The sequence below is a fragment of the Sturnira hondurensis genome, unplaced genomic scaffold, assembly GCF_014824575.4.
Source record: "Sturnira hondurensis isolate 20B ecotype Veracruz unplaced genomic scaffold, ASM1482457v3 Scaffold0011568, whole genome shotgun sequence".
Taxonomy (NCBI): domain Eukaryota; kingdom Metazoa; phylum Chordata; class Mammalia; order Chiroptera; family Phyllostomidae; genus Sturnira; species Sturnira hondurensis.
This window is the reverse complement of record NW_028084199.1, coordinates 439,242-510,407: the sequence shown is the minus strand read 5'-3', so window position 1 is coordinate 510,407 and position 71,166 is coordinate 439,242. Positions and strand designations below refer to the sequence as shown.

The window sequence follows — 71,166 nt, the reverse complement described above, 5'->3', positions numbered from 1 at the left end:
TCAAAATAATAATAATAATAATAATAATAATAATAATAATAATAATAAAAGGTTGAAAAAAAGTAAATTCAAGCCCTGGCTGGTGTGGCTCAGTGGATTGAATGCTGGCCTACCAAACAAAGGGTTGCTGATTTTGATTCCCAGTCAGAGCACATGCCTGGCCAGGGTTGCAGACCAGGTCCCCAGTAGGGAGCACATGACAGGCAACCACACATTGATGTGAGGCTACAATGAAACAATGCATGGAACATACTTGGAACACAGTAAGGGCCTAACATGAATTTCTTTCTCCAGGTCTCTTACAGCTGTGCTTGCCTGTCATTCCTAGATTGACACTGTTCTTTTCAGCATTGGGGTGGGGGGTGCACACCCCAAGGTGAGCCTCTAAGCCCCCTGTGCCTGTCCTGCAGTCTCTTCTCCCTGGTCAACGCCAAGCCCCCGACTCACAGAGCCCACATGCATTATTCCTGCCCAGATATCTTAGCAGGTCATTGAGTTCATGTCCCTGCCCGCAGCACCTGACTGATGAGAATGCTGTCCAGGCCCCCCTCCCACAAGGCTGGTCGGCTTCAACACGTAGAGCACAGCAGCCAGCACATCACTAACTTGCCCAAGGTGTTCGTGGTGGGGATAGTGGATGGATAGATGGGTGAAGTCTTCCACACCAGAGGTTTTCACAGCCTCCTTCTATTGCCAGGACAAACTGTCTGTTCCTGATGGTCTGCTCATGTTCTGCAGGGTGTGACTAAGTCTTTTGTCTTGGCTGGCCTCACGGAGCTGCTTCCCACTCTCCGCAGACATGCCCTCCACACCCCAGTGTACACCCGGGAAGCTCCAACATACACATCTGCAGCAAGACTCTTATACACACTCGTGTACACCCATATGCACACATACACCCCCACGTGTATACCCACAAGTACCACAGCCAGCTATGTCAGGCTACAGGCCAGGGGGACTGACCATCCTGATGTACTGGGGACCATCCATGTTTTAGTATCAAAAGCCTGCTAAGCCCTAAAGCCCCTCCGTCCCAGGCAAACCCAGAGAGTTGGTCACACTACCAAAGACTGAAGACTCACCAGAGACCCAAGCACTTAAAGGCCACTGGAAGATTGCAAAGACCTCCATGGCGATCTTGAGGTCCTTCTTGGACACCAAGACCATTGTGCCCAGGATCCCAGTGGCTCCAAATAAGAGCTGTTCCACTGTCCGATCCCAAATGCTCAGGGGCTGGAACTGCTTCCTCTTTTGAAGCTTTCTTCTCCTGTCTCTGCCCAGTGTCCACGCCCCCTAGCCCACATCCCCACCCCTCCACAGGATCATGAGACTGTGTGCTGCCTCTACTTGTCCAGTGCCTTTCAGTTCTCTCCCCGAGCTGCACTTTCACCCCCTTCTGCTAGACCCAGGATCAGATGATGACATTCCCCTGCACACCTGCACAGAGGAGAGTGGGTGGAGCTGTGGTGTGGGAAGTAAGGGTGCTGCTAGGGGCTCTGCAGAGCCCATGTGGATTGGGGGTGGGGCAGGGAGGAGTCCAGGACATATGAGGTCTGTCTGCATTTCTTTCTGAGGCTTGGCTATTATCGGACAAGGACCCCATGATCTGAGCAGTTCTGCATGTTATTTCTTGCTAAATGTTAAAATGTAGCAGAGTATTTGGGAGCCGAAGCTATAAACAGGATGAGCTGACAAGAATTGAACCCGTGAAAGTAGCCAACTGCAAAGAACACTAAGCCTCCCTGTTCAGGGAGGCAGATCTTTAGATAGGAATCCCATCTCCTTTGTTCTTTGCAAGTAAACAAAACTACCTTGAGTTTGGTAACACAGGTGTCCCTGGTCTCTCAGGGACAATACGATCAGAGGGGAGGAGGGGGTCACAGGCCAGGTGACTACTCACTACTAGCAAGTCCAGAACTCACTACTTTCTGTGAACAGACATCACATATAGTCTGTAAGTGTATATAGTAGGTGCTAAATAAATTTGTATTGGATGAATAAACAAAGGTGAGTACTTATCAAATTATTCTCTGTACATGCAATTCTAGAACACAAAATCAATCTACATTTTTTTAAAAAGTCAGAGCACTGGTGGCCTCTGCTAGGGGACTGACAAGGAAGGGACACAATGAGAATTTTAAGGGTGACAACAACGTTCTCTGTCCTGACACAGCTTTGAGTTACACAGGTCAAAAACTCATTTGTCGAAACTCAGCAAATGTACACTTAAGACTTGTACATTTATCAGCATATAAATTATACCTGAAAAGTAAACAAACATGGAAGTCCATGCTGGAGTGTTTGGGGGTGAAGGTGCTAATGGCTGCACATAGGATGAAATGCACGTAGGATGTACTGATAGGCAGATCAAGGGACAAAGTGCAATGAGTCCATATAAGCAAAATACCTGTACAATCAAGGTGGTGGGCATTTCGTGTGCAATTCTTTCAATTCTTCTGCAGGCTTGAAATTCTTTCCAATAAGATGTTGAAAAAAATAGATCCCTGAAGGTCACAGTAAAAATAAATTTTAAAACTGTGGTTCCTTCATGAACATACATGTGCACATGCGGCTTTTGTGTGTGCATATATACGTACAAAGATAAATATGTGTCTAGTCAATACGTGTTTACAGCCTGGCTGGTGTAGCTCAGTGGACTGAGTGCCAGCCTGTGAATCAAAGGGTCACTGGTTCCATTCAGGGTCTAGGGCACTTGCCTGGTGTTACAGGCCAGGTCCCCAGTAGAGGGCGCTCCAGAGGCAACCACGCATTGTTTCTCTTCCCGTCTCTAAAAATAAATAAATAAAATATCTTTTTTAAGAAAAAAGGGGGGTCCCTGATGTCCCCAGCACATCAGGAAAAAATAAATAAATAAAATCTCTTTTTTAAGGTATGGAAGCAGCCCAAGTGCCTATCTGTAGATAAGTGGATTAAGAAGCTGTGGTGTATATAAGACAGAGTATACAAGTTAAAAACCTACCATTTACAACAGCATGGATAGACCTACAGTGTATTATGCAAAGTAAAATAAGTCAGACAGAGTAAGGCAAATACCCTAAGTATGTGGAAACTAAGAAACAAAATAAAATGAACAGACAAAACTGAAACAGACTCATAGATGCAGAGAATCATCTAAGCTGGCACCTCAAGAACAAGAAAAAGGAAAGTGACCTGCACGCAAGCAGGCAGAAGGAAAACATACCATAAATCTATGAAATGTTGTTGAAGATTTTATTTATTTAATTTTTGAGAGAAGGGAAGAGAAGGAGAAAGAGAGAGAGAAACATCATTTGGCTGCCTCTCACACATGCCCAACCAGGGACCTGGCGCACAACCCAGGCATGTACCCTGACTGGGAATTGAACTGGCGACCTTTTGGTTTGCAGGCTGGCACTCAGTCCACTGAGCCACACCAGCCAGGGCAAAAATCAATGAAATTGAAAACAGAAATGCAGTAGGGAAAAATCAATGAAACAACAAGGTGGTTCATTGAAAAGATAAGTAAAATTGACAAATCTCTAACAAGGCTGGTAAAGAAGAAATAGCAAAAGAGAGAAAACACCACAGTGAAAGAATTAACATTGATTTTAAACAGTCTTTTCTAGAAAAGCAGAAGAGCCTCCTCTTCTTCCAAGTTCATTTGATAAAGCTAGTATTACCCTGATACCAAAATCAAACAAAAAAACTACCAAAAAAGAAAACTACAGGCTGATATCTGCCATTAATGCCAACTTTAAAAGCCTTATCAAAATATTAGCAAATAAAATTTATCAATATATTTTTTAAAGTGTAAATAGAGACCATTTTTTAAGAAAACAGGGGGTAGGTACGGAGGAGGAGACTTCTGAGGGGGTCATCACAGTAAAAAAACATGAGAGATGATGGTGGCTCAGGCCAGATTACTGGTGGTGAGGAGAGTGGCAGGTGGACAGATTCCAGAAGTCTCTGAAGCAGAAGCCTCATGAAGGGTCTTTCCTCTCTAAGGCTCAGGCGCCTGTACAGGGGAGTCCTGTGAGTGGACACCCGTTACCCAGCTCAAGGAGGTTGCAGCTTGGGATGCTCTATTCAAAACAAGACATGGTTGTCCCAAAGTAGTTTTATGTACTTGCAGTAAGTAAAACAAGGAAAGACAGGATTCACACCCAAACCTCTGCCTTCCTGAGGGGAGACTTAGCCCCTGTTCATAAACACCATTTGATCATTAACACATTGATTGCTCTTTTGCAGTTGGCTACTGTCTATCATTCAATTGAGTTCCTGCCTGCCCAACCTGTTTGCAGCTCTGTCTACAAAAACACTTTGCTACGCAGCAAGAAAGAACATTTAAAACTGCCAAGACCTTGAGATCCTTGTCTTTTCTAACACCCCACCACAGGTCTTGCCCTGGCCTGGGTACCTTCCTTGCATTCAACCTGGTCCCACCCAGCTCTGCAGCAAATGTGTGGAGAGTGTGCGGCACTGCTCACCTGCTACGACAAATGGCAGGAAGCGAAGTTCAAAATGGCCACAGAGCCAGTCTCTGAAAGAGCCTGGACACCAAGACACAGAGTGTGGGGTCCATCCAGTGGGCACCAAGGAGTGAGATCAGCTTCTGAGCAGGGATGACGACTTGTGCCAAATGTCACATGAAGATGACTTTCAGGCACAGGACGACAAGTGTCAGGGCCCAAGGGCCTAGCTGCCCCCGTGACATATACACAGGCCCACCATATTCTCTTCTCTAATATCTATTGCAAAACCAGCTCCACCTCCACACCAAGTAAGTGGATGAGCTTAGGAGACTTGTCCCAGCACAGAAAAGCCCACAGGCCCAGCTGTCTCTCCCCATTGGACGGACTTGCTAGCTGGGAAGGGTAGCCCATTCCTTATCCAGGCTTTTATTGAGGAAACTTCCTGAGACAATTCCCTGTTTAAAAACACTACTCCAGTTCTGGGCTGGTGTGGCTCAGTGGATTGAGCTCCAGCCTGTGAACCGAAAAGCTGCTGGTTTGACTCCCAGTCAGGGCACATGGTGGGTTGTGGGCCAGGTCCCTGGTTGGGCATGTGTGAGAGGCAGCCAAATGATGTTTCTCTCCCTCTTTCTCCCTCCCTTCCCCTCTCTCTGACAATAAAGAAAATAAAATCTTAAAAGAAAAAGAAGACAGTGCACCATAAACACTGGCTACAAGTACAGAGGAAATAGTCTGACCTGGCTACCTGGTGTGGAGGTTGGTGTGGAGGTGAGGGGGCAGCAGAGCCACAGCCCACATTCTGACCTGGTCCTGGCAGTGAGGATGAGGACCATGGGAGGAGGAGCACTTCTTGCAGGGTGACTGGAGCATCCTTTTTGAGAAGGGCCTGCAGGAACAGCAGCCCCTGGGGTGGCTGGGGTGGCTGGTACAGCTGGCCTCTGTTGCTGAAGTGAGTTCTGCTGATCCTGACCTTGCGGGGATGGGCTCCAGGGGCAAGTACAGTGGGGTCAGAGCAGAGGACTCTGCCCTTGCCAACTCCCCCTTCAAATAGAGCACCAGCTCTCTTCTAATCTGTTTCCAATTGGAATTCCACGACAGATTGTCTTTGAGACAGGGGCGGACAGGAGCTGCGGGGCAGGGGGGCGGTTCTGCACTTCCCCGCCAAGGACAAGCTGCTGTGGTGGGCTGTGGGCCAAGGGCATGGGGCCCAGGGACACTCTCAGGGGCCAGCGCCAAGGCAGCGATGGGGCCTGTGGCCAGGCTGAACAGAGATGGAGAGATGCTACCGAAGAGGTAGAAGAACACGGCGGTAGGAGGGAGGCAGTGAGGGAGGGAGGCGGTGCGTAGACAGGCCCTCCACGGAGCCACCTCTTCCCTGAGGGGTGCTCCTTTGTAACTGCCCCTGCCCTGAGGACTTGGGTTGTCATTCCTGCATCTTCATCAGTTCACCACCCCTTGCTTCTTACCCGACCCCCACCCTGGTCTGGGAGCTCTCAGGAGCAGAAACTGAGTGAAACTGGGTCCTACTGTCCTCCATTCCCCAGTCCCTAATACAGGTCCCACACAGTAGGTGCGGAGTGACATTTGTTCTAAAAATACCCGAGTGGATGGAGGCCCAACCTGGTGACTGTTGCCGGGCAATCTCTGGGACTTGGTTCCCTCAAATGTACATAGGACATGAGTACCAACCACCTTCTCAGACTTCGGAGGATCCAGCGAAGTGTAAGGTAGCCAATTACTTTGTGAACTGGGAACTGGTACTGGAGTCAGCAGCTGCTGGCGCTATCATTAAAAGCAAGAGTTGGGAGGGGAAAGGCAGGGCACTGAGGAAAGAAATCCTGGAGTTAACCGGCCCTGCCCTGAGATGGGCTTCCCTCCAAAGAGTGTTACTTTGGAGACAAGGGTGTCAGAAAAGAGCAGAACCAATGACAGCAGGAGCATGTGGAACATTCTATAATGGCTGACTCCCGATCTGCATAGAGAAGGCCCAGTGCCCAGCTGAGGCATGTGCATGCATTCCACCATCTTAACACCAAGCAGAGAAACAGTCAAAGCTGCTGGGGAGCTTCCCAGTCTTCAGACCCACCCCCCTCCATCATCTCCCCACTTCACCTTCTCAAAACCCCTGCAGATCCGGAGGCAAAGAGACTGATGTAAGCACAAAGGCTCTCTGAGGTTTCTAGTTCTAACCTACCCCAGGAGGGCTCCCAGTGGCCTTCCCTGAGCCTGGGCAACTTCGGTCTTTCTTCCTGCTCCCAAAGCCACACCCACTCCCCACAGGTCCTACTCCAGGTCCACCCCCCCCCCCAGAAAGGCCCCCCCCCAAAAAAGCTAGCCCTTCCCTTACCCAGCAGTTTTTACCATACCCAGGCAGGGTTACCAGATAAAACCCAGCACATCAGTTATATTTGAATTTCACATGAACAAGCAAAAGCGTTTTAGTATAAGTATGTCTCAAATATAGTTTGGGATATACTTACACTAAAACATTATTCGTTGTTCATCTGAAGGTCAAAGTTATTTATTTTTAAATAAATAAATAAATAAACTTTATATATTTATTTTTGGAGAAGGGAAAGGAGGGAGAAAGAGTAGGAGATAAGCATCTGTGTGACAGAGATGGGGAACCTGGCCCACAACCCAGGCCTGTGCCCTGACCTGGAATCGAACCAGTGACCCTTTAATTCTCAGGCTGGCACTCAATCCAGTAAGCCACGCCAGCCAGGACACTGAAGGTCAAATTTAATGTGGTCCTGAACCTTTATGTGCTCAATCTGGCAACCCTATCACCCAGGACCATGTAGTCAGCAGCTGGCAGGCCTCATTTATCACATCTGGACAGCAGAGTGCGCTCAGTGGCTCAGGAGGTATGAGGGTCACCTTCAGTTACTCAGCTGTCCCAAAGATCAGGCTAGCCCTGATGCTCTGCGTTTGATGACTGAGTCACATTCTCTAAGGACTGTCCTCACTGTGCTAGGGGTCTTCCTTGACGTCTCACACTCACTCCCACTCCATCTACCCTTCTGTCTGCTGGGTAGGGTTGTAGGCCTTCAGGCCCCAGGGCCATTTTCCCTGTCTCTCTTTGGAAAACTCACAATGACCAAGGGATGGGGGCCTGTCCAAGAAACCCAAACAGAAGGTACATCATGAGAGCAGGAAAGGCCAAGACTGGCTCTGCTGGAAGGTGCCAGGGTAGACCCCAAATGCCTCAAAAGACTGGAGATGGTTTCTCTGCTCTGCCCACTAAGCAATGAGTGACTTTACTGTATAAAGGCCCTCAGAACTTGGGGGCTTTGGATAGCCATTTTTCCAGGAAGACATCTTGCCAATGGTATGAGGCCTCAAGCTCTCCCCTGTGTACACTGCTCTAAAGCTCCTCTTGCACTTCACGGGGCATTCTGTAGTAGCTTTGGTTTTTTAAACAATCTTTTATTTATTTGTTTGTTTATTTATTTATTTGGTTGTGGAGGGAGAGAGAGAGAGAGAGAGAAACACTCACTGATGTGTTGTTCCACTTATTGATGCATTCATTGGTTGATTCTTGTATGTGCCCAGACCGGGGATTGAACCAGCAACCTTAGCATATTGGGACAATGCTGTAACAAACTGAGCTACCTGGCTAGGGCCATTACTTGTTTTTTTTTTTTGTTGCTTGTTAGTTTTTTGGTTTTTGGTCTGTCTTCCCTTGTTTGACTGTAAGCTCCTTGAGGTTAGGGGTCTTTGTTTATTTGCTTCACCGTTTATTTTATCCACAGTGCTTAGAAGACAGGCTGGCAAATAGCAGGACTGATAAATGGGGGCTGACTGATGAATGCATGAATGAGTGAATGACGAAAACTGGTAAGGGCAGGAGCAAGGTCAGAAACAAGGTTGGAGGTGGTACAGAAAGGAAGCATGAACAGAGCATGAAACTCTCGTCATCTTAGACCCTTAAGGACAGGTAGGAGGGTGAGGAGAGAGCAAACCCTCAGTGATGTACTCAAAACCCTTTCATGACACTGCCTCCCTGTTGCCCAGTCTCCCGTGCCCTTACTCCCGACCTCTCCAGCCTACGGACGCAATCCCACGTCAGTGAGCCCAGGAGCTGTGGGCCCTGCACTGGGCAAAATGATTTCTTCACACTCTCTTTTGTTACACTAAAATATTGTGTGTGCTACTGTGTGTGATAAGGTGGACTTGAACACTGGCTTGTGTCCGACAATTTCTCAACAGCCCCAGAGCTCGCTGGGAAGCACCCTCTGATGTGAGCTGGGAACCCAGTTCAGACAGACACTTAGGGGCCATGAAACCCCAAACTACTGTAGATGCTGATTACCATGGAAACTGCTGTCTCTGGTGGCCTCTCAAGGGGAGGAGGAGTGGGGGGTGGTGAAGTGGAAAGGGGAGACATGGGGGATGGATGGGAGCAGGATCTGGGAGGTAAGGCCCAGGTATGGTAGAGGAAAGCACCTGTTTGTTCATCACTGTCTTCAATGATGTCAGGTCCTGAACTTGGGGATCTGATGCACATCTCATCATCATGGCCCTCAGCACACTAGACAGTGATTCTCCTGTCACTCCTTCCTCAGTGATGACCACCGAAGCACATGCTGTTACAATCCACAAGACAGCCTCCCACCATTCCCTGTGCTTCTTATTGGGGGAAAAAAATTGAACTGCCAGCCATTGATCCGTTTGCTAAAAGCTGAGTTGAGAAACTCGGTGCTCATAGAGAACTGCCTGAGAAGCAGGCAGCCCATCCACTGCCGGGCACGTGTACAAGGGCAGAGAGTGTGACCTGGAGGGTTGATCACAATCCACACATGGGAGAGTATGTGTTGGGGAAAGGTGGAGGTAGAGAGGGTGGCAGACTTGGACACAGAGCCTGCAAAGGCGCACTGGATATTATAACAACTATGGTTCACTTAACACGAATGACCATCAGGAAAGTTCAACATTTGCCAAGCTGGTTTTTCTGCACTTCAGGCCACAAAAAAAGACCTACGAAATGGGGCTTGACATTCAAAGGGACCTGTCATTCCTTCTACGAAATCTGAAAAAACAATCTTGATTGCAGCAAACAAGCAGACTCTGTGTTACCACTACTGTCACACTATCCGTGTCCAAAAGACGTCTCGGGACCAGCATAATGTTTTTCTAAAATTATCATTGCATCGCCCTGGCTGATGTAGCTCAGTGGACTGAACGCAGGCCTGCAAACCAAACAACCACGATTTGATTCCCAGCCAGGGCACATGCCTGGGTTGCAGGCCAGGTCCACAGTGGGGCGCATGTGAGAGGCAACCAGACATTGATGTTTCTCTCCCTCCATTCCCTCTTTCTGAAGATAAATAAATAAAATATTTAAAAAATAAAATAAAATAGGTACAGGATTCCGTCTTTTGATCAAATAGCACTCAAGAACCAGGAAGATCTCAAACTGAACGAAAAAAGAAATAGAGAGATGTCCAAACCAAGATGACAGACATGTTAGAATTGTCTGACAAAGATTTTTTTAAAGGACCATCATAAAAATGCTTCACCAAGCAACAAACATGCTTGAAACAAATGAAAAAAATAGAGAATTTCAGCAAAGAATTAGAAAAAGAAAATTAGACACACAAAAAGAAAGATATAGAAATAGAAACAATAAAGAACCAAACATAAATTTAAGAACTAAAATATAACAACCAAATTTTTAAAAAAACTCAATGAATAAGCTTATCAGAATGGAAGGGACAGAGGAGAAAATTCAGTGAACTTAAAGAGAGAACAATAAATATTACTCCATCTGAACAACAAACAGAAAACAGGTGAAAAAAATAAACCCACTTTTAAAGTGGACAAAAGACTTAAACAGACACTCTGCAGACAAGTTATACAAATGGCAAGCAAGCATATGAAAAGATGCTTCATAGGTCATTAGTGAGTTGCTGATAAAACCATGAGGAAGTATATATACCTGTCAGAAAAGCCAACATCCAAAACACTGACAACCCCAGATGCCAGCAAGTATGTGGAGCACCAGGAACTCTGCTGCTGGGAAAGCAACACGATGTATAGCCACTGCAGAAGACCGTTTCTCAGCTTCTTACAAAACTAACCATACTCATACCATGCAATCCAGTGAATGTCCTCCTTGCTATTCACCCAGATGAGCTGAAAACAGGCCCATACAAAAACCCGCACACAAACAGTTATGGCAGCATTATGGATAACTTCTACAACTTGGAAAGCAGCCCAGATGTCCTCAGGAGGAGAATGGGTAAACTGGGGTATAATACATCCATACCATGCAACAGCGTTCATTGCTAAAAAGAAAGGAGCTATGATGCCATGAAAAGACAAATGGAGGAAAATGAAATGCCTATGGCTCAAAGAAGCTAATATGAAAAGACTACATGCCATATGACCCCAACTATATGACATTCCGGAAAAGGCAGCCCTGGCTGATGTAGCTCAGTGAATTGAGTGCTGGCCTGCGAACAAAAGGGTCGCAGGTTCAATTCACAGTCATGGCACATGCCTGGGCTGCAGGCCAGGCTCCCGGTGGGGGTGGGGGCTGTGAGGGGCAACCACACCTGGATGTCTCTCTCCCTTTGTTTCTCCTTCCCTTCCCCACCTCTAAAAATAAATAAATAAAATCTTTTAAGAAAGAAAAGAGAAAACTGTGGAAACAGGAAAGGTCAGTGGTTTCCAGGGGTTAGAGGAGAAGGAGGGATGAAGATGTGGCACACAAAGGATGTTTAGGGCAGTGAAACTGTTCTGTAGATACTGTAATGATGGGTACATGTCATTATACATTTGTCCAAACCTGTAGAACATACACTACCAAGAGTGCGCCCTAATGCATCCTAGGGAGTTTGGGTGACAATGATGTGTCAATGCAGGTTCAACAGTTGTGACAAAAATGTCCGTCCAGTCAGGATGTCGACAGTGGGGGAGGCTGCACCTGTGCGGGGGCAGGCATACATGGGAACACTGTGTGTGTTCCATTCAGTTTTGCTGTGAACCTAAAACTGCTCTAACAAATAAAGTCGAACATACAGGTAAAAAAAAATTACACTACACCACATTCTTACACCGTATACAGAAATAAAACTCAAAATGGATGAAAGACTTAATGTTAAAACTCAAAACCATAAAACTCATAGAAAAAAACATAAGCAGTAAAGTCTCTGACATTTCTCTAAGCAATATTTTTTCTGCCATATTCCCTCAGGCAAGGGAAACAAAAGACAAAAAAAAACAAATGGGACTACATCAAACTGAAACATTTTTGTACAGCAAAGGAAACCATCAACAAAATGAAAAAAACAACCCATTGAAGGGGAGCACAAATTTGCCAATACATCTGATAATGGCTTAATATCCAAAATTTATAAGGAACTTACAAAACTCAACTCCAAAAATCCAAACAACCCAGTTAAAAAATAGGCAAAGGACCTGAATAGACACTTCTCCAAGGAGGACAGACAGAGGGTCCAGAGACATAGGAAAAGATGCTCAGCATCACTGGCCATCAGAGAGATGTAAATTAAAACCACAATGAGCCCTGGCTGGCGTAGCTCAGTGGATTGAGCGCGGGCCTGCGAACCACACAATCGCGGTTCGATTCCCAGTCAGGGCACATGCCTGGGTTGCGGGCCAGTTCCTAGCAGGGGACTCACGAAAGGCAACCATACATCAATCCTTCTCTCCTTCTCTCCTTCCCTTCCCCTCTAAAGATAAATAAATAAAACTTAAAAAAAAAACACAATGAGATACCCGCTTCACACCAATCAGAATGGCCATCATAAACAAATCAACAATCAACAAACAACAAGTGCTGGTGAGGATGTGGACAAAGGGAAAACCCTAGTGCACTGTTGGTGGGATTGCAGATTGGTTCAGCCACTGTGGAAAACAGTATAGAATCCCAGAAAAAATTAAAAATGAAACAACCTTATGTCCCAATGATTTCACTTCTGGGAATACATCCAGAGAATCCTGAAACACTAATTCCAAACAATATATTCACCCATATGTTCACTGCAGCACTATTTACAATAGCTAAGGTATGGAAGCAGCCCAAGTGCCTATCTGTAGATAAGTGAATTAAAAAGCTGTGGTATATAAGACAGAGTATACAAGTAAAAGACCTACCATTTACAACAGCATGGATAGACCTACAGTGTATTATGCAAAGTAAAATAAGTCAGACAGAGTAAGGCAAATACCCTAAGTATGTGGAAACTAAGAAACAAAATAAAATGAACAGACAAAACTGAAACAGACTCATAGATGCAGAGAATCATCTAAGCTGGCACCTCAAGAACAAGAAAAAGGAAAGTGACCTGCACGCAAGCAGGCAGAAGGAAAACATACCATAAATCTATGAAATGTTGTTGAAGATTTTATTTATTTAATTTTTGAGAGAAGGGAAGAGAAGGAGAAAGAGAGAGAGAAACATCATTTGGCTGCCTCTCACACATGCCCAACCAGGGACCTGGCGCACAACCCAGGCATGTACCCTGACTGGGAATTGAACTGGCGACCTTTTGGTTTGCAGGCTGGCACTCAGTCCACTGAGCCACACCAGCCAGGGCAAAAATCAATGAAATTGAAAACAGAAATGCAGTAGGGAAAAATCAATGAAACAACAAGGTGGTTCATTGAAAAGATAAGTAAAATTGACAAATCTCTAACAAGGCTGGTAAAGAAGAAATAGCAAAAGAGAGAAAACACCACAGTGAAAGAATTAACATTGATTTTAAACAGTCTTTTCTAGAAAAGCAGAAGAGCCTCCTCTTCTTCCAAGTTCATTTGATAAAGCTAGTATTACCCTGATACCAAAATCAAACAAAAAAACTACCAAAAAAGAAAACTACAGGCTGATATCTGCCATTAATGCCAACTTTAAAAGCCTCATCAAAATATTAGCAAATAAAATTTATCAATATATTTTTTAAAAGTGTAAACTGTTGAGCAAATTGTAAAAAATTGAGCAAGTATAAGACTGGTTCAATACCTGGCCAGCAATCAATGTAATCCACCATATCAACAGACTGAAAAAGAAATCACACAGCCCTGGCTGGTGTGGCTCAGTGAATTGCTAGGGTCACTGGTTCAATTTTCAGTCAGGGCACATGCCTGGTTGTGGGCCGGGTCCCCAGTTGGGGGTGCATGAGAAGCAACCACACATTGATGGTTCTCTCTCTCTCTTTCTCCTTCCCTTCCCCTCTCTAAAAATAAAAATAAATAAAATCTTAAAAACAAAACTGAACTTTAACCTAAGCCTCAAACCTCACACAAAAATAAACACAGAGTAGATCATAGATTTCAATTTAAAAACTATTTCTTCAGTAAATAACAGAACAAAATCTTTGAGATGTCGGCTTAGACCAGCAATTTTCAACCGGTGCACCACAAAAAATTTTTTAAAGATTTTATTTATCTTTAGAGGGGAAGGGAAGGAGAGAGAGGGAGAGGGAGAGTTGCCTCTCATGGGTCCCCTACTAGGGACTGGCCCGCGACCCAAGCATGTGCCCTGACTGGGAATCAAACCACGAGCCTTTGGTTCACAGGCCCGCACTCAATCCACTGAGCTACACCAGCCAGGGCACAAACATTTTTTTAAACATGCAATAACTGACTATTTAATCAGGGGCACTGACCTCTTTTCCCAAATAAAAAAAAATGACAACAGCCAACACTCCAGTAGCCATCTCGTGTGATGAATCAAAATAATACCTATTTATTTTTTGTCAGAGCAACAAAAAATATACTTTTTGGTGTGCCACCAAATTTTAGTAATTAGTTTATGTGTGCCATGAGATGAACTAGGTTGAAAATCACTGGATTACATAAAGAGATTTGACACCAAAAACACAACCCATAGAAGAAAAAATGGATAAACTGGACCTCATCCAAATGTAAAACTTTCACTCTGAGAAGCACCAGGGAAAGAAATGAAAATACAAGTTACAGTGTGAGAGAAAACATTTGCAAACCATATAACCAACAAAGAACTGGTATCTAAAATCTATTTTGTAAAACCTCTGAAAACAACAATAAAAAACAGTCCAATTATAAAACAAACAATGTAAACATTCTACCCAAGAGGATATACCATGGATAGCAAATGAGCACTTTGAAAAGACAAACATGATTAGCCATTAGGGAAATATAAATTAAAACCACAGTGAGCCCTGGCTGGTGTAGCTTGGTGGATTGAGTGCCAGCTTGTGAACCAAAGGGTCGCCAGTTCGATTCCCAGTCAGGGCACATGCCTGGGTTGTGGGCCAGGTCCCCAGTGGAGGACATGCAAGAGGCAACCACACAATGATGTTTTTCTCCCCCTCTTTCTCTCTCCCTTCCCCCTCTCTAAAAATACGTAAATAAAATCTTTAAAAAATAAAAACTAAATAAAACCACAGTGAGATGTGACTATACATGTATCAGAATGGCTAAAATTAAAAAAATATATATGACCACACCAAATGCTGGTGAAGATGCAGAAAAACCACATCTCTCGTACACTGCTGGTGGGAATGTACAATAGTTCTGGCCACTCTGGAAAACAGTTTCTTTAAAAAAAAAACTACACATACATTTATAACACAACCCAGCAATTGTATTCCCGGGCATTTTTCCCTAGAGAGAGGAAGACTTATGTGGAATGTCTTATATACGGATGTGTATAGCAGGTTTATTCACAATAACCCCAAACTGGAAACAACACAGATGTTCTTCAACAGGAGAATGGTTAAATAATCTACAGTACATCAATTTCATAACAATAAAAAGGAGCGAAATTTTGACATATGCCACAACTGGGACAAATGTCCGCTTTCTTCATCTGTAACAAGGAGGAGGCTCTCTCAAGGCCTTTCTCGTTTGGGAACTCAAGATACAGATGAGCAGGGTGGGACAAGATGAGAGCATATTGGAAACAGCTTAGGGCTTTTAATTATTTATTTATTTTATTTTTTTATTTGCAGGCTCACAATAATCCTAAAGTGCTTCCCGGGCATTCCAGGGGGCCCGTTTTTGAAGCAGGGAACCCCAAAAAACGTTTAGGGAAGATGCATTAGTTTTGTTGGCACAAGCCCAGAGGTCTCTGTAGTTGCAGCAAATGACTTGAAGTGCCTTTTTGCACTGAGATGGGACAGGGTGGACTTGAGACCTAAACTTGAAAGTACTCCGTGTTCCCAGGAACACAAGGAAATGTCTTTGTTCTAATACATAAAATTGAGGGTTCGCTAGTCAAGGGACTCGCAAAACTGGAAAAAGCCACGTTGCCTCCTGAACATTAGGAGTAATGGGAAGTCCAGTGTAAGAGTATTCAGCTGGTGGTATAACATTTCTCCCGTGATTCTCAATCACCACCAGTGTCTGCATTGTGTTCAGGCTTGGAAATAAAGTAGGGAGTAAGAGACCAGGAAAAATTCTGCAAGCTCAATTTCGACACCTAACCTGAGAAAGCCAAATCACTGCATTTAAACCCACGATGGGCGCATCACTGCACAAAACCTTCAAAAGCGGAGTGACTGCACGCAACGTACACAGCCATAAATGCACGTAAGGTGCAAAGGCCAATTCTTTTTTTTTTTTAGATTTTTATTTATTTATCTTTAGAGAGGAAAGGAAGGAGAGAAGGAGAAACATCAGTGTATGGTTACCTCTCCTGAGTCCCCCCGCTGGGAACTGGCCCGCAACCCAGGCATGTGCCCTAACTGGGAATCGAACCGTGATCGTGTGGTTCACAGGCCCACGCTCAATCCACTGAGCTACACCAGCCAGGGCCAAAGGCCAACTCTTAGAGGCTGAACTTTGAACCCTGCTAAAGCCGGTGACATCCCTACCAAGGGGTGTACTAGGGGCATACTCGGGGTCCCCCAACAGCCAATCCTAGTGTCAGGTGTGCTTCAGGGCGTGGTCATGGAGACACTGGCCAATGGCAGAGAGGGCTATGAGTGGGAGGGGGGCCATTAGGGGCTTAAATTGAGAGTACAGCTGTGGCGGAGTGCTGAGACTCCGCTACCTGCTAGGCAGTTAGAGCTCTGTCCACAGTACTCAGTACTTCACCGTACTCAGTACTTCACCATCTGCAAACTTCGGTAATTCCTTGCCGTTTAACACCATGGAAGATCTGCAGCGGGAGCGGGAGCGGGTGGAAAGGCGCCACCTCCGCGAGAAAAAAGAGCTGCAGGACCGCATCCAGAGCATGAAAAATGCGGTGCCTAAAGGCGACAAGAAAAAAAGAAAGCAGTTGCTCCTAGACGTGGAGCGCCTTGAGGCTGAATTGGAGCAGAAGCATCAGCAAGAGCTGGAGAAGTTTGGGGAGATTTACCCTGATACCAGCAACCTCGATGCCGTCGCTGCAGGTCTGGCCAAGATGAATATTGAGAATCGGCCTCCCCGCCTGTCGAAGGTGCAGAAAAGGCGCGAAAGAAGGGCGGCGCAAGAGAGAGAGCGCCAGAAGATGGCGGAGGAGGCTGACAGAGATTACATGGCTACCCACCGCCGCAAGGAAGAAGAGAAGCTAGCCGCTATCCTCGCAGCCAAGAACCTGGAGATGAAATATATGCCGGTTGACAGCCACTGCATGTACCGCGCCATCCAAGACCAGCTGCCTTACTCCGAGACGCTGGAGAGCCTGCGGGGCCGCACGGCTGACTACATGCGACAGCACATCGACGACTTCCTGCCCTTCTTCAGCGACCCCGAAACCGGAGATGCCTACAGCTCCGACGACTTCTTGAGCTACTGCGACGACATCGAGCACAACGCGTCGTGGGGAACCCAGCTCGAGCTGAGGGCCCTGTCGCACGTCCTGCAGTCTCCCATCGAGGTGGTCCAGACCCAGGCGCCCACCTTCGTCGTCGGGGAGGAGTACACCGAGAAGCCGCTTGTCCTCGTCTACGTGCGTTACTGCTCCAGCTTCGGGGATCACTACAACTCGGTGAAGCCGCTCGCAGCCGGCGCCGTTGGGGGCGCCGGCGCCGTTGGGGGCGCCGCCCCGCGGTTCTTCTAGGCGGTCGCGGTCGCCACCGCCTAAGCCATCGCCGGTGCCGTTGCTGTTGCCGCTGCCCCGCCGCCATGGCCGTCGCCGCTGCCGCTGCCCCGCTGCTGTTGCTGTTGCCGCTGTCGTTGCTGGTGCCTTTGCCGTCGCCGCTGCCGGTGCCTTTGCCGTCGCCGCTGCCGCTGCCGTTGCTGTTGCCGTTGCCGTTGCTGCCGCTGCCGCCGCCGCCGCCAGAGCCGCCGCTGTCGTTGCCGGTGCCTTTGCCGTCGCTGTCGCTGTTGCCGTTGCCGCCGGAGCCAGAACCGAAGTCGTGGCCGGGTCTCTCAGTAGGCTCAGTTTTTTCCTTTGGCTTTCTCTGGTTTTTCTTCGTTTTACTCAAAATTGTTATTCTCCCGCCTCGCTTTCCTACCTCGTCATTCTTCTCTCTCTCTCCTTTGCTTTCCTTTATGGTATCTGTATTGTACCACTCTGGAAGAGTCAGTTTGAGAAGTTTCAACCCCGTCTGATTGTTCATGAATATGTTGGATAACTTACCTAAACCTGGCGTTTATGTACTTGCAACAAGAGCTCCTTTAGTATTTTTTGTTCGTTAAAAACCTGTGTGGTTTCAAACTAACTTGTTTAGGTGTTTGCTAAACTTCCAATAATAGTGTTTGTTAAATGTAGAACATAAATGTAAGTGGTAATATAAGTTTATGTATAAGTGCAAACTGATAGCCTAAGTAAGGTTTACGCTAAGGTGTGGAAGATCTCGATTTAATTTCCTTTATTAAAGATAGCACAGGGATGTGACTTATTTCAAATAGTTGATCCATTCTGTTATACCTACAATTGGCATGAGGTTAAAAAAGAAGTGAGCAATATACTTTCATTGATATTTGAGACATTGATATTTTTCAATTTGCCAACTGGATAATAAAAGTGAAATGGCTTTGAGTAAACAACTTTAAGAAATTGCAGTTTTCACATCCTGCATTTCAATGAGGCTACTTAAAATGCTTTAAAAAATTCTCTGTACACACCAAATGTTCTAAAAGTAAAGATTAATGCAATTTGTTTAAAAATAAAAAGTTTTAAAAACTTGGTTTTCTATTTGTGTGGAGCTTGACTTTGTTCATACAGAGTTAGTATCTCAGGATATCCTTTGGCAAAGAATCCTGCAGGGTTGGGGAGAGGGGGTGGGGGGACAGATGAGGCACTTGGGAGGAGGAATGGGCTTGCTGTCTTGGAGGTGGTCTGGAGTGAGTGAATGCAGTGTTTCACATAGAAGAATTTAGGGAGGGATCTTATTATCTCCGGGCTGTCCTGGGTTGCTGTTTTTCCACTCCTTGGGAAACATCGTGAAATGGTTTTACTTAAGGATGTTTCGATTGCTGTGCCCCACAAAGAACTCCCACTTGGCAAAAACTCTCCAGTCCAAGTGTACATTTCAGGAGGCAAAGAAATGCCACTGGTTTATGGGGAGGGGAGGGGTGGGGGTTCAGAAAATTAAAACTGTGGAAATCCTGCCAGATCACTGTGCAAATGTGTATATCAGGTAAGTTTCAGATAGCTGGCTTGAGAAAGGAGGTCCTGAGGAAAGCAGGTGTTTGTGAGACCAGACCCTCCCCCAGAGATGAGCACACTAGCTGCAACAGGAAGGGAGGCAGAGTCCCCAGAAGGACGCTTGGCTGGGAAGGAGCCTGAACATTGGGGACAGGGTCAGTCTAGGAAGATGGGTGGGACATGGCAGGGGGAAAGGTGCATAGGCTGGGTGGGGAGATGAGGCACAGGCTGAGGAATAAGGAACGATTTAGGAAACGGGGCACAGGTGGTAGAGAGCCTAGCTAGAGGAAGGGACCTGAATGGGATAAGGGACATAGGTGGATGGAGGGAGCCTCACTGGGTGCAGTGGGCAAAGGCTGGTGAAGAGCTCTTAGAAATGGGAAGGGTGCTTAACTTCAGTGGACTGCATTGGGTGGGGGAGGGGATCCAAGTTAAAAGAGACAGAGGACCTTTAGAAATAAGGGGATCTATCTACCTGGGAAAGAGCTGAGCTGCTGAGGATTCCTGGCAAGGGCAGAGGTCCAAGCTGGGAGCACAGAGGCATTTAGGCAGGTGAAAGGATTCCAGTGGCAGAAGGGGGTCCAGCTGGGGTGGGCTATACAGGGAGGAATAGGAAACTTGGCTTGAGAAGAGAAGCTAGCAGGGAGCTCAGCTACACCCTGGGGAATGCAGGTCCTACTGGCAGGTGTGGGAGAGGGGAGATAAACTGAGGAAGGGGCAACTTGCGATAGGAGGTCTGGCTGGAAAGGAATCCTGGATGCTGAAGAGGTCTGTGGGGTGTGTGGCTGTTCAGTGGGGAAGTGGTTCAGCCACACTTGCCCAGCCAGGGGCAAAACACTTGCCTGGGAAAGGGATCTGAAGGAAAGTGGGCATTCTCCCGGGGGAAAGAGGCTCTGACTAGGGAACAGGGTCTGATGTGTGGAGGACTGCATGGAGGAGGGGGCCCTCAGGCTTAGAAGGTTGGAGCAAGCTGAGGCAGGGGACCAGGCTAGTATATGGACACAACTTGGTAAGGGGGCCTAGCTGGGGAAAGGGACCTGTCCCAGAAGGGGGCAGAGGCAGCAGAAGGGGTCCTTGCTGAGGCATTGGGCTTAGGCAGGAAAGGGAACTTAGCCGCGTATGGGGCACAGGCTGGAGGAAGCCCATACAGTATAAGAAGGGGGGTCACAGAAAGAGAAGGGAGCCTAGCTGGGAGTAGGGAGATGGGGTTGGGTCCTGGCTGGGAATGTGGGCTTAGGTGGGCAAATGGGGTGGGCAGGAAAAGCATACTTAGGTGGAGAATCAGTCTGGCATGGCCAAGGAGGAATATACCTGGGGGAAGAGGGAATAAGCAGAGAATGGGGACATGCTGGACAAAGGGAACCGGGCTGTGGCCTCGGGCACAGGGTGGGGAAGGAGGTCTGGCTAGGAGGGGAATGCTAGGAGAAGATGGTTAGAGAAGGAGGAATTGGCTGCTCAAGGCAACTAGGCCAAGGTAAGTTTAGGGGGCATGGGGTGAGATGGGAGTCCCTGACTCTTAATGGTAGAATAGCTGGGGGAAGAGGACCTGGCCAGGAGAGGAGATTGGCTGGGAAGGTAGGCATAAGCTGGGCAGAAGGATTTAGGCAGGTGAAGAGGCCTGGGTGGAACTGTACCTGTCTTTGTAAAGGGACCACAGGGTAGCACAAGTTGAGGATTAGAGACTAGCTGGGATGAGGGCCTTGGGGATGAAAATCTCCCCTCAGGAAATGCTGGCCTGCACACATATCTAAGGGGTCTGGCAGGGGAACGGGGTCTGTGAGGAAGGCGCAGGCTAAGAAAAGAGCCACTGGCAGGAGAGGTTTGAATGCTGGGAAAGAATGGCACAGGCTGGGCTCAAGAGAATTAATAGGCAGGTAGAGGGGGCCTCGTGGGTGGAGAGGACCTACTGCTGGGGAAGGACCTAGCTGCTGGGAAGGAGGGCATGTGGCCTGAGAGAGGGCACGAGTTGAGGAGAGGGACCTAGCAGGGGGAGTGGGGGAAGGATAGGCATGAGGGGAGGTCTGGCTGAGGAGAGGGGAATGAGTTAGGAAAGGGGCTTGGCTGAGGCAAGGGTACAATGGCTGAGGAAGGCAGGGGCCTTTCTGGGAGAAGGAGGACTGCCTGGGAAAAGCAGCAGAGACTGAGGGCACGTGTGGGTCCCTAGGTGAAGGGCCTTACTGGGGGGGGGGGGGCAGACTCAAGCTGGAAAAGAGTCTCTACCCAGAGAAGGGGACTTGGCTTCATGTAGGGGCACATGTGAGTAAAGGGGTCCTGGCAGGGAAAGGTCACATGGCTGGAGAGGGAACTTGACAGGTGACCAAGAGCTGAGCGGCAGATGTTTAGCAGGAAGGAGGTGCTGGCTAGGAAAGGCCAGTGAAGGGGCAATTTCTTGGGAAAGTGGTCCAGCTTCGGTGGGAGAAGCCTGGGCACAGGACCCGGCTGTGGGAAGGAGGCACTTTCTAGGAAAGGTTCCCCACATGGACAAGGGGACCTAGGGGTAAAAGGGGACCTTGCCAGGGAAAGTGTGGCCTGGCTGTGGAGAGTGTCCACAGGATCACAGGTAGGAGAACCAGTCTGCCTGGGGAAGAATGGAGTTGGGGGCAGGGAGGGAAGGGTCCTGCAGGTGGAAGGGGATAGGCTATGGTTGATACCTGCCTGAGGAAGGAAACACAGGGTGAGAAACTACCAGTAAGTGGTTAGAGGCCAGAGAGGTGGACACAGGCAGGTAAAATGACTGACTCAGAAAGGAGGTGGAGCTACAGAAGAGAGCCTGGGGTGGGGAGCTGGGGGAAGGGGCGAAAGGCTGGGAAGGAAAATTCAAGTTGGGTCAGGAAGCCTGAGCACTGGCTGGGGAGGGTGAACAAGCTGGGGGAGTGCCTGGGGAGGGTCGCTGCAGAAGGGGATGATGCTGGGGAGTGTGGCTTGGCTGGGGAGGAGACAGGTGGGGATAAGGGAAGCCTGCATAGCAGGGGAAGGGGAAAGGGAAGCAGCCTGGGGAGCTGGCTGGGCCGAGGACTGAGGCCCAGCTGGGGAGGAAGGTGATAAATGGATGAAGCGAGCCTGTCTAGGTGAGGGGGCATGGCTGGGTTTCACAGTACAGACAGGTTAAGGGCTTCTCGTGGGGAAAGGATAATCTGCTGGGGACCGCCTAGGAAAGGGTGGAGAGCAGGGTCTGAGAAGGGGAATCGGAGAAAGGCTGGTGAGGAGGACCAGGGCCTGGCTGGTATAAACGGGTGTGGGATTAACAAAGGATTTCCCGCTTTTGAAAAGGGAAGGTCTAGGGAATGGTGGCTGGCTCCGGGAGGAGGCACTGGCCAGGGAAGGGATTCTGAGGGTTACCAGCACATAAAGGGGGTGGGCACTGGATGGCAACGAGGCAGTCTCCGGGCAAGGGTACACTGACTGAGGAAGGGGACAAGGGCCCTGGCTGGGGATGAGGGTGCTGCCTAGGTAATGCAGGCCTTGCTGGGAGCTAAAGTGGAGGATGGGGGATGTGGCTGGTGCTACTCAAGGGATTCTTTGGCAGAAGATACCAAACTAGGACAGCAGACTCCCACTTGATAGGCTTGTCCCTGAACAGAAGAGAAATAACTGTTCTTGTCTTGAGAACCCTTCGGATTTCACTGGGCCTGTCCCAGCTGCTGCCACTTGCTTTGCTCCACTGCAAGGAGAGGGAATAGTTAAGCCAAGCCGGGTTTTAACTGGTCCGGGAGCAGGAACCAAGAGGGAGCCTGCACTGTGGGACCTGGTGGGACCTGAGGGATGTGCAGTCTGTTGCATTTTCTACCAGTGACCACAGTCACCAAGGATAGGTGCAGGGGAAGCAGAGCCTCGCCCAGGGCTACAGTGTGGAAGCACAAACCGCCAGAGCCCCCGCCAACATGCCCTCCTGGGATAGGGTGGCCCCTCTAGACAGGGCCTCCTCGGACCAATCAGGCTCTTCCTTCCTCGCTGCTTCTACACAAACACGTATTTTTAAAAATGAAATCAGTGCCCTGGCTAGTGTGGCTCAGTGGACTGAGTGCTGGCCTGTGAACTGAAATGCTGTGGGTTCGAGTTCAGGTCGGGGCACATGCCCGGGATCCTTCCTGGCCAGGTCCCTGTTTCTGGGTATGCGAGAGGCAACCACATGTTGCTGTTTCTCTCCCTCTGTTTCTCCCTTCCTTCCCTTCTCTCTAAAAATAAATAAATAAAATCTTAACAACAAAACAAACCCTGAAATTTGTATCAGTCTGTTCAACCTATTTGTTTTTTTCAAAATTTTTAAAGATTTATTTATTTAGCCCTGGCTGGTGTAGCTCAGTGGATTGAGTGCTGGCCTGCAAACCAAAGGGTTGCTGGTTCGATTTCCAGTCAGGGCACATTCCTGGGTTGTGGGCCACATGAGAGGCAACCACACATTGATGTTTCTCTCCCTCTCTTTCTCCTTCCTCCTCCTCTTTCTAAAAGTAAGTAAATAAATAAATCTTTTATTTTTATTTTCTTTTTTTTTAGAGAGAAGGGATAGGAGGGAGAAAGAGAGGCAGGCACTCAATCCACTGAGCCACACCAGCCAAGGCACAACCTATTTGTTTTTTTCTAATACACTATAAGCATTTTCTTGTGTCCGTGAACAGTCTTCAATATGGTTATTTTAATGCCTGCATTCTATCCTGTGAATGTGCCATAATTTATGTATCCTCTTCTATTATTGGACATTTAGATTGCTTTCAATTTCTCACTACTATAAATATGCCACTGTAATATCTTGTAGCTGAATCTTTGTATTTCTTTTTTTAAGAAATTTTGTTTATTTATCTTTAGAGGGGAAGGGAAAGAGAGAGACAGAGAAATATCAATGTATGGTTGCCTCTTGTTTGTCCCCTGCTGGGATCTGGCCAGCAACCCAGGCATGTGCCCTGACTGGGAATCGAACCGTGACCCTCTGGTTTACAGGCCTGTGCTCAATCCACTGAGCTACACCACTCAGGGCTGAATCTTTGTATTTCTGATGGTTTCCTCTTGGTAAGGTTTCTAGAGACAATCTAGGTCAAAAGAGGAGGCTTTTAATGCATGCTGGAATATTGCCTGTCACATATTTTGTCACCAAAGACAGTATTACTTCCCTATGCAGTTACCAACACTAAAAGTTATCATATTTGCTAATTTGTTAGATGAAAAATGTGGTATCAGTTGGCCCTGTGTTGATTACTAGTGAGGTAGAATATTCTTCTGTTTATTAGGATGTCTATTTCATTCATGCAGAAAATAATAATTCTTCATTTAGTGCCTTTTCCTGAACTTTGCTTAATTTTGTATCAGTGACTTTGTTTTTTTCCTTTGGACTAAAAAAATTTTTAATATGTTTATTGATTTTAAAGACAGAGGAAGCGAGAGGAAGAGAGAGAGAACCAACAATGTGAGACAGAAACATCGGTCGGTTGCCTCTCATATGAGCCCTGACCAGGGATCAAACCTACTCACAACCTTTTGGTGTAAGGAACAACAGTCCAAGTAACTGAGCCACCCAGGTAGGGCTTCTTATGGATTTTTAATAGGTCCTTCCACTTGTCATTCAGATAGCTAAAAAGTTCGTTTTTTCCAGTACTTTATTAGCCTTTCAGTTGTTTCTGACTTTTTGCACATGATGCTGAAGTTTCAAATTATAATGTTATCTATTGTTTTTATTTATGGGTTCTGTCTTGTTATTAGAATTTTCCCATCCCAAGGTTGGAGCAATATTTGTGAATACTTCCTTTCAGGTTTCTGATGCTTTCTTCTTATGTTAAACTATATTTAACATATCCACCTGGAAGTTACTTGGGGATAAGGACAGAAATTGGTTTTCCTCAATTATGGCAATTAACCACTTATCCCAACATCATTTCTTCCAACATACAACATTGTATTTCAAGGATGTGTGTGAGAGCATTGTTTGTCAAACCAAAAGTTAGATATAACCTAAACATCCTCAGTAAGGACAAGTTGAATACATTTTGAATCATCCGTTAGAATTGTTTTCTCACAGGAGCAGGGTGGAAATGGGTGGGTAGAAGGAGGAAGATGGTGAGCTTTTACTTATTTTTATTAATTTTTAAAAAGATTTTATTTATTTATTTATCTTTAGAGGGAAAGGAGAGAGGGAGAGAAACATCAATGTATGGTTGCCTTTTGTGCATCCCCTGCTGGTAGTTAGCCTGCAAGGAACCGGCCTGCAACCCAGGCATGTGCCCTGACTGGGAATCGAACCGCGATCGTCTGGTTCACAAGCCCGCGCTCAATCCACTGAGCTACGCCAGCCAGGGCTTAATTTTATTTATTTGTGTTTTTTAGATTGTGTTTATTTATTTTTAGAGAGAGGGGAAAGGAAGGAGAAAGAGTGGGAGAGAAACATCAATGTGTGGTTGCCTCTGGGGCACCCCCTACTGGGGACCTGGCCCACAACCCAGGCATGTGCCCTGACTGGGAATCAAACCAGCGACCCTTTGGTTCGCAGGCTTGTGTTCAATCCAGAGCTATACCAGCCAGGGCTATTTTTTCAATTATACTTTATATTTAGTATTATTTTTATTAGTTTCAGGTATACAGCATAGCAGTTAGACAATTATATAATTTACAAAGTGGTCCCCCCTGATAATTTAAGTACCTACTTGGCACCATACATAGTTATTACAACATTAATGACTATATTACCTATGCTGAACTTTACAAGCCCATGAGTATTTTGTAACTGCCAATTTGTAGTTCTTAATTCCTTTACCTTTTTCATTCAATCACCACCCCCCTCCCCTCTGGCAACCATCAGTCTGTTCTCTGCATCTATGAGTTTATTTCTGTTTTGTTTGTTCATTTATTTTGTTCTTTCGATTCCACATATAAGTGAAATTATCAGATATTTGTCTTTCTCTGTCTGATTTAATTTCACTTAGCATAATGCCCTCTAGGTCCATCCATGCTGTCACAAATAGTAAGATTTCATTCTTTTATATGGCTGAGTAATATTCCTTTGTAGATATGTGTCATATAGTCAACTGTGTATTGATGGGCACTTGGGTTGCTTCCAAAGCTTAGCTATTGTAAATGAGTATAAGGATGCATATATCTTTTTGAATTACTGTTTTGGATTTCCTTGCACATATTCCCAGAAGTGGAATCGCTGGGTCAAAAGGCAGATCTATTTTTAATTTTTTGAGGAAATTCAGTACTGTTTTCCACAGTGGCTGCACCAGTCTGCATTCCCACCAACAGTGCACTAGGGTTCCCTTTTCTCCATATCCTCACCAGCACTTCTTGTTTGTTGATTTATTGATGAGAGCCATTCTGACAGGTGTGAGGTGGTAGCTCACTGTCATTTTTATTTTCATTTCTCAGAAGACCAGTGATTTGAGCATCTTTTTTTTTGTATGTGTACTGGCTCTCTAATGTCCTTTTTGGAGAAATATCTATCAGGTCCTCTGCCCATTTTGTAATTGGGCTGGGGTTTTTTTGTTTGTTTTTGAGTTGTGTCAGTTCTTTATAAATGTTGGATATTAACCCCTTATCGGATTGATCATTGGTGAATATGTTGTCCCATTCAGTAGGTTGTCTTTTTTTGTTGCTGATAGTTTCCTTTGCTATGCAAAAACTTTTTATTACAGTTAGATGTAGTCCCATTTGTTTACGGTTTCTTTTGTTTCCCTTGCCCCAGAAGATATATCAGGGAAAAAATATTGATAAGAGAAATGGTTGAGCTTTTACTTTTAAGCGGTACACTTCCATATAGTTGAACTTTTTAAAAAAATCTTATTTATTTATTTTTAGAGAGAATGGAAGGGAGAGAGAAAGACAGGGAGAGAAATATGAAATGGTGCCTCTCACAAACCTCAACCAGGAACTCTGACGGGGAATTGTGCCCTGATTGGGAATTGAACCAGTGACCTTTTGGCTTGCAAATAGGCTCTCAATCCACTGAACCACACCAGCAGGGCTTGCTCTGGAATAATTTAAATAGCACAGGAATCATTTGCTACTTGAAAATTTGAAAGAATCCATTACCTTGTGAAACTGAGCCTTATTTGAAGTGAGACTCTGACAGGCAGGGACAGTCCTTGCAAGAAAAGCCGTGCAATGTAAAAGCCATTGTAATGTCTCCAATATAGACAGGAACTAAAATTGGAGAGCCAAATATTGGGAGGTGAGGGTAAACATGACGAAGTCCTTATCTCACAGAGGGTGAATCACAGATACCCCGTCACTTTTGAAGTTGAAGAATTGAGAGTTAGAGGCTGAAGCATGATGCTTACATGTAAAAATAACCACCAGTAGAACTAAAACATGATCACCTGTGCTCCCCTTTAGAAGACTTGAAAAAGAATGACAAGGAAAAGAGAAAAGAAACCTAGCTATTAGAGCAAAAGATAGAAAACAAAGGAAACAGGAAGGGAGGGAGGGAGAAGGAAAGAAAGTGAGAGAAAGAAAAAGGAAGGAAGGAAGGAAGGAAGGAAGGAAGGAAGGAAGGAAGGAAGGAAGGAAGGAAGGAACAGTTTATGGGCCTTTTGTTTGGGAGAGGGTGTGAAAGGAGTAGGGTATAGCTTACACATTTGTTTTTCTGGTGTCTTCATTTTTTTTTACTTTGGTTTAAATTGTACCTAGTTTCAGGGAGAAGACATCTTTTCTCTTTTTGGTTCCTTTTAATTTCAGTAGGTCTTTCCCAAGGAATTCTGCAAATTAACATTTACTCAACCATCAAGTCCCAACTTTGCTTGGAATGGGGAAAATGTGCCCCTTAAATATGTTTATTTCTTCTGAATTAATGTTGCCAAAAATCTCATTAATCACTGACCTAGATGACCTATCTATATGGGCCCTTTCTGCTCCCTCTGTGTCTCTTTCCATCTCAGTCTTTCTGTCTCTCTCCTCGCTCTTTATCTCTCACAAAGAAACACACACACATCATCTAGGACCTGTCTCCAAATGCATTGTGTGTGACCCTGCACCACCACAAAGTCAGAAGCAATGAGTAACCAGCTTTGGTTTGGCTTAAGGAGAATGTTCTGATAAGCAGAGGTTTTCAAAGCTATACAGAAGCATCTCACGAGATGGTGAGCTGGCTGTAATTCGGGGTGTGTAAGCCCAGGCTAGATAACTACCCCCTCACAGAGGTTTTTTTAAGCCATTCAAGCAAATGGGAATGTAGAAGCTTTCCACTTCATCTAATAGATCTTCCTTGCTTGGAAGAGGGGAGAATGTATCGGAGGAGAAACTCAAGAAGCCCCAGGGAGGCTTGTGAAGCAAGCTCCTTTCTCCTAAAGGAGTTTGGGTAGGCCAGCGGGTTTTACCCTTTTTTATGTAAACATCAACCTTCCCTCACAGCCCCCTCAGTCTTCCAGGGTCTGGAGATTCACTGCTGTTGTTGAGCTTCAGGAGTAGCTTGAGGTGCAACTGCGCTGTCGACTCCACCCTTGTTCCTAAATGCAAAGCTACTGCGGCAGCCAGAGTTGCTCCAGGAGTCTGTTTGCATGAATAGCCTTGACTGGAACACATTTGCAACTGTTAAGTAGTGCTTCTAAAACGTCTGAGGGGGCTTGAGAACAGCTGTTCTCTTAAGTATTGTATTCAGTTGAAACAAATATACCAGTATTTTTAATAGAAGGCACTGTTGTCTGGCTGGGGTTCAGGGAAGCCAAGCCAGGAGACCCAACATAATTCATGCTGTGTTCCTGGCTGGTGTGCTTAGTGGGTTGAGCACTGGCCCGCAACCCAAAAGGTTTCTGGTTTGATTCCCAGTCAGAGTACATGCCTGGGTTGCCCTGGTTAGGGGTGTGTGAGAGGCAACCGATTGACATTTCTCTTCCTCTGTATCTTCCTTCCTTCCCCTCTCTCTAAAAAATAAACTCATACTGCGTTTGTGCTCAACAGGGTGGCCCCATGGAGGTGAGACCCCTGCTTCAAACCCAAGTGAGCATCTACCTAGGGCCCACTAATAAGTGCTGGGCTCCCCTAAGAGATGAAGAAATGAGCTGAGACTGCTCTGGGCTAGCCTGGGGCTCCCTGGAGCAGGGAGGGAGAGGGAATGAGCAACCTGAAAGGTCAGCTCAGATGTAAGTAGGCAGCCCTCAAGGGAAGGGCATTCTGGGCTGAGGTGGCACTGGGAGAGCAGCCAGTAGAGAACAGTTGTTCATCTCCAACATCCGCTTCCCTCCATTCCTGACAAAAGCCACCACCTTCCTTTTGGGGTGTCACCCCTCTGTCACCTTCTTGGGATGAGAAGGGGTCACTGCCAGTGCCCTCCACCTTCAGGCCTGACAATTAAAGCACTGCTTTCTCCTGGCCACGGTGATAGTTTCAGGATGAGTCTGTGGCTTGGGCCTGTACAATAGAGAAAAAAACCTAGATTTAGTGAGTGCATGCAGTTTGTAGCTCGTTTGTACACGTGAATAACAGAATGTAGAGCCTGGGCTATCTTGTAGCTGCTTGGGTACAGGGGCCAGGGGGGTTGGAGGCTGCAGTTACAGTCTGCTTGCTCAAGTGAAGCCACCATGGGAAATGACCAAATTGCATTAGCTCCTGGAACAGGTTACTAAGGCCTTCCTGGAATTGGAGGCAAGGCTAGAGTTCTTGAGAAAAAATCTCTGGTGATGACTTGGAATGTTACTTTAGAGGAGGTAAAATCTATTAAAAGTCTGTTTTTGTTTTGTTTATATTTTATTTATTTATTTTTAGAGAGAGGGGAAGGGAAAGAGAAAGAGTGGGAGAGAAATATCAATGTATGGTTGCCTCTCGTGAGTCCCCTGCTGGGAACTGGCCTACAACCCAGGCATGTGCCCTGACTGGGAATCAAACCAGTGACCCTTTGCTTCAGAGGACCATGCTCAATCCACTGAGATGCACCAGTCAGGGCTAAAAGTTTGTTTTTCAGAAAGAATGAAACATCAAAGCTACACTTCAGGGATAAGGAATCTGATGGCCTTTGAGGGAAAGAATGGATTGCAAGGACAGAGACTGCCCGCCATGTGATTTAAAAGGCTTTCTCTTAACGGAGTGCATGATGCTGACCTGCTCTGCAGTTGTGGCCGGAGGGAAAGAACAGGGGACCACAGTGATGGACACAGGGAGTAGAATTAACATTTGTTTTATGTGGGTAGTAAAGGCAGAGGCAGGACCACAGGTGATTCCCTGACTTCTGATTAGAGTTACTCAGAAAATGGTTTGCTGACATGGGTTCTTAAAAATCCTTTAACCATCCCTGGCTGATGTGGCTCAGTGGATTGCATGACAGCCTATGAACTCAAATGTTCAGTTCCCAGTCAGGGCACATGCTTGGGGTACGCAAAAGGCAACCAAACATTGATGTTTCTCTCCCTCCCTTCCCCTCTCTCTAAAAATAAATAAGATAAAATATTAAAAGGGAAAAAACTTAAATAGCCACAGTTTCTCATATACAACCTCTGCACACTCAAGCTTTCTGTACCTCTGAGCCAAACTAAAAGGAATGTGTTAGTGTGAGCAGCACAGACTATCTCGGAATGGGTACATAATGAACTGAGTCTTGGCTGATGTAACTAACTGGACTGACCGCTGGCCTTGAACAGAAAGTTTGCTGGTTCATTCCCAGTCAGGGTAGATGCCTGGGTTGCGGGCCAGCTCCCCAGTGGGGAGTGTGGGAGAGGCAGCTGATCTGTGTTTATCCCCCTCTCTTTCTCCCTCCCTCTCTCTGAAAATAAATAATTAAAATCTATTTTTTTTAAAAAAAGAAACTTGGAGACAAACTCAGCAGCCAAGACAAGGGTGTGATTATACTTCTTATTCAAAGTAATATAGTTAATGCCCTGGCTGGTGGCTCAGTAGATTGAATGCCAGACTGTGAACTGAAGGGTCGCTGGTTCGAGTCCATGTTGGATTCTCAGTCAGGACACATGCCTGGGTTGCAGACCAGGTCCCCAGCAGGGGTGTGCATGAGAGGCAACCACACACTGATGTTGCTCTGCCTCTCTTTCCCTCTCCCTTCCCCTCTCTAAAAACAAATAAATAAAATCTTTAAAAACAATAAAATAATATAGTTAAACATTTTAAATATAAGCCAAAAGTAAAGACAGTAAGTAGCAAGCCAATTGCATGTCAATAGTCAGCTGGCAATAACGCTCCACAGTACAGTCACTGGACTGGGAATGATTCAGTTGCTATAAGGAGGCAGGAGCAGGGCTCTGCACCCTTCTGTCTGTAGTTCTCCAGTAGCTTCCTACTGGGCCTGTGTTCACAGCCTCTCTCTCTGACACACAACACAGCCCACCCCTTTCAAGGAAAGCTAAATTCCCAAAGTTAATAAAGTCTAACTCCACATTTTAAAAGCAATGTCAATTTTTCCTGAATTTGGACCCACAATGGATTTGGGATTTTGCATCATTTACAAAGTCCTTGAACATTTCCTCTCCTGCTCCAGGCACAGAGACCCTTAAGGCCCGAGACAGTGCCTTATCCTAAACTAGAACAACTAAACCCTGGGGGCACCCAGAAACTGTTGCAGAAGCTTTGAATTTCAACTTTCTGTTTTGCTTTGTTATTTTGGTTGACTTTGTTTTGATTATCTGGACTGATGCCTATGTCAAAGTTTTGCCTACGTGTTTGCCCCTAGGTGATCTTTGAAGAAAGCGGGGAAAGTTCGCAGAGTCCAAGGCAGGGAGGGTGATAGCAGATAGGATGGTGAGGAGTAACTCTTACAGTTCCGCTTCAGCAGAATAAGCAAAGTGAGAAGAGATACCACTATGTTGACAGAGGTTTTCTACCAGCAGAATTGCAAGTGAATTTAATTTCTCCAGACGATTGACAGTAGGCATATATTACATTTCATTTTACATTGCATTTCAACAAAATAAATTGGTGTAAAGATTCCTAGCTACCCAAGAGACTCATTAAAATGATTTTGTAGCATTTTGGATGTTAACAAAATACCTTTTATCTTCCGTGGCTGAGTGGCTCAATTGCTTGGAGTGTCAACCCATACACCAAAAGTTTGCAGGTTCGATCCCTGGTCAGGATCCTTGTCAAAAAATAAATTAAATAAAAAATCTCTAACAGCCCTGGCTGGTGTGGCTCAATGGATTGAGTGCCAGCCTGCAAACCAAAGGTTTGCTAGTGCAATTCCCAGTCAGGGCACATGCCTGGGTTGCGGACCAGGTCCCCAGTTGGAGACAAGAGGCAACCAATTGATATTTCTCTCACATCTCAATGTTTCTCTCCCTATCTTTCTCCCTCCCTTCCCCTCTCTCTAAAAATAAATTTTAAAAATCTTTAAAAAATCTTTAACAAAATTTAAAAATGAAAAACAGTATACATCTTAAATTCAAAATATTTTATTGCTATAACAATGATAACCATCATGTGAGCCTTCAGTGAGTTGTAATGGTTTTGCTGGAGGTTTTGATTCAATGTTTACTGAATACAGTGGAGGCTGCTGAAGATTGGGGTGGCTGTGGCCATTTCTTATGATTGACTCTTCCTTTCAAGAATGACATCTCTGTAGCATGCAAAGCTGTTTGATAGCATTTCACTCACAGTAGAATTTTCAAAATTGGAAACAGTCTCTCAAACCCTGCTGGTGTTTTATCAATTAAGTTTATTTAACAGTCAAAATTCTTTGTTGTTATTTCAGCAGTCTTCACAGCATCTTCACCAGGGGTTGATTCCATGTTAAGAAACCATTTTTCTGGGCTTGCTCATTAGAAGTAGCTCCCCATCCATTACAGGTTTATCATGAGATTACAGCAATTCAGTCACATCCTCAGCCTCCACTTCTAATTCCCTTGCTATTTTCATCACATCTGCAGTTACTTCCTCCACTGAAGGTTTGAACCCCTCAAAGTCATCCACAAGGGTTGGCTTCAACTTCTTCCAAACTCTTGTTAACGCTGCTATTTTGACCTCTTCTCATGAATCATGAATGTTCCTAATGGCACCAAGAATGGTGAATCCTTTCAGAAAGTTTTCAATAGACTTTGCCCAGGTCCATCAGAGGAATTGCTAGTTATGGCAGCCAAAGCCTTGCAAAACATATTTCTTAAATAATAAGACTTGATCCCTGGCTGGTATAGCTCAGTGGATTGAACGCAGACCTGAGAACCAAAGGATCGTGGTTGCATTCCCAGTCAGGGCACATGCTTGGGTTGCAGGCCAGTTCCCAGCAGGGAACGCAAGAGCGGCAACCATACATTGATGTTTCTCTCCTTCTCTCCTTCCCTTCCCCTCTAAAAAAAGATAAATAAATAAAATCCTTAAAAATAATAAGAAGAAGAAAACTTGAAAGTTGAAATTACTCCTTGATCTATGGGCTGCAGAGTGGATGTTGTGTTGGTAGTCATGACAACATTCATCTCATTGTGCATCTCCATCAGAGCTCTTGGGTGACCAGGTGCATTGTCCATGAGCAGTAATATTTTGAAAGGTATCATTTTTCTTAGCAGCAGGTCTCCTCAACAGTAGACTTAAAATATTCAGTAAACCATGTTGTAAACAGATTTGCTGTCATCCAGGCTTTCTTGTTCTAGTTATAGAGCACAGGCAGAGTAGATTTAGCATAATTCTGAAGGCCCTGTACTTTCAGGATGGTAAATGAGCACTGGCCTCAACTCAAAGTCACCAGCTGCATAAGGACCTAACCAGAGAGTCAGCCTGTCCTTTGAAGCTTTGAAGCCAGGCACTGACGTCTCCTCTCAAGCTTTGAAAGTCCTAGATGGCATCTTCTTCCAATAGAAGGAAGGCTGTTTTGTCTGCATTGCAAATCTGTTGTTTAGTGTAGCCACCTTCATTAATTATCTTAGCAAGGTCTCTGGAGAACTTGCTGCAGCTTCTATGCCAGCACTTGCTGATCACCTCATACTTGTATGTTATGGAGACTGATTATTTCCTTAGACTTCATGAACCAGCCTCTGCTAGTTTCAAACTTTCCTTCCTCCCCTTGCTCAGCTTTCACAGAATGGAAGAGAGTTAGGGCCTTGCTCTGAGTGAGGCTTTGGCTTCAGGGAATGTTGTGGCTGGTTTGACCTCTCCAGGCCACTGAAGTGTCCTGCATATCAGCAGTAAGGCCATTTTGCTTTTTATCATTCATGTGTTCAATAGACTACACTTTCAGTTTCCTTCAGGAACATTCCCTTTGTGTTCACAAGTTGGCTAACCGTTTGACGCAAGAGGCCTTGCTTTCAGCCTGTCTTAGCTTTCATCATGCCTTCCTCAGTGAACTGAATCATGCTAGCTTTTCATTTAAAGTGACAGACATGTGACTAGTCCTTTCACTTGAACACTCAGAGGTCATTGTAGGGTTACTAAGTGGCTTAATTTCAATATTGTTCCATCTTGAGAAATAGGGAGACCCAAGGAGATGAGAGAATGGTTCATCTGTGAAGCTGTCAGAACACATAGCACACTTACTGATTCGTTTCACCAGTTCATGTGGACATGGTTTGTGGAGCCCAAAACAATTACAATAGTACCATCAAACATCACTGATGACAGATCACCATAATTAAGATAATAATAATGAAAAAGTGTGAAATATTGTGACAATTACCAAGACGTGACACAGAGACACAAAGTGAGCAAATGTTGGCAAAATAGGGCTGATAAACTTGTTAGACAAAATGTTGCCACCTTCTACCCAGCAATGCCTCAATCTCTTCTCTATTCCCCAAACAGATTTTTGAGTTGGCATTTATTTCCTCAAGTCGTCTTTGTCCCCCAAACCAGAAGTTTACCTGCCAAGAAAGCACTGTTCTTGGGCTTAGTTCTTGAGTGTAAGTCAGCCTTCAGGGAGTGTGAACACTTTTTTCCTAAACTTTTAATTTATTTTTTTAGGGAGAGGTAAGGAGGGGAGGAAAACAGGGAGAGAAACATTGATGTGTGAGAGAAACATCAATGGGGGACCTGGGCCACAACCCAGGCATGTTCCCTCACTGGGAATAGAACCAGCGACCTTTTGGTTTGCAGTCTGGCACTCAGAGAACTGAACCACACCAGCCAGAGTGAGTGTGAACCCTTTATTCCAGGGTCAGGTCCTAGAATCCCCAGTGCCCAGTATAAGTATTGTTATTCCACATGAGGCCTATCCAGTAAGGAAAAAAGTGACAGTATGGAAAAAGATTGAAGCCCAGGTTTATAATCATCAATAGGAAACCCAATCTCGACCCCTGTGGTCCCCTTTGGAAGTGGCATTGGAGAGTAAAACCCAGCTTATTGTACAGAAAAGGCAACATGCTATGCTTCATTTTCTCACACCCCAACACTCTTTCATAATAGAAGCACCTCTCCAAAAGGAATTGCGCTAACTGTCAAGAGTAGGCATCTCATTATTGCACACAATGTGGGCACAGAGTCCAGTGAGCCAGGATTGGGAAACACCAAGGATCCCAAGGAAGTGAAAGGGCTTTGGGAAGGCCCTGCCTCCCCTAAGGGGGTGGCAGAGCTGCTTCTAAGGCTCCAGGGCATTATCCTTCTCATACTATGCTCTGGACCTGTGGAGGGAGTCACCCCCTACAGACATTAAATGAGACCTACACCAGCCTCTTTCAGCACCCTCCCCTCAAATTGCACCTGTGTGTTGGATCACTCCTTTGGCTAATAGAAGCTTACACGAGCCTAGGTCTGTCCCAGCTGCTCCTTACAGGTACAATGAAACGTGTGCTCAGAGCCCCAGCCGGGTATGAAGCTCCAGCCCAGAATGGAGAACTAACAGAATCCAGAGGGGGTTGCTTCCAGACCACCCACTGCTGAGACTGTGTTGAACTTTCAGGAAAGCTTGCTTTGAGAATCCACGCCATTAGATTGGGGTTCCAGCTCTCCCATCTTCCAGCTCTGTGAGACCAGCTCTGTGAACTTGGGCAAGTTACTTTATGGCTCTCTGCCTCAGCTTCCCCCATCTTTCCCCCATCTGTTAAACCAAAGAGGTACCTACCTCTTAAGTATGCTGGGCTTATTTATTTATTTATTTTTAGAGAGAGAAAGGGAGGGAGAGAAACATCACTCAGTTGCCTCTCACATACCTCCTACTGGGACCTGACCCACAACCCAGGTATGGCCCCTGACAGGGAATCAAACTGGGGACCCTTAGGTTCACAGGCCGGCACTCAACCCACTGAGCCACACCAGCCAGAGTTCAATCAGTTGCCTCTTGCACACATGCCCACTGGCAACCAAACCTGCAACCTAGGCATGTGCCCTGAGGAATCAAACTGATGACCTTTTGCTTTGCGCAACAATGCCCAACCCACTGAGCCACAGCCATCAGGGCATGTACTGGAAGATTTTAATGACATATTTGTAAAAGCACTTGACGCAGAGCATGTGCTCAATAAGTGTTTCTTCCCTTCCATTACCCTGGCAGAATATGTTTACCACGGAAAGCTCAGATACACAGAAGCCAGCCTTGTCCCTTGGACAGGTGCCAAATTGGAGGGCTCTAGATGACATGCCTAAGAAACAAAAACAGGAGCAGAAGGTTAAGTTAAGCTGCTCTCTGCCTGCCTGTGCTGTCCATCAGATACACAGCTGATCCTCTTGGTCCATGGGCATGTTTATTTTTTTGGCGGGGAGGAAGTCAAATCTCTATACCAGGACTGCCACAGTCTGATCCTCTTGTGACCAGAAGTAGTCATTTGCAAGACAGCTGGCATAAGGAACAGTTTTTCTCTGGGAAGCTAATTAGTCCATGAAGTATTTTGAATTTTGCTCCCACTTGTGTTAAACCCTCACAAATCCCCACCCCCCACCCTTTGCCTGGCTAATTCTCCTCCTACTGACCTCCACCCTAAGTATTAATTCCCTAGGGGAGCCATCCAGGCGACTAAATTAGGTCTAGGTGAGCACCTGTACTTTGCCTGAGCACTTTGCACATGTACGACGAGTAATGAAATGATTGCATGTTTTGGTATGAGGACTTTTCCTCACTGGGCTGGAACCTCCTGAGGGAGGGGCAAGGTCTGTTTTGTTCAGCTCTGTAACTCTAGCATTTAGCATGGTGCGTGGCATGTGGTATGTGCTGAAATGAGTTGTTGGCTACCTAAGTAATCCTCCTGGTCTCTCTCAGCCTTAGGATTCTAGCTTGGATCATGCGAGGTAGGCTGGCCCTCTATAACTTTCAATGGCAAAGCCATGGCTAACCGGCCAGACACCATTCTGAGAGGGATTTGGGACACCCTAAACGGAGACATCTCTTTTTTAAAAAAAAGATTTTATTTATTTTTAGAGAGAGGGAGAAACAGAGGGAGAGAAACATCGATCGGTTGCCTCTTGCACATGCTCCGACTGGGGACCGAACCCACAACCCAGGCACATACCCTGACCGGGAATTGAACTGGTGACCTTTCGCTGTGTAGGATGACACCCAGTCCTCTGAGGCACACCAGTCAAGATGAAACATCTCTTTCTCCCCACCTCTTTTTCTCTCCTTCTTCATTACCATCCCTAAGGAGGTGGTGACAGAATCTTGAGCAGCCATTCAGCCTCCACCACAGTGGAGAGGGAGAATGAGCAAGGAATCCTAACAGCTCTTTTGGGTTCTGAAGAAGGAGAGCGAGCCAGAATGAGTCTAGCACCAGCCCTGGGTGTTTCAGATCTCAGAACAAGGTCCTGAGTCCTGGATGGCAAAGACGAAGTCTGTAAGTGCCACCTGCTGGCGTACAGTCCGATGGCAGATGTGTAAGAGACCCTTAGGTCAGGAGTCACAAGAGCACAGACTCTGACGGCCAGGAGAAATGTGTTTTCTGGCGGAGTTCAGAAAACTTCCCTCTTGCTGAGTGTTGGAGAAGAGTTCCAGGATGATCAGGAAGTGCAAAGAAAGAGGCAGTCCTGAAGGAACCATCCGTCAGAGGTTGAGATTGCAACTGCTCTTCTATGCGTTGGCTTAAAAATCAAATTCCGTTCTTGATAAAATTTCCTCATTGCATGCAAGCTGCTCTAATTTCAAGAGTGTCAAATACACAGCCAAATGCAATTACCTTTTAAGCACAGCACTCACTTGAAATATAGCACAAATTTCTAAACCAATTTTAATCACATTACCAAGAGGGCAGACATGCTCAGCAATCTGAAATTCCACCTTATCCAGTGAGTCTTTCCTGATTAGTTAGAAGAGTGGCCCATTTGCTGGCTCTGCTCTCTCTGCCCTTTTCCCCCTCTGCTCTCAGGTATGCATTTATCCATATTCTTATACATAATGTAGATGTGTTTGTTGATTATTTGTTCTGCCTCAATTACCTGTTCACTCGGTTAATCACATGCCTTTTGTGCCTGCGCAGCCTTTCAGCTGTATCTTTCTGGTTCCCATCTGTGAGAATAGGCCTGGCCTCGGATCCCTCTCTGGCATGGCTTGCCTCAGCCCCACCCCTACTTAATAAGGGTTCTTTGGGAATGAAAGCTCAGGGAGCCATAGGCTAGAGCTTGTGGTTGTTGGGACAATATGTGGCAGCAAGTGCATGCTCCCCCAGAATTTAGGCACAGGTGATTTCCATCCAGGAAATGAATCTAAGTGCCTTAGCATCACTCCAGCCCATGAGATAGGCACCCGCCTTGGGGGCTAGCCTCCCCAACAATGCCTGCATACAGATGCCTCCCACAGGGTGGCTGGAGAAAGGACCATCTGGGTGCTCCCGGTGATGCTCAGCCTGCTGACCAAGACCTGGGGGGGGACCACTTTCAGGGGGCAGCTGATACTGGGAAAAACTAGAATCTGGCTACTTAGAAGGTCTGCTACTGACTGGCCTCCAGAGTGCTTCCCGTCAGAAAATCTGGGCTGCTGATCTTCAGGTTGTTCCAAAGGTCTTGAAGATCACCATTTGGGTGGGAAGAGGTTCCAGACTCCACCGACAACCTGAATCTCATGCTTGCTACTGCTGACTTGGGTCTCTTTCTCTGTCTCTCTCTCTCTGTCTCTCTGTCTCTCTGTCTCTCTCTCTCTCTCTGAGTGTGTCTCTCTTCCTTTTCTCACTCTTTCCTTTTTTTTAAGATTTTATTTATTTATTTATTTATTTATTTATTTATTTATTTATTAGAGAAAGAGGAAGGGAGGGAGAAAGGAAGGGAGAAAAAAAACATCATCAATGTGTGGTTGCCTCTCATGCACCCCCCCACCGGGAACCTGGCCCAAAACCCAGGCATGTGCCTTAACTGGGAATTGAACTGGCAATCTTTCATTTTGTGGGACAATACCCCGCCCACTGAGCCATAGCAGTCAGGGCTCCTTCTCACCTTTTCATCACTGCTCACTCCTCATGCAGACACAAAAACACCTACTTTCCCCCCCTTGCCAAACCCACACACTTACAAAAGTAATTTCACTGAGAAATGAAGGGAGAGGAGGTGGCCCAGAGCACAGATGTTCGTCTCAGTGAGGGTGCTAAACCCTTTGCTCTTCTTCTGCTGGGGGCTAAGACGGGTCACAGGGCTCCAGCCCCATAGGAACTGCTATCCTCCCTGAGCTTCACTCACTGGGATACCTAGGAGTTGAGTGACAACTTGCAGGCTCTAGCATCAGAGGGAGGAGTTGGGGGATCGAGGTGGACTTGACGGAGTAGATGAATGACTTCTTTTTTTCAATTACAGTTGACATTCAATGTATTAGTTTCAGGTTTACAGCATAGTCATTAGACATTTATATAACTTATGAAATGATTCCCCCAATAAGCCTTGTGACTAATAATTTGTAATTCATTTGTTAGTTTTATTTTTATTGTATTTTTTCCATTACCACCTATCCCCCTTATATGCCCCTCCCCCTTGCAATCAACATATGGTTGTCCTTTTTCCTTTTATGTGATCCCTCCACCCGCTAACCCTGCCCACCAACTAACTGTCATCTGTTCTCCATCTATGAGTCTGTCCCCATCTTCCTTGTTAGTTCAGTTTGTTCATTAGATTCCACATATGAGTGAGATCACATGGTACTTGTCTTTCTCTGACTGGCTTATTTCACTTAGCATAATAATCTCCAGGTCCATCCATGCTGTCACAAAGGGTAAAAATTTCTTGTTTTTTACTGCCAAGTAGTATTCCATTGTGTAACTGTCCCGTAGTTGTTTAATCCACTCACCTACTGATGCACACTTTGGCTGCTTGCAAATCTTGGCTGTTGTAAATAACACTGCAATGAACATAGTGTTTTGGGTTTCTTCAGATATATTCCCAGCAGTGGGACTGCTGGGTCAAAAGGCAGTTCCACTTTCAGTTTTCCAAGGAAATTCCATACTGTTTTCCACAGTGGCAGTACCAATCTGCATTCCCACCAACAGTGCACTAGGGTTCCCTTTCTCCACATCCTCTCCAGCACTTGTTGTTTTTTGATTGATTAAATGATAGCCATTCTGACAGGCATGAGGTGATATCTCATTGTGGTTTTAATCTGCATCTCTTTGATGTCTAGTGATGCTGAGCATCTTTTCTTTTGTCTCTGGGCCTCTGTATGCCCTCCTTGGAGAAGTGTCTATTCAGATCTTTAGTCCATTTTTTAAATTGGATTGTTCGTCTTCCTGGTGCTGAGTCATATGAGTTCTTTATATATTTTGGAGCTCAAACCCTTGTCCAATGTATCAATGGCAAATATGTTCTCCCAAGTGGTTGGTACCCTTTTCATTTTGATGATGGTTTCTTTAGCTGTGCAGAAGCTTTTTAGTTTGATGTAGTCCCATTTGTTCATTTTTTCCTTTATTTCCCTTGCCCTGGGAGACATATCAGCAAAAATATTGCTACATGAGATGTCTGAAATTTTCCTGCCTATGTTTTCCTCTATGACTTTTATGGTGTTATGATTTATATTTAAGTCTTTTATCCATTTTGAGTTTGTTGATGGTTTCCTTTGCTGTGCAAAAAACTTTTTCATTTGCCCTGGCTAGCATGGTTCCATTGGTTGGGCTTCATCCCACAAAGAGAAAGGCCACCAGTTCGATTCCTGGTCAGGGGACGTGCCTGGATTGTGGGCCTGGTCCCCAGTTGGGGGTGTGTGGAAGACAACTGATTGATGTTTTTCTTTCACATCAATGTTTCTCCCCCTCTCTTTCTCCCTACCTTCTGTCTCAAAACAAATAAAATATTTTAAAAACTTTTTAGTTTGACATAGACCCATTTGCTTATTTTTTCTTTAGTTTCCTTTGCCTGGAGAGATGTCCAAAAAATAGTACTAAGAGCAATGTCAAAGAGTTTACTGCCTATGTTTTTTTCTAGGAGTTTTATGATTTTGAGTCTTATATTTAAGTCTTAATCCCTTTTTAGTTTATTCTACTGTATGGTGTAAGAAAATGATATAGTTTCATTTTTCTCATGTGTCTGTCCAGTTTCCGCAACACCATTTATTGAAGACTGCCTTTGTCCAGTTGTATATTCTTTCCTCCTTCATTGTAGATTGATTGACCACATAGTTGGGGGTTTATTTCTGGGCTCTCTAGTCTGTTACACTTATCTATATGTCAGTTTTTACACCAGTACCAGTCTGTTTTGATTACTATAGTCTTATTGTATAGTTTCATATCAGGGAGCGTGATACTTCCAATTTTATTTTTTTAATATTTTATTTATTTATCTTTAGAGGGGAAGGGAAGGAGAGAAGGAGAGAAATATCAATGTATGGTTGCCTCTCGTGAGTCCCCTGCTGGGAACTGGCCTGCAACCCAGGCATGTGCCCTGACTGGGAATCGAACCACGATCGTGTAGTTCGCAGGCCCGAGCTCAATCCACTGAGCTACACCAGCCAGGGCCCAATTTTATTTTTATTTTTAAAAGATGTTATTTATTTATTTTTAGAGAGGGGTAAGTGAAGGAGAGAGAGATAGAGAGAGAGATTTGTGAAACATCAATCGGTTGCCTCTCACACCTCCTCAATTGCAGATTGAACCCACAACCCCAGTAAGTGCCCTCACCAGGAATCGAACTGGCAACCTTTTGGGACGACACCCAACCAGGAGCCACACAACTCAGGGCCCCACGGGTGACTCCTTTAAAGTCCTCTGGGGATCCACACTTCAGCTGCCAGACGTAAGCATGTCAGCCTCTGTGCCCAGGAAGCCCCTGTGGCCTGCCCTCACTCATCTTCCTTCACATATTTCCTAATTCTCTTTTCTTGTCCCCTCCCAAGGGCTTTTGGGCCATGCCTTGGAAAAAAATCACACCCACGATCTTTCTTCCAGTTTCCTACTCAGGTCTTTAGTTGGTATTGTTGCTGTGGAACTTCAGACCCAGAGCCCAGCAGCGCTCCTTTTCAGTATGGTGGGTCATGACACAGCAGCAGATGACCAGCAAGCCAGTCACCAGCAGCCAGGCCCGAATAGCCCAAGGCCCCCATGCCTCCTGCTGGGGGAGCTGTGATCAGCCAGCAGTCAGGCTAGGATCCTTCCTGACTTCCAAGAGATGCACTCTGGCCTTTCTCTAAGTCTGGTACACTCACCCTGACCCTAAATGAAGCATCTGGCAGTGGAGAAGATTATTAGAAATAGCCAAGCTTGTGAAGTGGCCCAGATGCTCCCTTACGAAGCATCCCGAAGGGCTGCAGGGGGCCCTTCGGAGGCACTCCACTCCCACAGCGGCATGCCTCCAACACAAGTGCAACCACTTGTCCCTCAAGTTCATGGATTCTAGCCTTGGCATAGTCTCCCATCACCAGCTGGGAAAATACTGAATAGTGTAGTTCCCTAGAGGTGCAGAGGTAACACGGGCAGAAGGACATTTGAGAAGTCAGGCCTAGCCTCTGAACTGGCGATGCCATGGAGCAGTGGGCCGTCTCACTCTGGAAACAGGTCCAGGCCAGGCTAAGGTACTGAAGGACAGGAAGCCTGCCCAGGAAGTCTCTTGGAAAGGCTGCCTACTTGGGTCAAGTGGGATATGCCAAGATGATGCTACACAGGTTGGATGTTGTATCGTGGCTGCTGTATTTTGCTGTGTATAATGCGGTCCTGTGTGTATAATGAGCACCCACGTTTCTGACCCAAACGTTCAGGAAAAAAACCTTTCATTTTAAATTTTTTATTTTATTTATTTATATATTTCTATTTAGAAACAAAACCGATTATTTTGCATACAGATATCGTCATTGCTTTCTAGAGTTACACTTTTAATGCATAGGTATAAATAAAAGAATTAAAACACATTTACATAGATATAGAATTAGTACTACCCATGTATAATGCTTGTCTTAATTTTTCTGTGAAAATTTTGTACAAAAAACTGCGCCTTGTACATAGCAAAAATATGGTACTTCTGGGCAGATTCCACATCTTGGGAGCAACTGGCAACCCCAGAAACTGGGGCTGGGGGCTTGATTCTAGGAAGGCCAGGCAGCTGGCAGAGAGCTTCAGATACACAAGATGGTATTGGCTGGGGAGATGCGGGTAGGTCTGCAGCCAGTTACCGACTGACTGACGTCTAATAGCTGACATTTAGTAACCCCATGGGACTCACAAGGTGTTCCCACAGGCTGGGGAAGCTGAAGGCAGAAATGTGAAGAATTCCTGCCTGGGGTGAGTGCCTGCAGCAAGGACAAACCAGTACCTTTTCAGAATGTCGTTGTTCGGGCTTATAGCCAGCTACAAAGGGGATGCCCCTGGGCCAGGTGAGTCATGTGGTTGTCTGAGACATTTCTGCTCTCCCGAAACTGGACTTTGGCTACCTAGTACACAGTCATGTCACTGTGGAGGCAGTTGGCTGAGGGGTCCATATCCAAAGCTGACACAAGGACTAGAGTACTTTGTCATTAGCCAGATGGGTATGGTTCAAAAAGCTGGATGCCAGGATGAGGGAGCAGAGCCAGTAAAGCTGGTGAAGGGCCTGTGAGGGTCCCCCCCAACCCTGGCAGCCCTTCTGGGATGCTTCAGCTGGTTGTCCTGACAGTCCAAGCATCAGTCTGGTACCAGTTGCACTGTCCCCCACATACCCCCAGCCCCAGGACTTTCAGAAGGTTGTGAGGGAGGCAGAGTTGTTTCACACTGCATGGGAACAATACCAGCAAAGTTTAGAAGCCGAGGCCCTGGCAGGAAACACTCAGCCTGGCTGTCAAGGTCAGGGAGACAAAAGAGAATCCCGGCCCTGGATGGGTTGGTCAGTGGGTTAGAGCATCAACCCCCGACATGCGAAGGTTATGACTTCGATTCCCGGTTAGAGAGCACAGAAGAATCAACCAAGGGCCCTGGCTGGTGTGGCTCAGTGGATTGAGTGCCAGCCTGTGAACCAAAGGGTCTTTGGTTTGATTCCCAGTCAAGGCACATGCCTGGGTTGTGGGCCAGGTTCCCCAGTGAGGGGTACGATAGGCAAACACACATTGATGTTTCTCTCCCTCGTCCCTTCCCCTCTCTAAAAACAAATAAATAAAATCTTTAAAAAGAATCAGCCCTGGCTGGTGTAGCTCAGTAGATTGAGCGCAGGCCGGTGAACCAGAGTATCGTGGTTTGATTCCCAGTCAGGGCACATGCTTGGGTTGCAGGCCAGTTCCCAGCAGGGGCACGCACGAGAGGCAACCATACATTGATATTTCTCTCCCTCTCTCCTTCCCTTCCCCTCTAAAAATAAATAAATAAAATCTTAAAAATAGAATCAACCAAAGAATGCATAATAAGTAGAACAACAAATCGATGCTTCTCTCTCTCTCCCCTCCTTTTCTCCCTCTCTCAAATCAATCAAAAACTATGTCCTGTGAACCATGTCTTGAGGAAGCAAGGCAGAATTAAGGAGGAAGAGCTGGTCCCCATTTACTGATAAAGGAGGGCCATGAATCCTCCTGTGTCCATGTGACATATGTACGTAACCTCATTCCAAGAAGTAAGGGTGGTTATTCCTGTTTCACAGATGACAGAAGCTCAGAGAATTCAAGCGACCTTCCCAGTATACAGGATTTTAAGCCAAGTTGGGCTGACTCAAGCCCCATGCCCTTTCCACTCTTTATCTTGTCTCCTTGAGCACATCTTCTTCTGGTTCAAAGAGCCCTTGTTCTCTATGGCAACAGAAAATCTGTTTCTATCCATGAATGTATCAGGCTGTCCTACTGCACAATGCTATCAATGCAATCCTTGAATGTGAACGCTACAAGAGACCTTAGAGACTCATTCGAAAACTGAAACAACAAAAGGCTCTGAGAGGGGAAAAGGCTTGTCCCAGGGGCTAGCAAACCTGAGTCTGCCCCTTACCCTCTGCCTCAGGTCAGGGTGAAGGGGAGAGGCAACAGTGAATCCATTTCTGCAGTCTTTAGGTGAGCTCTGCCTATCCCTAGTTGCTCTCCCTTGGAGATGCTACCCTATGCAGGACAGGAGAAACCTATCCCTAATCCTTTTTCTGTTTTTATTAAAAACCATTTTATTTATTTATTTAGAAAAAGGGGCAGGGAGGGAGAAAGAGATGGAGAGGAACATCCACAAGAGAAACACCAATCAGCTGCCTCTCGCACGCCCCCTACTGGGGATATGGCCTGGTGTCCTGACCAAAAATCTGTCAATCTTCCCGTCTGCAGGACCATGCGCAACCCACTGAGCCACACCAGTCAGGACACTAGCTCTTTCTCTTGGGAAAAGGGTCAACCAGGGAAGTTATCCTCCCACCCCAACCCCTTCTCATTGTCCCCCTGACTCCGAACATAAGTTACTGTGGATAAATGGGTTTTGAGGTAAAAACAGGTAGGTCCAATTCCCGACTTCACCACTAACTAGCCTAATTATCTTGGGCAAATTCTGTTCCCCGAGCCTGTTTTCTTGCCTGTAAAACAACTGTATTGTCCTGGCTGGTGTGGCTCAGAGGATTTATTGCTGTCCTGCTAACCAAAGGGTCCTGGTTTGATTCCCAGTCAGGGTACATGCCCAGGTTGCAGGCCAGGCCCCCAACTGGGGGCTCGTGAGAGGCAATCAGTCAATGTATCTTTCACACATCAATGTTTCTCTCCCTCTTTTTCTCCCTTCCTTTCCCCTCTCTAAAAATAAATAAATCTTAAAATAACCATACTAATACCTGCCTCATAAAGACTTTGACACGAAGTGTGACACGAAGCTATAAGTATTTATTTGTCCCTTTTTTATTCACCACAAACTCCCATTTTCACCCCAGTCTTGGTAAGGAAGGCAAAAGCAGCAGCCTTGGGCAGCAGGTGCAGGATTTCTGCTAATGCTGGTGAGATGCAGACACAGTACGAGGCTAGGAGCAGGCTGAGTGCTGACTGGGTCTTGCTGTTGGGCTCCTTCCATTTTCCTCCAAACCATGAGTGTGGGCTGGACCTTGGGTACTTTTATTTCACTTCTATTTTTCTTTTGTAGAGAGGAAGAGAGAGAGAGAGACATATATCAGTTGGTTGGCTTCTCCTACACGCCCCAACCAGAGATTGAACCTGTAAACCGGAGTATGTGACCTGACTAGAAATCGAACCTTTTTGGTCTAGGGGACAATGCTCCAAGCAGCTGTACCACACTGTCCAGGGGCTTGGGTACTCTTTTTTTTTAATTAAAGAGTTTACTTATTTAGGGAGAGTGGGAGGGAGGGAGAAAGAGAGGGAGAGAAACATCAATGTGTGGTTGCCTCTCCCACACCCCACACTGGGGACCTGGCCTGCAACCCAGGCATGTGCACTGACTTGGAATTGAACTGGCGACCCCTTGGCTTACAGGCCAGCACTCAATCCACTGAGCCACACCAGCCAGGACGAGCTTGGGTACTTTTAAGTAGTCCATGCCAGAGCAAGAAGTGCTAACATACGATGGTGAAAGCAAGACCAAACAATTTTCCCTAGACAAAAGGCAGAAAAAGTACGGGCAGAGGATGAAGGCCTTTTAAAGCGCAAAGAAAAGAGAAGCATTAGCGGGCTCTTCCAACATTTTGGGGCAGCAGGAAATGAACACACTGGCCTGTAAGTTTCCTTCATTCTTTGGGTGACCAGTATAAGGAAATCCCTTCCACAGAAGGGAAATTCAAGTTCTGATACACTGACCAGCCTCTCAGCCCGTGTATCATGAGACTCCGGCTCAGAGATGAGAGGGAAGTCAGAGGCTGGGGGCCAGGCAGAATCTGGGATAAGCCCCACCACTTGGCAGGTATTGTTCTGGGTACCTCTCTCTCTTCTCATTCAATTAATGCTGAGCCTTGTGGGGAATAGAAGAGCCTCAAGTCTCACCCATGTTTTTTAAAAAATTTTATTTATTTATTTTTACAGAGGGGAAGGGAGGGAGAAAGAGAGGGAGAGAAACATCAATGTGTGGTTGCCTCTCACATGCTCCCTTACTGGGGACCTGGCCCACAACCCAGGCATTCGCCCTGACTGGGAATCAAATTGGTGACCCTTTGGTTTCCAGACCAGCACTCAATCCACTGAGCCACACCAGCCAGGGTTCACCCATATTTTTTTTCAAAAATGGTACCATGACTTCTCTGGCCCTAGCCTTCTTTTCTTTTTCAGATGAACTCTTAGAAAACCATGGTTGCTGATATCTCCCTCTCGAGGGAAAAAACACAGAGTACATCCCTAGATCTCCATCTCCAATATAATTCTCTACTCTAAGCCCAGCTCCTCTCTCACCTGCCTCCAGTCTCTGCCCCCCTCAAGGCAGCTGGGCCTCCAAGCCAGCAATAATTGTAACCACTTCTTAGCTTGAAAACCTTCAATGGCTCCACAGTGTCTGCCAGATCAATCCCAGCTTCCATCATCAGGCACCTGAGGCCCCTTGTGATCTGGCCCCTGCTGATCTGTTTTCTTATCTTGTGACTGCCTAACAAATATTCATACATATCTGGCATACCTAACTACTTACGGCGACTCCAATAACTCATGTGGGTTCCCACATCTCTTTAGTTGAACATTCTATTCTTTATTCCTGGAATTCACTTTCCACCTGGACTTTCTGGAAGAATTTGACCTGTCCTGCAAGTTGCAACTGAAATGTGATCTCTTGGGAAGGCTTCCTTTATCTCCCAATTTTCTTGGCTTGAGCCTTCTAGGCACCTGGACAGCATGCTCCTCATACTTGTCATTACTGGTCTTGCCCGAGGCCCAACTGTTCTTCGGTTGAGCCTTATTCTATACCAGATTCTCTGCTAACGTATATGTGTTATCCCATCGCATCTTCACACCACCCTGCGAGATTGGTACCATTATTATCCTCATTTTACAGCTGAGAAAACTAAGGCTTAAAGACTCTAGGTCAGGTATTGAACATCACCCAGGATACGGGATACAGTGTTGTGAAGATCCAAACCCAGGCTGACTCATAAGGCTTAACCCTGCTACTTAAGTACCCTGTCTTTACTGGGTTAAGGGGTGTAGTAACTCTGGGAGAGACTTGCTAAATTCTGGCAGGAGTGGAAATGAAATCCCTTTAGGGACATGTGACCTGATATCCTTAGAGGTTGTAGTGGCCTTTGTGGGGCAGCCCAGTGGCCAGAATCTGTGGCTTCTTCCATTTGTGACAGAGCAGGGTAGGACAGGGAGGAAACTCGTATCTTCTAAAGAGAAAATCTAGCAGTTTCAGGTACTGATGCTGCTTACTTCAACAGTTTCCAAATGCCTAGGCCGACGTCCAACAGTCCTGGGCAAGATGACATAGTCACAGGTGTCTGGGAGAAGTCCCGGGAGGAACCCGTGAAGCCAGAATTCAGGCTCCAACTGCCACCTGCTGGTCAGTCTTGGAGAAGCAAAAGCCAAGGGTGGACAGGCTGCTCCAGTGAGCTGGGAGTGGGGTGAAGGGTCCTCAAAGCTCCCTGCGACTTCCCGAGTGTTACTTCAAAATAGAACTTGCAAAAAGAAAAGCCCTTGCTGGTGTGGCTCAGTGGATTGAGCACCCATCTGCGAACCAAAGGGTCGTGGTTTTAATCCCAGTCAGGGCAAATGCCTGGGTTGCGGGCCAGGTCGATGTTTCACACATTGACGTGTCTCTCCTTTTCTTTCTCACTCCCTCCCCTCGCTCTGAAAGTAAATAAATAAAATATTTTGAAAAACCCTAGAAGAGATTCTAAGCAATAAACAGAGTGTTTGATCAGAAAAATTTGGACAAAAAAATGGATACCTCCACTATGTCTCTTAAAAAAAAAAACCACCTTAACAGTTTTATTCTAGCATTCATACCTGATCAGTTCTTCAATGAGAAGATCAGAACTATTTATGATCCAACATTTAAAAAGGATATTTAAGGTGACAATCAGTCCAACACTCTTATTTTACAATGGGAAAAACAGGCTCAGAGACAGGAAGCTACTTGTCCAAGGTTGCACAACAAAGCAGAATGGTGGAAAGAGAGTCACCTACGCCCCCAGTTTCAGTGAGATGCTAAGGGGCTCAGCAGGGGATGCAAGGCCCAGTGCCTTCACTTCTGTGAGCCTTTCCGCCTTTAACTTCATAAAATGGCTGGTAATGAGTTCAGTACGTACAGTACCCAGCCCAGTGCCTGGCACTTCATTGGTGCTGAATAAACTGGAGTTTGCCCTTTGTTGAGAGAGGGGGGTCACCTTACCTTCAAAGCCAGGGCGATCAGAGACAAAGACTGCGGCCACAGCAGGGAGCCACCCTCCACTGTCTCAGGTTCTAAACCTACAGTGAGGATTGAGCCTGGTGATATCTTGGGCGGGGGGCCAGGGAGGGGAGGGCTGAGGGTCACCATGGAGATGAGTGGGGCAGGGGCCAGACTTTCGGTTTCTATGGTGACAGCCTGAGAAGCAGAATGTGATCTGAACAAAGGTTGGGGAGCACGGAGTTCTTTCTATGGGGATGGGGAGGGGGCTCTCTGAGGCTCACCTAGGGGTGAAAGTAGTGGAATGGGAGAAATGAAGACGCTCATCTCCATGGTGACAGATGGGGGAGGGGTGGAGTCACCTAGGGAACGGCGGGAGGTGCAGCTTTCTATCGCTCATGCTAGAAGGTTGCTAGGGATTCCATTAGACCTATTTAAATGTTTTAAATATCCCTCCCACCTTGGCTGGTGTGGCTCAGTGGACTGAGTGCCGGCCTGTGAACCAGAGGCCTACCGGTTTGATTCCCACTCAGGACACAGGCCTGGGTTCCGGGCCAGGTCCCTGGTTGGGGCCTGTGCAAGAGGCAGCTGGTCGAAGTTTCTCTCGCACATCGATTTTTCGGTCCCTCTCTTTCTCCCTCCCTTTCCCTGTTTCTAAAAATAAATAAAAATGAAAAGATCTTTTAAAAATCCTCCCATATACAACAGGATGTTTTAATTTAGTGTGATAAAGTGTTTTACACAGAGAAACACAATGAACAATTAATTCTTATTACTTTTTAACCACTTTTAAATCTTGGTATCATCCCAAAATAAGATGCAGTGCAATACTTCTGACAATTTGAATATATGATATGCACTCTGACAGCATTAATAATTGGCAACTACCATAAAGACTGTCATTTTGGAGGCCATATGAAAATGGTTTACAAAGTTCAGGACCAAATTCAAATTCTGGGCATTCCCCCCCCTTTAGTCAACAATAAAGCTATGTCTTCATCCCAGCAAATGCACAGGGACAAATTTTTTTAAAGATTTTATTTATCTTTAGAAGGGAAGGGAAGGAGAGAGGGAGAGAAATATCAACGTATGGTTGCCTCTCGTGAGTCCCCCGCTGGGAACTGGCCTGCAACCCAGGCATATACCCTGATTGGGAATTGAACCTCGATCATTTGGTTCCCAGGCCCGTGCTCAATCCACTGAGCTACACCAGCCAGGGTCCAAATTTTCTTTTTTAAAAAAGATTTTATTGATTTATTTTTAGAGAGGGGGAAGGGAAGGAGAAAGAGAGGAAGAGAAATAGCAATGTGTAGTTGCCTTTCCCAAGCCCCATACTGGGGACCTGGTCCACAACCCAGGCATGTGCTCTGACTGGGAATCGAACTGGCGACCCTTTAGTTCACAGGCTGGCACTAAATCCACTGAGCCAGACCAGCAACAAATTTTGGGGGGCCTCACATTTAACTGTTTCCAGGTCTCCTCCACAAGTACTATCTTTGTTCTTTGTATCCCTGGCCAAGGCTGACCCCAGAAGTTCAGCTTAACTGAACTTAGAGTCATAAGAAATGCCAGACAAGTCAAATACCAAATGCCAGACAAGTCAAATACTAGGTAATTTTCCAGAGCCTTTTTCTCCTCAACTTCTAAGTGGAGGAGGTGGGGGTTGTAAGGGGAGGTTTATTCAAATCATCTGGGAAGCTTTGTCAAGCTACACTTGTGTTCCACTCTCCTCTCCCTCTTTTGAAGCATCATTTTATAGCTAAGGGCTTCATTCTGCCCCACGTAAAAGGTCCTGTCCATCTTTTTTAAAGCCACTCAATTTAAGATTGATGGAGTGAAAACAATTAAATTTAGAAGACACTGGCTTTGTCACAACTGGTTGGGCAAGTCAACGAACGTTTCTAGTGTCAGTTTTCCCCTCGGATTTGTGAAGTCCCTGTCCAATTTTGAAATTCTGTGACAGCATGTCATATCTAAGAAACTTTCTGAATTCCTGCCATAGAATGACTTGTCATTTCTTAGTTTTCCAACAGCCTGTGCAATGTGACATATCCCCTAGTTATATATACTGTCATATATTGCCCTCTAGTTGTTTTTACATGAAAAATGTTTTCTTCTTAACCACATTTAGTTTAAAAGCTTACTTTCCAGACCAGGACAACTTGGAGTATGTTCAAAGGTAATCAGTATGTACGTATATTGATTTGCTCAAAGCAAAGACTTCCCCAGATTATATTTTTACATCAGCACTGTGCAGTGGAAATAAAATGTAACCCACAAATGTAAGCTCGTTTTGTAAATTTAAGTTTTCAAGTTGGCACATTAAGTAAAAGGATGCAAGTGAAATTAATTTTAACATACTTAACCCAAATATACAAAATATAAGCATTTCAACAGTGTGGTCAGGGTAAACATTATTATGAAATTATCCTTATTTCGTAGTAATTTTTCCAAATCTAGTGTCTGTTTCACATTTACAGTACATCTCAAATCAAAATAGCCACATTCAAGTGCTCAATAGCGCCACGTGGCTAATGCCCACGTAATGACCAGTGCAAGTCCTGCAAAACTGGGCTGCTTTCCAAACCGATCAATTATTTTTCTATTCATATAATGTCACTGAGCTATCCAGAGGGGTGCAAATATTGGAGTCATTCTGGTAAGGGCGCTAGATTTGTCAATCACTAACGGTAACACAACATTTTGTAGGTGTTCTCTGAGAGATATGCACAGAACTGTAACTTGGCTGGGAGGTGGGACAAGGAAGGTGTCCGGGGAAAACTTGAAAGGAAGTGTGTGTGGAGGGTGAGGTGAAGGGGAAGTGATGGGAAAGGACTGGATGGGAAGATCCCAGAGCTCCAGCTGTGGCTGCATAGAAGCCAGAGGGGGGCGTTACTTGCACTTCGCGCTCGCTCGCCCAGACCTGCGGGCCCAGGGTGCAACGCGACGACTTGGAGCCCCGGCAGCCGCTGCCCCGAGCCCGGCGAGCGCGTGGCGTGCAGAAGCGTGTGGAGGGCGGGTTCCGGAAGCGAGCCGGGGCTCGCCCATTATTATGCCCCGCCCCACCCCAGCCGGGCCTCAGGACCATGGAGCTTCCCAGCACCTGCATCAGCGACGAGGAGCTAGCGGTAAAACAGCGCCAAGGGTCCCGCTCCCCTAGTAAGGGGCAGCTCGGTTGGAAATCAAAATCAACTCGGTTTCAATTTCCAACCGATTCAATGGAAAGGGTTACCAGAGCCGGCGAACAGCTGCTTCCGGCGGACCTTGGGCGCTCCGGGAACAATGGGCAACGGCCGGGGTAAGGCTCCTTCCTGTTTCGTCGGTCCTCGCGGAGCGCTTTCCCAAGGTTGCCTTTAACCCCGGAAGTGAGGTCTTCCTGCTTCCTCTCTCCCTCAAGATGGCAGCCGCCGAAGAAGAAGAGTTACTGCCGCCGCGCCTCCCTGAGCTGTTCGATACCTGCCAGCGGCTTCTGGACGAAGTGGAAGTGGCGGCGGAACCCACCGGTGCCCGGGTAGTGCAAGAGAAGGTGTTGAAAGGACTACACCTCCTGAAGCAGTCAGCCGAGATGTTATTGCAGCTTGACTTGTTCAGGTATAGGGAGAGGGTAATCGCTGACAATGAAGGTACCGTAATCATGGTTACCAGGGGTGGAGCCATTGAGCCAGAGTGGAGGGAGACCTTTAAGACTAGCGACCTTTCGTGCCTACCTCTCACTGTGATCTCGTGTGCATTGTTTGCATTTTTCATCTCTCTCCCTTGTAGTCAATATTCCACGACTCTGTTACATAGCATGGGCTGTTTGCAGAGGCATTGGGTGTGACCGCTCAGCCACGTTTCATTGGAGAAAACCGGCCGCTGTTCCCCTTGTCTTCTCCCTTTGCCTCATTCCCACCCCAACCCTCCCCTCCTCCAGGAAGCAAGGGCCACTGTTTGAATGACCAACTAGGCTTCACAGCCTCCTCTTTGCTCTTTCCAGCCATAATGAAGACTTGGAAGAGATTGCTTCCTCCGACCTGAAGTACCTGATGGTGCCAGCACTTCAAGGAGCGCTCGCTCTGAAACAAGTCAACCCCAGCAAGCGGCTAGATGATTTGCAGTGGGCTCGAGAACACTTTTTAATCTACCTAACTCAGTGCCAACACTATCACGTGGCAGAGTTTGAGTTGCCTAAAACCAAGAACAACTCAGCTGAAAGTAACACAGCTAGTTCTTCCATGGCCCATCCTAACCTCGTTGCTATGGCATCTCAAAGACAGGCTAAAATAGAGAGGTGGGTCAATAGCTATAATTTGAAAACTGCCCAATGGCAGTGCTATTGGGGGAGGGGTGCATGTTTTTTAGGGGGTGTGGACAATGGTGTATGTTACTCTCGGTTTTTTATTGGGCATAGCCCACCAGCAAACTCTACTGAGCTTTAAAGAACCCTCTGCCTTTGCTGAGATGATCACATCTAAGCATTAGACTACTTATGGTTGCTTACAGCAGCAATGTAATTTAGTAGAATGCCTTCCAATCTCTCCTATGGCACAACATAGGAATATTCATATGGTACAGTGGGGCAGATATCTCTGAAGGACACGATATCTTGTAGCTGTCATCCCTTTAGGTTCCACTGATTCACAAGCTCTGTTTTAACAGTGCTGGATCAGGTGTATAACATCCCCAACTAATCTTAGTCCCAGTGAAGCTTCATCTTGTGCCTTGAACAGGTTGCTTGCTCTCAGTTTAGTTAGGTTTTCTTTAAAAATTTTTATTTAGTTTTAGAAGGGAAGGGAGAGAGAAAGAGAGAAACATCAATGTGTGGTTGCCTCTCATGCGCTCCGCATTGGGGCACCTGGCCCACAACCTAGACATGTGCCCTAGCTGGGAATTTAACCAGTGATCCTTTGTTTTGTAGGCCGGTGCTTAATCTGCTGAGCCTCACCAGCCAGGGCCTCAGTTTAGTTTTTTTAAAGCATTTAAAGAATACTCACAGTGTCTGGGAACTATGCTAGATACTGGAGGTACAAACAGTATAAACCTTTTTATGAGTGTGGGTCATCTTTGCCTCAGAGAAGCATACAGTCTAGTGAGGAGAAGAGGCATCAAAGCAGTGTCAGCACAAAAGGATGTGGTAGAAAGATGTACACGGTACTGTGACAGACAGGAGGGGTACCAAGCTAAAGAGGGAGCAGGAGAGAGAAGCAGGCTCCCTGGAAGAGGCAACTCCTGGGATGAGTTGTTCAAGTACAAGTAGAAATATTAGCTAGAGGAAGAGGAAAGGAGGTCACTAGGCAGCAGAGGTAGCCTTAGTAACCCAGGGACATTACAGAGCTGTGCTGGGGTGGGGGTGGGGAATAACTATAAGCAATTAGGTGATGTTAGAATATGAAGGGGGTAGTGGAGAGGGGGAAGGAATGATGCTGAAGAATGTTGTAGCGTTCAGATCTAGGAGTGCTTGGGGTGCAGAGGAAGGTGAAGGAACAACCTCATTGCTAAGAATGTGGTGAAGGGGTTTGAATCCCAGCTCCACCATTCAATCACTATGACTTTGGGTAAGCTGCTTAATCTTTCAGTGCCTTAATTTCCCCAGCTGTAAAGTCGGATAACAGCAGGTCCTCTCTCATACATAAAAAGCACTCAAAGGCAGCTGTTGTTATATCTTTATAGCTGAGTACAGTCAGAAACCTGGGTTCGAGACCCAGCTTTACTTAACAAGCCATTGAACTTTGGGTAACTCATTTAACCTATCTGAGCCTCAGGTTTCCTCATATGTGAAATCTGAATAATAATGATACCTATCATAGGGTTCAGAAGCATAAATAAGATGAAGCACGTAACACTGTTAGCACAGTATCTGCCACATAGTAAATATTCTGTAAATGTTATGTTAATGTAACATTAATGTAATCAGTATAATGTTAACATATGTAAATGTTAAAATATTACATGTTAGTTCATGTTAAAGAGCTTAGACTTTGCTTGGTGATTTGGATCCACTGGATTTTTTTCTTTCCTTCCTTCCCTCCCTCCTTCCCTTCCTTCTTTCCTTTCTCTTCTCTTCTCTTCTTTTTTCTCAGTAGCCCAGCCATATTTGCATTTTCACCAGCACACCCCGGTAGCAGTCAGGCACCAGTTCGAGGGGGCAGATCTGACACCATTAGTCCACACAGATGATGAGAACCCACTGCAGCCATGCAATGGCAGAAGGCATGGGGGAATATTTACTTAGGAGGGTTGCATCTATAGAAAACTTAGTGATCAGTTGGTTGAGGGTGGTGGAATAGAAGGAAGCAGCACAAAAGATGACCATGCTCCTGACTCACTCAGGTGGATGGCTGAGGACCTCACTAAGATGGGGAATAGAGGAGGAAGAATAGAACAGGAGATGGGGAAGAGCGAATTTGGTATTGAGACACATTGCATTTAAGGTGCCTAGGAAACATCCAAGTAGAGGTGTTTGGTGGCATGACACTCAGAAGAGAGCTGAAAGTGGGTCCATTCATTTGGCAAATATTTATTGAGCCTTTCCTATGTGCCAGGGACTGTTCTAGGTCATGGAGACCCAGACAAGGTCTGTGCCCTCATGAAGCTTGTATTTTGGCAAGGAGACAGCTACTAAATAATCATGTAATTTCAGGTTGGGAGGGCTATAAAGAATAATAAAGCGTGGTTAGGGACTAGTGAGTGAGAGCGGAGGATTTTTGAGGAAATGGAATAGACTTGCAGGAAGCGGAATTCAGCATCGTATCCTTTGTAAGAAGGTGAGGGCAGCCCACTGGCATAAAAAAAGGTCATGTAAACAGTGAGCTTGATATCCAAATAATTATAATATATTCCCCCCCCCCAAAAAAAAAAAGAAGGCATGTGCCCTAAAGATAACAAATAGCATTGTGGAGAAAAAATAGGGAGCAATCACTTCTGGTTGGAGTGACGGGAGGTTTCAGAATGCAACAGCATTTGAGATGAGCCTTGAAGAACAGTTAGAAATAGAGATGACAGGTTTTCCTGGATATACAAGTCATACTCATTATAGAAAGTCAGAAAAACAAGACTTTTTTAAATTAGAATAAGCCTTAATCCTAGCACTCAGAGATAATCTTTGTTAACTTTCTGATGTATTTCCTTCTAGATATGTAGTCATTTTAGTTAATAAATTTGGAATAACACTGTAAATACAGGTTTTTAAATCTTTCTTTAACCTAACATATTGTGAGCATTTCCCTGTGTCTTGAAACCATGGTATCTTAGTAGTTACATAATATTTCATCCCATAGTTATACCATAAGTAATTAACTTAATCTTCTTTTAAATAAGTATTTTTTAAATTTATTTTTAGAGAGGGGGAGGGAGGGAGAAAGAGAGGGAGAGAACATCAATGTGTGGTTGCCTTTCATGTGCCCCCACTTGCGGACCTGGCCCGAAACCCTGGAATGTGCCCTGACTGGGAATGGAACCATCAACCCTTTGGTTTGCAGGCTGGCACTCAGTCCACTGAACCACACCAGCTAGGGCTAAACTAATCTTTTATTATCAAATACTTACACTATAATTTGGTTTTTATTTGTTTTTGCTATTCTGAGTAATGTTAATGAACAAATATCTTTAATTGCATTTGTCACTGTTTCCTTAGCATAGATTTGTGGAAGTACTAGTGACCTGATTGGAGGTTTTAAATATTTTAAGATTCTTGATGGTAACAGCATTGCATTCCACAAATCTCAGAGCATATCCCACTGCACTCACTGGTCTTGGTTAACACTTAGGAAACCCAATTGGACAGACAAAAGTATCTCATCGTTTTGATTGTCATTTCTTTGGCTAGAAAACTTGATCTTGGAACAGTTTCTTTAAATGCCTGCCAGGCGAGATATCAACATGATCTCTTTGCTAATGGCTCTCACATTTATATCAATAGCCCAGACCTCCCCTAGCCTTCAGACTCATACTTCCAACACCCTACACAGAGGATTCACAGACAGCTCAAACTTAACCTGCCCTAAATCAAACCTTTGGCTTTCTAACCCACAGACATCCTCCCACACCCAGCTCTTCACCATCTTGGTAGGTTTACCACCATTCACCTGCCTGTTTAAGCTAGAAACTGAGAAGTTAACTTCTGTTCCTTCTAGACCTCCACATCCCACCCAGCAGTGAGGCCTGCCAGTTCTAGCTACAACATGGATGGCACGTCCTTCTGTTTCTATCTGCACCATCATACCGTGGTCTAGACCACCAGCATCTTTCACCTGAAACAGCCAAAACACTAACTACACAGCCCTGCCTGGCCTGGCACCTGCCTGTCTCCAATGTCATGTATCACTCCTGTCGCTCATTAACTCCAGCCATCGTGACCTTCTTTCAGTTCTTTGAACAGACCCCGCTCCTTCCTTCTACAGATTCTTTGTGCATGTTCTCTTTGCATGGAACGCCCTTTGTTTAACTGTCTTTTGGGGCCTTGCCTTTCTCCCCTGCTAGAATGTACACTCCAGGAGGGCAGGAGCCATTTCTCGTTTGCTGCAGCGTGCCTAGCACAGGGCCTGGCGCATGGAAGGTGCTCAAGAAATATTTGTTGTTGACAAGCAGGAGGAACAAATGAGCAAAAGCCCAAGGCAGTTGGAGGTATGTACAAGGAATGGAGAACAGTCCCGTTGTCAGAAGCTTGGAGGTCTGCATGAGGAAGTGACATGTATAGAGTATGGACAAGGAAGAGACTGGCAGACAGAGAAGTTAACATGTTCTGGTAGTACTTCAACTGGGAAGAAGTAATAAAAATATAACTCCCAGAGCCATGACTTTTGCAAGAAGCATTTATACAAATAGAAAAATAATTGTTCAGATCCTTATTTGCTTTTTGTAAGTCCTCCCTCCCTTGCCCCATGACTTTACATAGTGAGGCCATGCTACATAAAACACCTCTCTCTCACCCGAAACCTGTTTCTTCACGTATCTTTTCTACTCTCAATCCCATCTTGGAGGAGTAAGTAAGTCTGGTTGGTTAACTGCACCTGCATTCTTTAAGAAGAAATAGAAGAGGGGCGTCAAACTCATTTTCACCAGGGGCCACATATCAGCCTTGAGTGTACCTTCAAAGGGCTGAGTGTAATTTTAGGGCTGTATAAATGTATCTCCTCCTTAACTGTTAAGGAGTTGAAATTACATTCGGCCCTTTGAAGACAACCACAAGGCTGATGTGGCCCCCGGTGAAAATGAGTTTGACACCCTGACATAGAAGACTAGGAGCTAGGTAAGTGATGAGTCCAATTTTAAATGCACTGAATTGAGTTCCTAAAGGGACAACTGGCTGGCCATCTCCATAGACAGGTGGAACTATGTAACTAAAATTTGTGAGACAGTTTTGTGACGGGTGCTGAAAATGTGGGTGCATTGTGAGTTTGTGTAGTTTGCTAAGGGATGATGTGTGGAGGGAAAAAAGCCTTGGGGGCAAGTTCAGGAGGAAGGGAGGGAAAGAAAAGAGCAATCAGAGGTAAGAGACTCAACAAGGCCCAGACAGACTTGTAGAAGCCCGGGGAAGAAAGAGCAAAAGTCATGTCCTTTAAGTTTCTCCCTACCTATTGCACCTCCCAGAGAGTGCGGCACTTAGTTTATGGCACTTACAATAACCGTGTTGTTCTCTAGACTTGAAATTCCTAAAAGTCATACCATGAGTAATTGCATCTTGAGTATCCCAGCTGTATCACTGTATCCTTGGTGCTCAGCCCAGTAATTGCATTATAGTAGGTACTTGAGGTGTCTCTGGGAGGGACACACAGAGTGATCATCAGAAAGATGGAAGCAATATGGCATGACAGGAAAAGCCTGGACTTGGGAGTTGGACAGACCTGGGGAGACCAGTCCAATTTTTTAAAAAGATTTTATTTTATTTTTAAACAGAGGTGAAGAGAGAGAAAGAGAGGGAGAGAAACATCAATGTGTGGTTGCTTCTCACATGCCCCCCATGGGGGACCTGGGCTGTAACCCAGCCATCTGCCCTGACTGGGAATCGAACTGGTGACCCTTTGGTTCGCAGGCCAGTGCTCAATCCATTGAGCTACACCAGCCAGGGCTAGACCAGTCTAATTTCTACCACTTCATGGGTGGGACATCGTCTAGCCCCTCCTAGCCTCAGTTTTCTTATCAGCTGACAGTATTTGTATTACCTGGCTGCTTACAAAGCACTTCTATGTATGTTGTTCCATTGGATCCTCTTAACAACCCCACGAAGCAAGTATCCCCATGTTAGAGACAAGGACATGAGCTCTGAGAATCAACTTGTCCAAGTAATAGCTAGTAAGTGCAGGGTAGGATTTAAACTCAAGTCTTTAAATTCTCAGCTTGGTTGCTGTTTCCACTGTAGCATAGAAGAAAAAGGGGTAGAACATCAGGTGTTTCTAAAATGGGGGAACGGCACCTGTAGAGTGCAAAATCGTACCTGCTAATGACCAGGGCAGGTAACTGATGGAGCAAGGCCTGGAAGACTGTGGGTGGGGACAGGATTCACAGGAAAACTGGAATGGTAAAGACATTGCCTCTCCTGCTAAAGACAGTATTAGCGCCCTGACCACTGTGGCTCAGTTGGTTGAGTGGTGTCCTGCAAAGTGAAAGGTTCCTGGTTCCATTCCTGGTTGGGACACATGGCTGGGTTGCAGGTTCAGTCTCCATGTGCCACAGAGGCAAGTGATTGAAGTTTCTCTGCTTTTTCTCCCATCCCCTCTCTCTTAAAAAACAAACAAACAAATAAACAAACCCTCCCACAAAAGACTGTTAGCTGCCCCATCTGTACAAGAGGAAAGGAGGAAAGGTGAAGTTACAGAGATTTTTTTAAAAGATTTTATTTATTTATTTTTAGACAGAGGGGACGGGAGGGAGAAAGGGAAAGAAAGAAAGAAACATCAGTTTGTGGTTGCCTCTCACATTCCCCCTACTGGAGACCTGGCCTGCAACCCAGGCGTGTGCTCTGACTGGGAATTGAACCAGCAACCCTTTGGTGTGCAGGCTGGCACTCAATCCACTGAGCCACACCAGCCAGGGCCTATGTTATATTTTTTAAAATATTTTATTCCTTTTTTTATTTTTAGAGAGGGGAAGGGAAGGAGAAAGAGAGGGAGAGAAACATCAGTGTGTTGTTTCCTCTCACATGGCCCCCACTGGGACCAGGCCTGCAACCCAGGCATGTGCCCTGACTGGGAATTGAACCTCAACTCTTTGGTTCACAGCCCTCGCTCAATCCACCTACCTACACCAGCCAGGGCTTTATTTTATATTTTAAATGCATCAGATCTCATCGCCTCCCTCACACAAGTCACTCTGTCACCTGGATTTTGGGAATGTCCTCTTAATTGATTCCCTGCTTCCCCTTTGCCTCCTAACCCCAGTAGTCTAGAGTCCACACACTCAAGCCAGTGGCCCATATAAACAAGTTTCCCTGTCACTGTCTTCCTGCCATGTGTTCTATCCCAAAGCTTTCAGCAGCTTTTCCACCACACTGCAAATGGCATGGCATCTCATATAGTGGGTCTTATTCCCTGAAGGGGTCTACAGATTATGACCCTGCTTGTCTGACCTCACTTCTGGTCATCGTGCTTTCCTTCCTGCCAGCCACACTGGCCTCCTTGTGGCTTCTCAAACATGGCAGGCCAGGCCCTCTTCCACCTAGGACCTTCATATCTGCTTCCCTTGTGCCTTAGAACAGACGCTCTTCCAGAGGCAACCAAAGTTTCGCCACCCTGAAGCTGCCTTTTTGGGGATACTGACTTTAAGCTGTTGATTAAGAAGCAAGACTGAGAACCTTTGATTTCTGCCTCCCCCACAACCCTGGTCTGCCTGCCTTTCCCACCTAAGAGATCAGATAGAGAACCTGCTTCAGGAAGGAGGTCCGAGGATGCCACCTTCACCTGATTTGAATGAAGTTCAGTAAATAGCAGGGCTTTGGGCAGGGGCCTGTTAGCCAGATCCCCCCTTGTCCCACAGTTTCTGAGTCACCCAGGGGGATTTTCCTGCTGTGTGTTCCCCTCTTCTTCAACTACATGTAAATCGCCCACTCTCACTTCTGAAATCTAATACCCTGTCCCCGCTCCTTTCTCCTTTCTCCAAAAATGTCTTATATACCCAGCATTGTTTCACTGTCTTTGGAATTTACATGCTTAATGTGAATTTCCATGCATGTGTATTACACCTTCATCTTCTTCTGTAAAAAGAAAACAAAACAGAAGACCCTTCTAGATATTGGCATGGCTTGCCTCCCTATATCTTCAAAGTCTTTGCTCAAATGTCACCTCTTCAGAGAGGTGCCGCTTGATCACCTTGTATAGGGTAGCAGCCCTATGTGTTGTACCATTGCTCTCTCCGCTTCACCTTACTTCTTCCTTCTTCGTAGCACTCATCACCACCTGAGTCCTCATCTATTTATTTCTTTTTGTCCATCGTCTCCCACTACAATGGAAGCTTTAGGAAAACAAGGGCCTTCTTTTATACACAGCTGTGTCACCGGTACTGAGAACAGTGCTTGTCATATAATAGGTAGTCAGTAAATATTTGTAGAGTGAATGACAAATGAGGTACTAGAATGCATCCTGAAAAGGTAGGCAGGGTGTTTATGAGACTTTAAATGACAATAAGATGAGTCAGAAGAGCTGGGGATGTTTTGCCCAGCACAAAAGAAGAGATGGTGGGGGGCGGGGGTGGCGTTTAAGGCTATTTCACAAGGAATTCCTGTGTCAATGGCAGGTAATTGACCCCTGAGATTCTGTGACTCTGATGCTGGGATTCCGAAATGGACATTGTGTGGTAGTAAGTCCCCAAGCTAAGAAAGGTTGATAGAAAATTACTACAACACTCCATCTGTAAAGACGATGGGACAAGTCATTCAGATCAGATTGTAGCTCTGTTTCTCCGGCTTCAGATGGCTTCAGCTGTATTTCTCAGCCCCTGCTGATCCCTTCCTTGCCTCATAGTCTTTGTAAAAACTGCCTTGCTGGCAAGTTGTGGGGTAAAGAATATAAAAACATATATTTTTGCCACAGTGGAAACTGGCTTGCTGACTGGCCTGATCACCTGCAAAGGTAAGATCTTATTGTGGCCTTCTTTCAAAGGACTACCTCTTCACTTTGAAGTTCATGGGTAATGCTTTTCCATGGCCCAGATACAAGCAGAAGAAAGAGATGGAGCACAGGCTGTCTGCCATGAAAGCTGCCGTGGAGAGCGGGGAAGCAGACGATGAGCATGTTCGTGAGTATTACCTCCTGCACCTACGGAGGTGGATCAGCATCAGCTTAGAAGAGATCGACAGCATTGACCAGGAGATCAAGATCCTGAGAGGAAAAGATGCTCCCAAAGAGGTAAGTCTTGTGACTGCCTTTATAATTCAAAAGTCAGAGATTGGAATGTTCTGAAGGATAATAAATCAAAATCCTTTTCAGTCTACATAAAACCATTGTCCTTATTAAAAGCAGTGGAATCAGCCATGGCTGGTGTGGCTCAGTGCATTGAGTGCCAGCCTGTGAACCAAAGAATCGCTGGTTGGATTCCCAGTCAGGGCACATGCCTGGGTTGTGGATCAGGTCCCCAGTAGAGGGCACGTGAGAATCAAACACACATTGACATTTCTTTCTAGCTTCTTCCCTTCTCTAACAATAACTAAATAAAATCTTAAAAATAAAAAAGATCAGTGGAAGCAGGCTGGAGGTTCTCCAGGGTAGTTTTCTCTCTAGTTGACAGCAGCATCCCCCAGTGCTGTCTACTTTGTAATTTTGCAACATGCCATGGCGGTGGGAGAGTTCTCTGAAGGAAAAATTGGTTTTGGCTCTATGGGAAGTTTTGGATGCTGAAGGAAGAAGGCACAGGGCTATATAAGCTTTTAAAATCTGCTTGAGTTGGATAAACAAAGAGGAAGAGGACTAAGATGGGGATGGAAAAGAAAAGCGGACCTGGAGGAGAGAGAGAAAAGAGGGAGATGATGATAAAACAAAAGACATAGAATATATTTCACTTGAGGAGGACTCGCAATTTACTCTTAACACTGTAATGCCCTCTCCCGCCTTTGGGTCACCTGAGTGTGAGACATGGCCAGGCCTTCTATGGACACAGCGTTGGGCACGGTGGTCAAGACGATGCAGTGACTGCAGCTTCTTCGGCTGCCTTTGACAAGATCATAACCCTGCTTTGGAGCTGATGCTTCCGAAGATTAGGCTCTGCTGCCACTTACTTTTTGGCTCTCATATGACGTGAATCAAATTGAATTTATCAGCTAGTCACCAGCGTGTGTTTCAGTCCTCAGAGAAACCTCCTCCTAATTTGATTTGTACTAATTAGCCCAGGAGCTTTTGCCTCAGGTTAACATCAACCTAGTTCCTCATGTTAAAGGATCAAAGAAAGAGCAATTAGTGTTCTGAAGCCAGGAGGCCCCTGAGCATATCTTAGCTTGTTTTTTTTAAAGATGTTATTTATTTATTTTTGGAGAGAGGGGAAGGAAGGGAAAAAGAGAGAGAGAGAAATATCATGCATGGTTGCCTCTTGTTCGCCCCCTACTGGGGACCTGGCCTGCAACCCAGGCATGTGCTCTGACTAGGAATCAAATTGGCGACCCTTTGGTTTGCAGGCTGGCACTCAATTCACTGAGCCATGTCAATCAGGGCCTTAGTGTGCTTTTTACACAGTGCAAGGCTGGACTCTTCTGGGTCCTCCACTGCGCCCCTTTTTGTTTTGTTGTTTTTTTTCCCCATGCTCTCTCATTTAGTATTGAGATTGGCCCTGGGCATGATGGAGCACCAACCAAATACCTTTTCTTTGAGCAGACTTGGTGTCGTTGTATACCCAGACAGCCAGGGTTCATTGAAACATTTCTGTACAGCTACATTGGAAAAGTATTCATTTTCCCACCACCCTTGCATTTAGCAATATCCATTTCTAAAGGACCATACGGCAGGGGTGTCAAACTCATTTTCACTGGGGGCCATATCAGCCTCACAGTTACCTTCAAAGGGCCAAATGTAATTTAAAATCCTTAACAGTTAAGGAATAGTTACAGTTATACAGTCCTGAAATTATTTTGGCCCTTTGAAGGCAACCATAGGCTGATGTGGTCCCCGGCGAAAATGAGTTTGACACCCCTGTCGTCGGGGGTTCTTGACAGTTAATAGCATAATTATGATTGGAAGGGGTCATACTTGAACTTCAGCACTGAAGGCCGGGCTGAGGAAAGGGGCTTAAAATTCAGCTCAAGGGATTTACATGGAATGTGGAAGCAGGCTTTGACATCTCCTTTGGGGAAGGCATTTTATTTTCATTTACTTTTAGAGAGACGGAAAGAGAGGGAGAGAAATATGCAAGAGATACATCCATCGGTTGCCTGTCAGACACCCCCTACTGGGTACCTGGCCCGCAATCCAGGCATGTGCCTTGACTGGGAATCGAACCAGCAACCTTTCAGTTCGCAGGCTGGCACTCAATCCACTGAGCCACACCAGCCAGGGCAGGGAGGGCATTTTAAAGCCAAGTAAACTTTCCCTTATAGTGAGATGATTTGGGGGAGAGATTTCTCTTTCTCTCAGGAAGGTACTTAGGTGTCCTCAGCAAAGCTAAGCAATCACCATCATCAGTATTCTGCTGTGTCTCAGAGACTGATATGTAGGGAGTAAGTGACTTTTGAATCCAGGGCTTTTTAAGCACCCAAAGACCTATGAGGCTGCAGAGTGGGGTGGGCAAAAGGCAGATACACTTCTGATAGTTAATTTCCTTTTTAGGCATCAGCTTCTGGCTCCACTCCTCAGGCCAGGCCTCCAATGAAACCCTTTATTCTCACTCGGAATGCCGCCCAAGCCAAGTAGGTTGTGTTGAAAAGTGGGTTGCCTTTGCAAGCCCCTTGCTTTTGTGGTTCCCTTGGCAGTGCATGGTAACAGACAGAATGGGCATTGTTAACAGGCATGGCTTCACCTGGGAGGCTGTTCTTTCACCAAAGGGTTAGTATCTCTTCCAGTACTTTCTCTCTGTCTTCAGCAGGCATTTTCTCTCACAAACTGGAGCTTCAGAAGAGTCTCAAAAGGAAACCAATGAAAATAATCAGCCACTTAGTTGAATAATTAAAAACCAAACAAAGAAAGGAATCAGATGGAGAATTGTACCTATTAAAATTGTTTCCCATCATGGCCTTCAGTGACAATTCTGCAAAGGACATGTGGGCCCATCTGAGTTCTTGAGACATTGTCCCATAGGGTGGCAGGAGAGTCTCCTTCCTCTGCATACCTTTTAGACCCACCGACTACACATACCCCTTCCGTGGCCTCCACACCAGTCCATGGGGCATTGGCCTCAGGAATTGCTTATTGGGAGATGATCTGGGCTCTTTATCATCTCATAAAAACCCTTGACTTTCATTCCCCTTCCTGGATGCCTCTCTTTACAGATCCGCTTAGGAGTTTGCACAGCTGCTCAGCAGTTGGCTGGTTAGGGGAGGGAGGATGAACCAGGCCCAGGCTTTGTCAATGAAGAGAAGACGCTTTTTACTACCATCATTTATATTGTTTTCTTAATACTTTGTGATTCTTGCAGAGTATTTGGAGCTGGTTATCCAAGTCTGGCATCTATGACAGTGAATGACTGGTATGATCAGCATCGGAAGGTGGGAGCTTTACCAGATCAGGGAATACCCAAGACAACTTCAGGTATGAAGGGCTGGGAGGAACATAGTTCCACGGCTGGACACTTAGTCCGCAGCAGTCAAATTCGGACCAAGTATTGCCGTGCTTTAGGAGCGGAGGTAGTCTGGACAGAGATTCTGAGTAACACCAACTCTCTAGGCAGTATTTTACTTCATTTATTAGTAAAATAAACAGCAGATGATTCTGGGAGGAACGGTCAGTGGACAAGTATAGTTTTTGAGGCTTTCCAAATATGGCATAAAAACACACGGTGCAGCTAAATAGCAAAACCAAAAATCCACAGAGAGCAGTTCCGCTAAACGAGGGGTGTCAAACTCATTTTCACCAGGGGCCACATCAGCCTCGCAGTTGCCTTCCAAGGGCCAAATGTAATTTTAGGACTGTATACATGTAACTACTTCTTAACTGTTAAGCGAGAGCTCGGCGCTGCTGCCAGGTAGAAACAAGGTGCCGGGCCGGATAAAAACAAGGTGGAAGGTCGAATTCAGCCCATGGGCCTTGTGTTTGCCACCTGTGTGCTATGGTATTGGCAGAGAAGGTTGGATTAGGTCAACCCCTCCTACAATTAACAATTACAAACTGGACAAACTATAAGAAAACAGCTACCTGAAGGCTCTGGGCAGCAACCAAACTGGAGGGTAGTCCACATTTACAAGAAAGGAGCAGTACTTAGAACTTCTTCAGGGCAGCAATAGCAATTTTACTTTTTGAAAGATTTTATTTCTTTTGAGAGAGGGGGGAAAGGAGGAAAAAAAGAGAGAGCAACATCAATTTGTGGTTGCCTCTCGTGCATCCCCTATTGGGGCTCTGGCCCACAACCAGGCATGTGCCCTGACTGAGAATCGAACCAGTGATGCTTTGGTTTGCAGGCCTGTGCTCAATCCACTGAGCCACACCAGCCAGGGCAGGCCAGCAATTTTGAATTACTGGATTCTTGGTGCCCAGTGTGGTCATTACATCACAGCAGATGCTTGGAGCTGCCCTGGGGAGGGAGAGGTAGCGAACAAGGTGGTCATCAGAAGGATGGAAGCAGTGTGGTATTAGCAGGAAAAGCCCAGACTGAGCTGGGGTAACCCAGTACTCCTCCCATTTGATAGAACATCATCTGCCACCTCAGAGCCTCAGTTTCCTTGTCTCAGATATTATCTCATTTGATCTTTTTCCCCCCAAAGATTTTATTTTATTTGTGTTGAGGTGGAAGAGGGTATAAGGAAAATAAATGTTAGTGGGAGAAAATAGAATAAAAAGATAAAATATCAGAACCACTATCTAAATAAAAATAAATACAAATAAAAAGATTTGTGAAAAAAGCGACAAACATTAAAGGAAGCAAGGAGAACTTGGTATATGGATAATAGGATTACCTGAAGAAGAAAACCAAAGCAAGGAAAATGAACAAAGGCTAAAAACTAATATGGGAGAAACTTTCCTTAATCTAAAGAAACCAACAAACCAAGAAAGATTTGATTTGAAAAATCATACCGTGCGCCTGAGAATTAGGACCCCAAATGAACAACAAAGGCTAATAAAAGTACTGCACTGGAAAGAAAAGGAAAAACTGCTATGGACATTTTAGCAAAAACAGCGGGTGGTTTCTAAAGGAAATTGGATCACCCTCAAACTTTTGACACTAGCAGACAAAAAAATGGAATAATAGATATTTAAGATACTCGGGGAGAAATGGGAGCCAAGGATATGTATGTGGTAAAATATGTCTTAAATGCAATAGGAAGATTACAGACATTTATCAGTATGCAGGAAGTTGGGAACTTTCGTTCCCCTGACTCCTTCCTGAAAAATTTGCTAGAGAATGAGCTTCAGACAACCAAAATGGTGAGAGACATTACCATAAGGACTGGTGGCAAGAATTAACTATGTACTTATGGGTAGAACTGAGACTAAATGAGGGCTAACAGGGAGAGAATAGAGTATATAATGCCTGAATGCTCAGTGCTCACATAATGTAGATTTTTTAAAAAGATTTTATTTATTTATAATTAGAGAGGGGGAGGGAGAAATGGAGAGAAACATCGATGTGAGAGAGAGACACTGATCATACCAGGCACTGAACACACAACCCAGGCATGTGCTCTGATGGGGAATGGGCGACCTTTCGCTTGGCAGGACAATAGTCAACCAACTGAGCCACATTGGCTAGGGCAGTGTAGATTTTCTTTAAATGGAGAAATGGGGAAAGCATATGCCAAAAAATGAACTGTTCTCAGATACTAGATTGGTAACAGACATTATTAGTGTTGTAATGTGTAATATTGTGTAATATGAGATAATATAAATGAGTAATTGTGAGATATTCTAATTTTACTGTCCTCTGTCCTTGACAAGTAACACTTTTTTAAAAAAAATTATTTCTTTCTAGACAGAGGATAAGGGAAGGGAAGGAAAAAGAGAGGGAGAGAAACATCAATGTATAATTACCTCTTGTGTGTCCCTGCTGGGAACTGGCCTGCAATCCAGGCATGTGCCCTGACTGGGAATCAAACTGCGACCCTTTGGTTCACAGCCCGGCGCTCGATCCACTGAGCCACACCAGCCAGGGCCCTTGTTCTCTTTTTTTTTTTATGTGTGCAGAGTAGCGCTGAGTTTCCTCAGTTTCTCGTGCCCGCTTTCTCATTTTTCTACTTTGGCAGAGGTCAGAAGAGCAGCCCAGCAACAGGATGAGCAAGAACAAAAGGAGGAAGAGGATGATGAGGAAACACTCCAGCGAGCTCGGGAGTGGGATGACTGGAAGGACACCCATCCCAGGGGCTATGGCAACCGGCAGAACATGGGCTAGTCTTCCTACAACAAGAGGGGATGACAGGGGGCGCACCTCTTCCCCTGAAAGGAAAGCTGTGCTGTCTTCCCAGTACCTAGGTTCAGGCTTCAGCTCTGTACCACAAAGGCAAAGACGCTTAATCTTGCTTTGCATTCAAATAAAGTGGCAAGCAATTAAGCGTACTTGTAGCCTAGATGATGAACCAGTGATTCTTGTTTTGGCATTCTTCCAGTCATGTATTTCAGTTTTTTCAGTGGAAAGAAGAGTACTGAGAAGTGGGCTCTGTACAGGCAATGGCTGTGTGAATTCGCCTTCAAAAATAAAGTGCTTTGTATTACAAGAGCCTGTGCAGAAATATGGATATCAAGTGTTTTATTTGTGTGGGGGGCAGGGGCAGGGGGTCTGCTCTGGGTTCCCTGGGCTTATGCGAAGCTCCAACAAAGGTTGTCTCCCTTTGATCTGAGCAGTGAATTTCCCAGCCTCAGCTGTGCAGACAAGCTGGGGCCTTCGCTCTTCCTACACCAGCACTGTGCGGTGACCCAACACTGCTCTACAAGGGGTGAGCACTGAAAGCCAGGACTTGCTCTGCTGTAAGTGATCATAACCATCTCATCTACCTGGTCTTCCCTGCCTTGGCCAGGAGAGATTAGAGAAATGGATCGGGCGCTGTGAGAGCCATCCTCGCATATGCATCTGAGGCCAGGGCTTTTACCCTCACAGAAGGATTTGCCATCTCTCTTACCCAGGGAGGAGAGGAGAGCAGCTCAGGTGAAGCATAGCTCTTAAAGGGGCCTCCACACACCATCTGGGCCCTTCTTACATGTGCTGTGCAATACCTGGCACAGTCTGAAGTGGTCACTGTGCTATGGCAGTCATTTTGCTGGTCAGTAAAGTGCTGATGACTGGATGTGGCACAGACAACACTGAAAGGTACCAACTTTCTGCAGTAGAGACGAGGCATGTCCTCAGCTCTTGGGTTGACCTTAAAAAAACAGCCATGTGTTAAAACAAAGATGTGTATGGAAAACATACTTTTGCTCTATGTGCCTTTGATACACTTGATTTTCTAAGAGGAAGATGACTCACCCTGCCTATTGTAGCCTCTGCAGTCTAGCATAGGAGAAGTGTTGGGAAAGGAGACGCAGTTCCCTTGTGGTTTTAGGGTGGGAAGTGGAGGGCTGTCAGGCGATGAGTAGGAGGTCGTGTTTAGTGGGAGATGACAGAAGACTACTGATAATATACTTGCATACTCTTTAATGAAGGACTCATCCTCTCTACAGAAGCTCCTGAAAGTGAGAGAGCACAGTTGAAATTCCCCAGGGATCTGAGAAGCAAGGTTCGTTTCTTCAGCTCTTTCAATTACTTCTGTGCTGCCTCTGGCAATGACCTGTTTCCTGCCCCTGAAGCTCCACCCTGAGTTCATTCTCAAAACGGACCAGGTTGAGGTTTACCCCTTGGCCCCAGTCTATTTAAAGATGAGCCTTCTAGAATATCCAGCTAGATTAATCCTCCTCATACCTTTGACTATCTAAAAAGCGAACAAGACAAGGTAGGTGTGAATCCTGACTTTTAAAAGTGGAAGCTGCCCTGGTTGGTGTGGCTCTGGATTGAGTGCCGGCCAGTGAAACAAAGGGTTGCTGATTCAGTTCCCAGTCAGTGCACATGTCTGGGTTGTGGGCCAGGTTAGGCCCCTTAGTAGGAGGCACGTGAGGCAACCACACATCGATGTTTCTCTCCCTATCTCCTTCCCTTCCTCTCTAAAAATAAGTAAATAGCTCTGGCTGGTATAGGTCAGTGGATCGAGCACGGGCCTGCAAACGAAAGGATCATGGTCCGATTCCCAGTCAGCACATGCCTGGGTTGCAGGCCAGTTACAGCAGGCGACGCACAAGAGGCAACCATACATTGATAATTCTCTCCATCTCTCCTTCCCTTCCCCTCTAAAGATAAATAAATAAAATCTTTTTAAGTAAATAAAAATATTTTTTAAAAGAGCAAGCTTTGTGCCCCGGCCAGTGTGGGTCAGGTGGTTAGAGCGTTGTCCCGTAAACCAAAAGGTTGTTGGTTTGATTCCCAGTCAGGGCACATGCCTGGGTTGCAGGTTCAGTCCCTAGTCAGGGCATCTGTAAGAGGTAACCGATCAATGTTTTCCTCTCTCCCTCCCTTTCCCTCTCTCTAAAATCAATCAGCATGCCCTAGAGTGAGGATTAAAAAAATTGCAAGCCATGTGACCGTGGGCAATAAAACTTCCCTGAACCGCTCCCCCTGTGTCCTAGGTGTCCATAAATGAGCTGTCCCATGGGGTTGTGAGAATTAAATGAATAATGGCAGCCATTATACCAGAATGGAGCAACTGAAGAATAAGTGCTTTCTGCTCATCTGAGCC

General features: G+C 45.8%; 3 protein-coding genes across 3 annotated transcripts in view; 2 read left to right on the top strand and 1 right to left on the bottom strand.

Moving 5' to 3' along the window:
* The window catches only part of AWAT2 (acyl-CoA wax alcohol acyltransferase 2), a 7,790-nt gene extending 6,575 nt beyond the window's left edge, over window positions 1-1,215 (bottom strand). Inside the window, exon 1 of the mRNA XM_037060265.1 lies at window positions 1,083-1,215. Coding sequence (XP_036916160.1) covers window positions 1,083-1,167 — 85 coding nt within the window. The 5' untranslated portion in view covers window positions 1,168-1,215. The remainder of the gene's footprint in view (window positions 1-1,082) is intronic.
* Window positions 1,216-16,554: 15,339 nt separating this feature from the next.
* Window positions 16,555-17,623, top strand: OTUD6A (OTU deubiquitinase 6A). The gene has a single exon (XM_037060264.1). It carries the CDS (start codon window positions 16,555-16,557, stop codon window positions 17,446-17,448), a length of 894 nt encoding a protein of 297 aa, XP_036916159.1. The 3' UTR covers window positions 17,449-17,623.
* A 34,951-nt stretch (window positions 17,624-52,574) lies between these two features.
* IGBP1 (immunoglobulin binding protein 1) lies at window positions 52,575-69,135 on the top strand. The gene is made up of 6 exons (XM_037060293.1): window positions 52,575-52,961; window positions 53,347-53,640; window positions 62,491-62,686; window positions 65,090-65,169; window positions 65,895-66,007; window positions 68,653-69,135. The coding sequence occupies exons 1-6, from the start codon at window positions 52,768-52,770 to the stop codon at window positions 68,796-68,798; spliced, it is 1,023 nt and encodes a 340-aa protein (XP_036916188.1). The 5' UTR covers window positions 52,575-52,767; the 3' UTR covers window positions 68,799-69,135.
* Window positions 69,136-71,166: the final 2,031 nt, after the last annotated feature.

Coding starts and splice junctions, on each gene's coding strand:
- IGBP1 (XM_037060293.1), top strand. CDS start 52,768: ATGGCAGCCGCCGAAGAAGAAGAGTTACTGCCGCCGCGCCTCCCTGAG. Junction 52,962..53,346: donor TTGCAGCTTGACTTGTTCAG/GTATAGGGAGAG, acceptor TGCTCTTTCCAG/CCATAATGAAGACTTGGAAG. Junction 62,687..65,089: donor GAAAAGATGCTCCCAAAGAG/GTAAGTCTTGTG, acceptor TTTCCTTTTTAG/GCATCAGCTTCTGGCTCCAC.
- OTUD6A (XM_037060264.1), top strand. CDS start 16,555: ATGGAAGATCTGCAGCGGGAGCGGGAGCGGGTGGAAAGGCGCCACCTC.